Raw genomic sequence first — 70,414 nt, 5'->3', positions numbered from 1 at the left:
ATTCTGAACAAGCTGCAGAAACCTGCTTGCAGCTCAGGAGAGAAGAAGAAGGCAATAACTGTGACCCGCGGGTCAGGATTTTTTCAAAAAAATGAAAAGTATCCAAAGCGTCTCAAACTCGCGTCAGATGATGCCCGAGATCCGAAAGGGCACAAAAAGTTTACGGGACCTGTTTCCCTGCTCTAGATTCTGAACAAGCTGCAGAAACCTGAGTGCAGCTCAGGAGAAATAAAGAAGACAAAAACTGTGACCCGCGGGTCAGGATTTTTTCAAAAAAATGAAAAGTATCCAAAGCATCTGAAACTGCCGTCATATGGTGCCCGAGATCCGAAAGGGCAGAAAAAGTTTGGGGAACCTGTTTCCCTGCTCTAGATTCTGAACAAGCTGCAGAAACCTGAGTGCAGCTCAGGAGAGAAAAAGAAGGCAGAAACTGTGACCCGCGGGTCAGGATTTTTTCAAAAAAATGAAAAGTATCCAAAGCGTCTCAAACTCGCGTCATATGATGCCCGAGATCCGAAAGGGCAGAAAAAGTTTACGGGACCTGTTTCCCTGCTCTAGATTCTGAACAAGCTGCAGAAACCTGAGTGCAGCTCAGGAGAGAAAAAGAAGACAAAAAGTGTGACCCGCGGGTCAGGATTTTTTCAAAAAAATAAAAAGTATCCACAGCATCTCAAACTCGCGTCATGTGATGACCGGGATCTGAAAGGGCAGAAAAAATTTGCGGAATCTGTTTCCCTGCTCTAGATTCTGAACTAGCTGCAGAAACTTGAGTGCAGCTCAGGAGAGAAAAAGAAGGAAAAATTCTGACCCGCGGGTCAGGATTTTTTTCAAAAAAATGAAAAGTATCCAAAGCTTCTCAAACTCGCGTCAGATGATGCCCGAGATCCGAAAGGGCAGAAAAAGTTTGCAGAACCTGTTTCCCTGCTCTAGATTCTGAACAAGCTGCAGAAACCTGAGTGCAGCTCAGGAGAAATATAGAAGACAAAAACTGTGACCCGCGGGTCAGGATTTTTTCAAAAAAATGAAAAGGATCCAAAGCATCTGAAACTGCCGTCATATGGTGCCCGAGATCCGAAAGGGCAGAAAACGTTTGGGGAACCTGTTTCCCTGCTCTAGATTCTGAACAAGCTGCAGAAACCTGAGTGCAGCTCAGGAGAGAAAAAGAAGGCAAAAACTGTGACCCGCGGGTCAGGATTTTTTCAAAAAAATGAAAAGTATCCAAAGCGTCTCAAACTCGCGTCATATGATGCCCGAGATCCGAAAGGGCAGAAAAAGTTTACGGAACCTGTTTCCCTGCTCTAGATTCTGAACAAGCTGCAGAAACCTGAGTGCAGCTCAGGAGAGAAAAAAAAGACAAAAATTGTGACCCGTGGGTCAGGATTTTTTCAAAAAAATGAAAAGTATCCAAAGCGTCTCAAACTCGCGTCATATGATGCCCGAGATCCGAAAGGGCAGAAAAAGTTTGCGGAACCTGTTTCCCTGCTCTAGATTCTGAACAAGCTGCAGAAACCTGAGTGCAGCTCAGGAGAGAAAAAGAAGGCAAAAACTGTGACCCGCGGGTCAGGATTTTTTCAAAAAAATGAAAAGTATCCAAAGCATCTGAAACTGGCGTCATATGATGCCCGAGATCCGAAAGGGCAGGAAAAGTTTGCGAAACCTGTTTCCCTGCTCTAGATTCTGAACAAGCTGCAGAAACCTGCTTGCAGCTCAGGAGAGAAGAAGAAGGCAATAACTGTGACCCGCGGGTCAGGATTTTTTCAAAAAAATGAAAAGTATCCAAAGCGTCTCAAAATCGCGTCAGATGATGCCCGAGATCCGAAAGGGCAGAAAAAGTTTGCAGAACCTGTTTCCCTGCTCTAGATTCTGAACAAGCTGCAGAAACCTGAGTGCAGCTCAGGAGAAATAAAGAAGACAAAAACTGTGACCCGCGGGTCGGGATTTTTTCAAAAAAATGAAAAGTATCCAAAGCATCTGAAACTGCCGTCATATGGTGCCCGAGATCCGAAAGGGCAGAAAAAGTTTGGGGAACCTGTTTCCCTGCTCTAGATTCTGAACAAGCTGCAGAAACCTGAGTGCAGCTCAGGAGAGAAAAAGAAGGCAGAAACTGTGACCCGCGGGTCAGGATTTTTTCAAAAAAATGAAAAGTATCCAAAGCGTCTCAAACTCGCATCATATGATGCCCGAGATCCGAAAGGGCAGAAAAAGTTTATGGGACCTGTTTCCCTGCTCTAGATTCTGAACAAGCTGCAGAAACCTGAGTGCAGCTCAGGAGAGAAAAAGAAGACAAAAAGTGTGACCCGCGGGTCAGGATTTTTTCAAAAAAATAAAAAGTATCCACAGCGTCTCAAACTCGCGTCATGTGATGCCCGGGATCCGAAAGGGCAGAAAAAATTTGCGGAATCTGTTTCCCTGCTCTAGATTCTGAACTAGCTGCAGAAACTTGAGTGCAGCTCAGGAGAGAAAAAGAAGGCAAAAATTCTGACCCGCGGGGTCAGGATTTTTTCAAAAAAATAAAAAGTATCCAAAGCATCTCAAACTCGCGTCATATGATGCCCGAGATCCGAAAGGGAAGAAAAAGTTTACGCAACCTTTTTCCCTGCTCTAGATTCTGAACAAGCTGCAGAAACCTGAGTGCAGCTCAGGAGAGAAAAAGAAGACAAAAAGTGTGACTCGCGGGTCAGGATTGTTTCAAAAAAATGAAAAGTATCCAAAGCATCTCAACCTCGCGTCATATGATGCCCGAGATCCGAAAGGGCAGAAAAAGTTTACGGAACCTGTTTCCGTGCTCTAGATTCTGAACAAGCTGCAGAAACCTGAGTGCAGCTCAGGAGAGAAAAAGAAGACAAAAACTGTGACCCGCGGGTCAGGATTGTTTCAAAAAAATGAAAAGTATCCAAAGCTTCTCAAACTCGCGTCAGATGATGCCCGAGATCCGAAAGGGCAGAAAAAGTTTGCAGAACCTGTTTCCCTGCTCTAGGTTCTGAACAAGCTGCAGAAACCTGAGTGCAGCTCAGGAGAAATAAAGAAGACAAAAACTGTGACCCGCGGGTCAGGATTTTTTCAAAAAAATGAAAAGGATCCAAAGCATCTGAAACTGCCGTCATATGGTGCCCGAGATCCGAAAGGGCAGAAAACGTTTGGGGAACCTGTTTCCCTGCTCTAGATTCTGAACAAGCTGCAGAAACCTGAGTGCAGCTCAGGAGAAATAAAGAAGACAAAAACTGTGACCCGCGGGTCAGGATTTTTTCAAAAAAATGAAAAGTATCCAAAGCGTCTCAAACTCGCATCATATGATGCATGAGATCCGAAAGGGCAGGAAAAGTTTGCGAAACCTGTTTCCCTGCTCTAGATTCTGAACAAGCTGCAGAAACCTGAGTGCAGCTCAGGAGAGAAAAAGAAGGCAAAAACTGTGACCCGCGGGTCAGGATTTTTTCAAAAAAGTGAAAAGTATCCAAAGCGTCTCAAACTCGCGGCATATGATGCCCGAGATCCGAAAGGGCAGAAAAAGTTTGCGGAACCTGTTTCCCTGCTCTAGATTCTGAACAAGCTGCAGAAACCTGAGTGCAGCTCAGGAGAGAAAAACAATGCGAAAACTCTGACCCGAAAAACTCTGGTCAGGGTTTTTTCAAAAAAATGAAAAGTATCCAAAGCGTCTCAAACTCGCGTCATATGATGCCCGAGATCAGAGAGGGCAGAAAGAATTTGCGGAACCTGTTTCCCTGCTCTAGATTCTGAACAAGCTGCAGAAACCTGAGTGCAGCTCAGGAGAGAAAAAGAAGGCAAAAACTGTCTGAAGAAGCTGCAGAAATCTGAGTGCAGCTCAGGAGAGAAAAGGAAGGCAAAAACTGTGACCCGCGGGTCAGGATTTTTTCAGAAAATTGAAAAGTATCCAAAGCATCTCAAACTCGCGTCATATGCTGCCCGAGATCCGAAAAGGCAGAAAGAATTTGCGGAACCTGTTTCCCTGCTCTAGATTCTGAATAAGCTGCAGAAACATGAGTGCAGCTCAGGAGAGAAAAAGAAGGCAAAAACTGTGACCCGCGGGTCAGGATTTTTTCAAAAAAATGAAAAGTATCCAAAGCGTCTCAAACTCGCGTCATATGATGCCCGAGATCCGAAAGGGCAGAAAAAGTTTGCGGAACCTGTTTCCCTGCTCTAGATTCTGAACAAGCTGCAGAAACCTGAGTGCAGCTCAGGAGAGAAAAAGAAGGCAAAAACTCTGACCCGAAAAACTCTGGTCAGGATTTTTTCAAAAAAATGAAAAGTATCCAAAGCGTCTCAAACTCGCGTCATATGATGCCCGAGATCCGAAAGGGCAGGAAAAGTTTGCGGAACCTGTTTCCCTGCTCCAGATTCTGAACAAGCTGCAGAAACCTGAGTGCAGCTCAGGAGAGAAAAAGAAGGCAAAAACTGTGACCCGCGGGTCAGGATTTTTTCAAAAAAATGAAAAGTATCCAAAGCATCTGAAACTGGCGTCATATGATGCCCGAGATCCGAAACGGCAGAAAAAGTTTACGGAACCTGCTTCCCTGCTCTAGATTCTGAACAAGCTGCAGAAACCAGAGTGCAGCTCAGGAGAGAAAAAGGAAACAAAAACTGTGACCCGCGGTTCAGGATTTTTTCAAAAAAATGAAAAGTATCCAAAGCGTCTCAAACTCGCATCATATGATGCATGAGATCCGAAAGGGCAGGAAAAGTTTGCGAAACCTGTTTCCCTGCTCTAGATTCTGAACAAGCTGCAGAAACCTGCTTGCAGCTCAGGAGAGAAAAAGAAGGCAAAAACTGTGACCCGCGGGTCAGGATTTTTTCAAAAAAATGAAAAGTATCCAAAGCGTCTCAAACTCGCATCATATGATGCATGAGATCCGAAAGGGCAGGAAAAGTTTGCGAAACCTGTTTCCCTGCTCTAGATTCTGAACAAGCTGCAGAAACCTGAGTGCAGCTCAGGAGAGAAAAAGAAGGCAAAAAGTGTGACCCCCGGGTCAGGATTTTTTCAAAAAAATGAAAAGTATCCAAAGCGTCTCAAACTCGCGTCATATGATGCCCGAGATCCAAAACGGCAGAAAAAGTTTGCGGAACCTGTTTCCCTGCTCTAGATTCTGAACAAGCTGCAGAAACCTGAGTGCAGCTCAGGAGAGAAAAACAATGCAAAAACTCTGACCCGAAAAACTCTGGTCAGGATTTTTTCAAAAAAATGAAAAGTATCCAAAGCGTCTCAAACTCGCGTCATATGATGCCCGAGATCAGAGAGGGCAGAAAGAATTTGCGGAACCTGTTTCCCTGCTCTACATTCTGAACAAGCTGCAGAAACCTGAGTGCAGCTCAGGAGAGAAAAAGAAGGCAAAAACTGTGACCCGCGGGTCAGGATTTTTTCAAAAAAATGAAAACCATCCAAAGCATCTGAAACTGGCGTCATATGATGCCCGAGATCCGAAAGGGCAGGAAAAGTTTGCGGAACCTGTTTCCCTGCTCTAGATTCTGAACAAGCTGCAGAAACCTGCGTGCAGCTCAGGAGAGAAAAAGAAGGCAAAAACTGTGAACCGCGGGTCAGGATTTTTTCAAAAAAATGAAAAGTATCCAAAGCGTCTCAAACTCGCATCATATGATGCATTAGATCCTAAAGGGCAGAAAAAGTTTGCGGAACCTGTTTCCCTGCTCTAGATTCTGAACAAGCTGCAGAAACCTGAGTGCAGCTCAGGAGAGAAAAAGAAGGCAAAAACTGTGACCCGCGGGTCAGGATTTTTTCAAAAAAATGAAAAGTATCCAAAGCGTCTCAAACTCGCATCATATGATGCATGAGATCCGAAAGGGCAGAAAAAGTTTGCGGAACCTGTTTCCCTGCTCTAGATTCTGAACAAGCTGCAGAAACCTGAGTGCAGCTCAGGAGAGAAAAAGAAGGCAAAAACTGTGACCCGCGGGTCAGGATTTTTTCAAAAAAATGAAAAGTATCCAAAGCATCTGAAACTGGCGTCATATGATGCCCGAGATCCGAAACGGCAGAAAAAGTTTACGGAACCTGTTTCCCTGCTCTACATTCTGAACAAGCTGCAGAAACCTGAGTGCAGCTCAGGAGAGAAAAAGGAAACAAAAACTGTGACCCGCGGGTCAGGATTTTTTCAAAAAAATGAAAAGTATCCAAAGCGTCTCAAACTCGCGTCGTATGATGCCCGAGATCCGAAAGGGTAGGAAAAGTTTGCGGAACCTGTTTCCCTGCTCTAGATTCTGAACAAGCTGCAGTAACCTGCGTGCAGCTCAGGAGAGAAAAAGAATGCAAAAACTGTGACCCGCGGGTCAGGATTTTTTCAAAAAAATGAAAAGTACCCAAAGGGTCTCAAACTCGCATCATATGATGCATGAGTTCCGAAAGGGCAGAAAAAGTTTGCGCAACCTGTTTCCCTGCTCTAGATTCTGAACAAGCTGCAGAAACCTGAGTGCAGCTCAGGAGAGAAAAAGAAGGCAAAAACTCTAACCCGAAAAACTCTGGTCAGGATTTTTTCAAAAAAATGAAAAGTATCCAAAGCGTCTCAAACTCTCGTCATATGATGCCCGAGATCAGAAAGGGCAGAAAGAATTTGCGGAACCTGTTTCCCTGCTCTAGATTCTGAACAAGCTGCAGAAACCTGAGTGCAGCTCAGGAGAGAAAGAGAAGGCAAAAACTGTGACCCGCGGGTCAGGATTTTTTCAAAAAAATGAAAAGTATCCAAAGCGTCTCAAACTCGCATCATATGATGCATGAGATCCGAAAGGGCAGAAAAAGTTTGCGGAACCTGTTTCCCTGCTCTAGATTCTGAACAAGCTGCAGAAACCTGAGTGCAGCTCAGGAGAGAAAAAGAAGGCAAAAACTGTGACCCGCGGGTCAGGATTTTTTCAAAAAAATGAAAAGTATCCAAAGCATCTCAAACTCGCGTCATATGATGCCCGAGATCCGAAAGGGCAGAAAAAGTTTGTGAAACCTGATTCCCTGCTCTAGATTCTGAACAAGCTGCAGAAACCTGAGTGCAGCTCAGGAGAGAAAAAGAAGGCAAAAACTGTGACCCGCGGGTCAGGATTTTTTCAAAAAAATGAAAAGTATCCAAAGCGTCACAAACTCGCGTCATATGATGCCCGAGATCCGAAAGGGCAGAAAAAGTTTGCGGAACCTGTTTCCCTGCTCTAGATTCTGAACAAGCTGCAGAAACCTGCGTGCAGCTCAGGAGAGAAAAAGAATGCAAAAACTGTGACCCGCGGGTCAGGATTTTTTCAAAAAAATGAAAAGTACCCAAAGGGTCTCAAACTCGCATCATATGATGCATGAGTTCCGAAAGGGCAGAAAAAGTTTGCGCAACCTGTTTCCCTGGTCTAGATTCTGAACAAGCTGCAGAAACCTGAGTGCAGCTCAGGAGAGAAAAAGAAGGCAAAAACTCTAACCCGAAAAACTCTGGTCAGGATTTTTTCAAAAAAATGAAAAGTATCCAAAGCGTCTCAAACTCGCATCATATGATGCATGAGATCCGAAAGGGCCGAAAAAGTTTGCGGAACTTGTTTCCCTGCTCTAGATTCTGAACAAGCTGCAGAAACCTGAGTGCAGCTCAGGAGAGAAAAAGAAGGCAAAAACTGTGACCCGCGGGTCAGGATTTTTTCAAAAAAATGAAAACTATCCAAAGCATCTGAAACTGGCGTCATATGATGCCCGAGATCCGAAACGGCAGAAAAAGTTTACGGAACCTGTTTCCCTGCTCTAGATTCTGAACAAGCTGCAGAAACCTGCGTGCAGCTCAGGAGAGAAAAAGAAGGCAAAAACTGTGAACCGCGGGTCAGGATTTTTTCAAAAAAATGAAAAGTATCCAAAGCGTCTCAAACTCGCATCGTATGATGCATTAGATCCTAAAGGGCAGAAAAAGTTTGCCGAACCTGTTTCACTGCTCTAGATTCTGAACAAGCTGCAGAAACCTGAGTGCAGCTCAGGAGAGAAAAAGAAGGCAAAAACTGTGACCCGCGGGTCAGGATTTTTTCAAAAAAATGAAAAGTATCCAAAGCGTCTCAAACTCGCGTCATATGATGCCCGAGATCCGAAAGGGCAGAAAAAGTTTGCGGAACCTGTTTCCCTTCTCTAGATTCTGAACAAGCTGCAGAAACCTGAGTGCAGCTCAGGAGAGAAAAAGAAGGCAAAAACTGTCTGAAGAAGCTGCAGAAATCTGAGTGCAGCTCAGGAGAGAAAAGAAAGGCAAAAACTGTGACCCGCGGGTCAGGATTTTTTCAAAATAATGAAAGGTATCCAAAGCATCTGAAACTGGTGTCATATGATGCCCGAGATCCGAAACGGCAGAAAAAGTTTATGGAACCTGTTTCCCTGCTCTAGATTCTGAACAAGCTGCAGAAACCTGAGTGCAGCTCAGGAGAGAAAAAGAAGACAAAAACTGTGACCCGCGGGTCAGGATATTTTCAAAAAAATGAAAAGTATCCAAAGCGTCTCAAACTCACGTCATATGATGCCCGAGATCCGAAAGGGCAGGAAAAGTTTGCGGAACCTGTTTCCCTGCTCTAGATTCTGAACAAGCTGCAGAAACCTGAGTGCAGCTCAGGAGAGAAAAAGAAGGCAAAAACTGTGACCCAAGGGTCAGGATTTTTTCAAAAAAATGAAAAGTATACAAAGCGTCTCAAACTCGCGTCATATGATGCCCGAGATCCGAAAGGGCAGGAAAAGTTTGCGGAACCTGTTTCCCTGCTCTAGATTCTGAATAAGCTGCAGAAACATGAGTGCAGCTCAGGAGAGAAAAAGCAGGCAAAAACTGTGACCCGCGGGTCAGGATTTTTTCAAAAAAATGGGAAGCATCCAAAGCGTTTCAAATTCGCGTCATATGATGCCCGAGATCCGAAAGGGCAGAAAAAAATTGCGGAATCTGTTTCCCTGCTCTAGATTCTGAACAAGCTGCAGAAACCTGAGTGCAGCTCAGGAGAGAAAAAGAAGGCAAAAACTGTCTGAAGAAGCTGCAGAAATATGAGTGCAGCTCAGGAGAGAAAAGGAAGGCAAAAACTGTGACCCGCGGGTCAGGATTTTTTCAAAAAAATGAAAAGTATCCAAAGCATGTCAAACTCACGTCATATGATGCCCGAGATCCGAAAGGGCAGAAAAAGTTTGTGAAACCTGATTCCCTGCTCTAGATTCTGAACAAGCTGCAGAAACCTGAGTGCAGCTCAGGAGAGAAAAAGAAGGCAAAAACTCTGACCCGCGGATCAGGATTTTTTTTAAAAAATGAAGAGTATCCAAAGCATCTGAAACTGGCGTCATATGATGCCCGAGATCCGAAACGGCAGAAAAAGTTTACGGAACCTGTTTCCCTGCTCTAGATTCTGAACGAGCTGCAGAAACCTGAGTGCAGCTCAGGAGAGAAAAAGAAGACAAAAACTGTGACCCAAGGGTCAGGATTTTTTCAAAAAAATGAAAACTATCCAAAGCGTCTCAAACTCGCGTCATATGATGCCCGAGATCCGAAAGGGCAGGAAAAGTTTGCGGAACCTGTTTCCCTGCTCTAGATTTTGAACAAGCTGCAGAAACCTGAGTGCAGCTCAGGAGAGAAAAAGAAGGCAAAAACTGTGAGCCGCGGGTCAGGATTTTTTCAAAAAAATGAAAAGTATCCAAAGCGTCACAAACTCGCGTCATATGATGCCCGAGATCCGAAAGGGCAGAAAAAGTTTACGGAACCTGTTTCCCTGCTCTAGATTCTGAACAAGCTGCAGAAACCTGAGTGCAGCTCAGGAGAGAAAAAGAAGGCAAAAACTGTGACCCGCGGGTCAGGATTTTTTCAAAAAAATGAAAAGTATCCAAAGCATCTGAAACTGGCGTCATATGATGCCCGAGATCCAAAACGGCAGAAAAAGTTTACGGAACCTGTTTCCCTGCTCTACATTCTGAACAAGCTGCAGAAACCTGAGTGCAGCTCAGGAGAAAAAAAGGAAACAAAAACTGTGACCCGCGGGTCAGGATTTTTTCAAAAAAATGAAAAGTATCCAAAGCGTCTCAATCTCGCGTCATATGATGCCCGAGATCCGAAAGGGTAGGAAAAGTTTGCGGAACCTGTTTCCCTGCTCTAGATTCTGAACAAGCTGCAGAAACATGCGTGCAGCTCAGGAGAGAAAAAGAATGCAAAAACTGTGACCCGCGGGTCAGGATTTTTTCAAAAAAATGAAAAGTACCCAAAGGGTCTCAAACTCGCATCATATGATGCATGAGTTCCGAAAGGGCAGAAAAAGTTTGCGGAACCTGTTTCCCTGCTCTAGATTCTGAACAAGCTGCAGAAACCTGAGTGCAGCTCAGGAGAGAAAAAGAAGGCAAAAACTGTGACCCGCGGGTCAGGATTTTTTCAAAAAAATGAAAACCATCCAAAGCATCTGAAACTGGCGTCATATGATGCCCGAGATCCGAAACGGCAGAAAAAGTTTACGGAACCTGTTTTCCTGCTCTAGATTCTGAACAAGCTGCAGAAACCTGCGTGCAGCTCAGGAGAGAAAAAGAAGACAAAAACTGTGACCCGCGGGTCAGGATTTTTTCAAAAAAATGAAAAGTATCCAAAGCGTCTCAAACTCGCGTCATATGATGCCCGAGATCCGAAAGGGCAGGAAAAGTTTGCGGAACCTGTTTCCCTGCTCTAGATTCTGAACAAGCTGCAGAAACCTGCGTGCAGCTCAGGAGAGAAAAAGAAGGCAAAAACTGTGAACCGCGGGTCAGGATTTTTTCAAAAAAATGAAAAGTATCCAAAGCGTCTCAAACTCGCATCATATGATGCATTAGATCCTAAAGGGCAGAAAAAGTTTGCGGAACCTGTTTCCCTGCTCTAGATTCTGAACAAGCTGCAGAAACCTGAGTGCAGCTCAGGAGAGAAAAAGAAGGCAAAAACTGTGACCCGCGTGTCAGGATTTTTTCAAAAAAATGAAAAGTATCCAAAGTGTCTCAAACTCGCGTCATATGATGCCCGAGATCCGAAAGGGCAGAAAAAGTTTGCGGAACCTGTTTCCCTTCTCTAGATTCTGAACAAGCTGCAGAAACCTGAGTGCAGCTCAGGAGAGAAAAAGAAGGCAAAAACAGTCTGAAGAAGCTGCAGAAATCTGAGTGCAGCTCAGGAGAGAAAAGAAAGGCAAAAACTGTGACCCGTGGTTCAGGATTTTTTCAAAATAATGAAAAGTATCCAAAGCATCTGAAACTGGTGTCATATGATGCCCGAGATCCGAAACGGCAGAAAAAGTTTATGGAACCTGTTTCCCTGCTCTAGATTCTGAACAAGCTGCAGAAACCTGAGTGCAGCTCAGGAGAGAAAAAGAAGGCAAAAACTGTGACCCGCGGGTCAGGATTTTTTCAAAAAAATGAAAAGTATCCAAAGCATCTGAAACTGGCGTCATATGATGCCCGAGATCCGAAACGGCAGAAAAAGTTTACGGAACCTGTTTCCCTGCTCTAGATTCTGAACAAGCTGCAGAAACCTGAGTGCAGCTCAGGAGAGAAAAAGGAAACAAAAACTGTGACCCGCGGGTCAGGATTTTTTCAAAAAAATGAAAAGTACCCAAAGGGTCTCAGACTCGCATCATATGATGCATGAGTTCCGAAAGGGCAGAAAAAGTTTGCGCAACCTGTTTCCCTGCTCTAGATTCTGAACAAGCTGCAGAAACCTGAGTGCAGCTCAGGAGAGAAAAAGAAGGCAAAAACTCTAACCCGAAAAACTCTGGTCAGGATTTTTTCAAAAAAATGAAAAGTATCCAAAGCGTCTCAAACTCTCGTCATATGATGCCTGAGATCCGAAAGGGCAGAAAGAATTTGCGGAACCTGTTTCCCTGCTCTAGATTCTGAACAAGCTGCAGAAACCTGAGTGCAGCTCAGGAGAGAAAAAGAAGGCAAAAACTGTGACCCGCGGGTCAGGATTTTTTCAAAAAAATGAAAAGTATCCAAAGCGTCTCAAACTCGCATCATGTGATGCATGAGATCCGAAAGGGCAGAAAAAGTTTGCGGAACCTGTTTCCCTGCTCTAGATTCTGAACAAGCTGCAGAAACCTGAGTGCAGCTCAGGAGAGAAAAAGAAGGCAAAAACTGTGACCCGCGGGTCAGGATTTTTTCAAAAAAATGAAAAGTATCCAAAGCATCTCAAACTCGCATCATATGATGCATGAGATCCGAAAGGGCAGAAAAAGTTTGCGGAACCTGTTTCCCTGCTCTAGATTCTGAACAAGCTGCAGAAACCTGAGTGCAGCTCAGGAGAGAAAAAGAAGGCAAAAACTGTGACCCGCGGGTCAGGATTTTTTCAAAAAAATGAAAAGTATCCAAAGCATCTGAAACTGGCGTCATATGATGCCCGAGATCCGAAACGGCAGAAAAAGTTTACGGAACCTGTTTCCCTGCTCTACATTCTGAACAAGCTGCAGAAACCTGAGTGCAGCTCAGGAGAGAAAAAGGAAACAAAAACTGTGACCCGCGGGTCAGGATTTTTTCAAAAAAATGAAAAGTATGCAAAGGGTCTCAAACTCGCATCATATGATGCATGAGTTCCGAAAGGGCAGAAAAAGTTTGCGCAACCTGTTTCCCTGCTCTAGATTCTGAACAAGCTGCAGAAACCTGAGTGCAGCTCAGGAGAGAAAAAGAAGGCAAAAACTCTAACCCGAAAAACTCTGGTCAGGATTTTTTCAAAAAAATGAAAAGTATCCAAAGCGTCTCAAACTCTCGTCATATGATGCCCGAGATCAGAAAGGGCAGAAAGAATTTGCGGAACCTGTTTCCCTGCTCTAGATTCTGAACAAGCTGCAGAAACCTGAGTGCAGCTCAGGAGAGAAAGAGAAGGCAAAAACTGTGACCCGCGGGTCAGGATTTTTTCAAAAAAATGAAAAGTATCCAAAGCGTCTCAAACTCGCATCATATGATGCATGAGATCCGAAAGGGCAGAAAAAGTTTGCGGAACCTGTTTCCCTGCTCTAGATTCTGAACAAGCTGCAGAAACCTGAGTGCAGCTCAGGAGAGAAAAAGAAGGCAAAAACTGTGACCCGCGGGTCAGGATTTTTTCAAAAAAATGAAAAGTATCCAAAGCATCTCAAACTCGCGTCATATGATGCCCGAGATCCGAAAGGGCAGAAAAAGTTTGTGAAACCTGATTCCCTGCTCTAGATTCTGAACAAGCTGCAGAAACCTGAGTGCAGCTCAGGAGAGAAAAAGAAGGCAAAAACTCTGACCCGCGGGTCAGGATTTTTTTAAAAAAATGAAGAGTATCCAAAGCGTCTCAAACTGGCGTCATATGATGCCCGAGATCCGAAACGGCAGAAAAAGTTTACGGAACCTGTTTCCCTGCTCTAGATTCTGAACAAGCTGCAGAAACCTGAGTGCAGCTCAGGAGAGAAAAAGAAGACAAAAACTGTGACCCAAGGGTCAGGATTTTTTCAAAAAAATGAAAACTATCCAAAGCGTCTCAAACTCGCGTCATATGATGCCCGAGATCCAAAAGGGCAGGAAAAGTTTGCGGAACCTGTTTCCCTGCTCTAGATTTTGAACAAGCTGCAGAAACCTGAGTGCAGCTAAGGAGAGAAAAAGAAGGCAAAAACTGTGACCCGCGGGTCAGGATTTTTTCAAAAAAATGAAAAGTATCCAAAGCGTCACAAACTCGCGTCATATGATGCCCGAGATCCGAAAGGGCAGAAAAAGTTTGCGGAACCTGTTTCCCTGCTCTAGATTCTGAACAAGCTGCAGAAACCTGCGTGCAGCTCAGGAGAGAAAAAGAATGCAAAAACTGTGACCCGCGGGTCAGGATTTTTTCAAAAAAATGAAAAGTACCCAAAGGGTCTCAAACTCGCATCATATGATGCATGAGTTCCGAAAGGGCAGAAAAAGTTTGCGCAACCTGTTTCCCTGGTCTAGATTCTGAACAAGCTGCAGAAACCTGAGTGCAGCTCAGGAGAGAAAAAGAAGGCAAAAACTCTAACCCGAAAAACTCTGGTCAGGATTTTTTCAAAAAAATGAAAAGTATCCAAAGCGTCTCAAACTCTCGTCATATGATGCCCGAGATCAGAAAGGGCAGAAAGAATTTGCGGAACCTGTTTCCCTGCTCTAGATTGTGAACAAGCTGCAGAAACCTGAGTGCAGCTCAGGAGAGAAAAAGAAGGCAAAAACTGTGACCCGCGGGTCAGGATTTTTTCAAAAAAATGAAAAGTATACAAAGCATCTCAAACTCGCGTCATATGATGCCCGAGATCCGAAAGGGCAGAAAAAGTTTGCGGAACCTGTTTCCCTGCTCTGGATTCTGAACAAGCTGCAGAAACCTGAGTGCAGCTCAGGAGAGAAAAAGAAGGCAAAAACTGTGACCCGCGGGTCAGGATTTTTTCAAAAAAATGAAAAGTATACAAAGCATCTGAAACTGGCGTCATATGATGCCCGAGATCCGAAACGGCAGAAAAAGTTTGCGGAACCTGTTTCCCTGCTCTAGATTCTGAACAAGCTGCAGAAACCTGAGTGCAGCTCAGGAGAGAAAAAGAAGGCAAAAACTGTGACCCGCGGGTCAGGATTTTTTCAAAAAAATGAAAAGTATCCAAAGCATCTGAAACTGGCGTCATATGATGCCCGAGATCTGAAACGGCAGAAAAAGTTTACGGAACCTGTTTCCCTGCTCTACATTCTGAACAAGCTGCAGAAACCTGAGTGCAGCTCAGGAGAGAAAAAGGAAACAAAAACTGTGACCCGCGGGTCAGGATTTTTTCAAAAAAATGAAAAGTATCCAAAGCGTCTCAAACTCGCGTCATATGATGCCCGAGATCCGAAAGGGTAGGAAAAGTTTGCGGAACCTGTTTCCCTGCTCTAGATTCTGAACAAGCTGCAGTAACCTGCGTGCAGCTCAGGAGAGAAAAAGAATGCAAAAACTGTGACCCGCGGGTCAGGATTTTTTCAAAAAAATGAAAAGTACCCAAAGGGTCTCAAACTCGCATCATATGATGCATGAGTTCCGAAAGGGCAGAAAAAGTTTGCGCAACCTGTTTCCCTGCTCTAGATTCTGAACAAGCTGCAGAAACCTGAGTGCAGCTCAGGAGAGAAAAAGAAGGCAAAAACTCTAACCGGAAAAACTCTGGTCAGGATTTTTTCAAAAAAATGAAAAGTATCCAAAGCGTCTCAAACTCTCGTCATATGATGCCCAAGATCAGAAAGGGCAGAAAGAATTTGCGGAACCTGTTTCCCTGCTCTAGATTCTGAACAAGCTGCAGAAACCTGAGTGCAGCTCAGGAGAGAAAGAGAAGGCAAAAACTGTGACCCGCGGGTCAGGATTTTTTCAAAAAAATGAAAAGTATCCAAAGCGTCTCAAACTCGCATCATATGATGCATGAGATCCGAAAGGGCAGAAAAAGTTTGCGGAACCTGTTTCCCTGCTCTAGATTCTGAACAAGCTGCAGAAACCTGAGTGCAGCTCAGGAGAGAAAAAGAAGGCAAAAACTGTGACCCGCGGGTCAGGATTTTTTCAAAAAAATGAAAAGTATACAAAGCGTCTCAAACTCGCATCATATGATGCCCGAGATCCGAAAGGGCAGGAAAAGTTTGCGGAACCTGTTTCCCTGCTCTACATTCTGAACAAGCTGCAGAAACCTGAGTGCAGCTCAGGAGAAAAAAAGGAAACAAAAACTGTGACCCGCGGGTCAGGATTTTTTCAAAAAAATGAAAAGTATCCAAAGCGTCTCAATCTCGCGTCATATGATGCCCGAGATCCGAAAGGGTAGGAAAAGTTTGCGGAACCTGTTTCCCTGCTCTAGATTCTGAACAAGCTGCAGAAACCTGCGTGCAGCTCAGGAGAGAAAAAGAATGCAAAAACTGTGACCCGCGGGTCAGGATTTTTTCAAAAAAATGAAAAGTACCCAAAGGGTCTCAAACTCGCATCATATGATGCATGAGTTCCGAAAGGGCAGAAAAAGTTTGCGGAACCTGTTTCCCTGCTCTAGATTCTGAACAAGCTGCAGAAACCTGAGTGCAGCTCAGGAGAGAAAAAGAAGGCAAAAACCGTGACCCGCGGGTCAGGATTTTTTCAAAAAAATGAAAACCATCCAAAGCATCTGAAACTGGCGTCATATGATGCCCGAGATCCGAAACGGCAGAAAAAGTTTACGGAACCTGTTTTCCTGCTCTAGATTCTGAACAAGCTGCAGAAACCTGCGTGCAGCTCAGGAGAGAAAAAGAAGACAAAAACTGTGACCCGCGGGTCAGGATTTTTTCAAAAAAATGAAAAGTATCCAAAGCGTCTCAAACTCGCGTCATATGATGCCCGAGATCCGAAAGGGCAGGAAAAGTTTGCGGAACCTGTTTCCCTGCTCTAGATTCTGAACAAGCTGCAGAAACCTGCGTGCAGCTCAGGAGAGAAAAAGAAGGCAAAAACTGTGAACCGCGGGTCAGGATTTTTTCAAAAAAATGAAAAGTATCCAAAGCGTCTCAAACTCGCATCATATGATGCATTAGATCCTAAAGGGCAGAAAAAGTTTGCGGAACCTGTTTCCCTGCTCTAGATTCTGAACAAGCTGCAGAAACCTGAGTGCAGCTCAGGAGAGAAAAAGAAGGCAAAAACTGTGACCCGCGGGTCAGGATTTTTTCAAAAAAATGAAAAGTATCCAATGTGTCTCAAACTCGCGTCATATGATGCATTAGATCCTAAAGGGCAGAAAAAGTTTGCGGAACCTGTTTCCCTGCTCTAGATTCTGAACAAGCTGCAGAAACCTGCGTGCAGCTCAGGAGAGAAAAAGAAGGCAAAAACTGTGAACCGCGGGTCAGGATTTTTTCAAAAAAATGAAAAGTATCCAAAGCGTCTCAAACTCGCATCATATGATGCATTAGATCCTAAAGGGCAGAAAAAGTTTGCGGAACCTGTTTCCCTGCTCTAGATTCTGAACAAGCTGCAGAAACCTGAGTGCAGCTCAGGAGAGAAAAAGAAGGCAAAAACTGTGACCCGCGGGTCAGGATTTTTTCAAAAAAATGAAAAGTATCCAAAGTGTCTCAAACTCGCGTCATATGATGCCCGAGATCCGAAAGGGCAGAAAAAGTTTGCGGAACCTGTTTCCCTTCTCTAGATTCTGAACAAGCTGCAGAAACCTGAGTGCAGCTCAGGAGAGAAAAAGAAGGCAAAAACAGTCTGAAGAAGCTGCAGAAATCTGAGTGCAGCTCAGGAGAGAAAAGAAAGGCAAAAACTGTGACCCGCGGGTCAGGATTTTTTCAAAAAAATGAAAAGTATCCAAAGCATCTGAAACTGGCGTCATATGATGCCCGAGATCCGAAACGGCAGAAAAAGTTTACGGAACCTGTTTCCCTGCTCTAGATTCTGAACAAGCTGCAGAAACCTGAGTGCAGCTCAGGAGAGAAAAAGGAAACAAAAACTGTGACCCGCGGGTCAGGATTTTTTCAAAAAAATGAAAAGTATCCAAAGCGTCTCAAACTCGCGTCATATGATGCCCGAGATCCGAAAGGGCAGAAAAAGTTTGCGGAACCTGTTTCCCTGCTCTAGATTCTGAACAAGCTGCAGAAACCTGCGTGCAGCTCAGGAGAGAAAAAGAATGCAAAAACTGTGACCCGCGGGTCAGGATTTTTTCAAAAAAATGAAAAGTACCCAAAGGGTCTCAAACTCGCATCATATGATGCATGAGTTCCGAAAGGGCAGAAAAAGTTTGCGCAACCTGTTTCCCTGCTCTAGATTCTGAACAAGCTGCAGAAACCTGAGTGCAGCTCAGGAGAGAAAAAGAAGGCAAAAACTCTAACCCGAAAAACTCTGGTCAGGATTTTTTCAAAAAAATGAAAAGTATCCAAAGCGTCTCAAACTCTCGTCATATGATGCCCGAGATCAGAAAGGGCAGAAAGAATTTGCGGAACCTGTTTCCCTGCTCTAGATTCTGAACAAGCTGCAGAAACCTGAGTGCAGCTCAGGAGAGAAAAAGAAGGCAAAAACTGTGACCCGCGGGTCAGGATTTTTTCAAAAAAATGAAAAGTATCCAAAGCGTCTCAAACTCGCATCATATGATGCATGAGATCCGAAAGGGCAGAAAAAGTTTGCGGAACCTGTTTCCCTGCTCTAGATTCTGAACAAGCTGCAGAAACCTGAGTGCAGCTCAGGAGAGAAAAAGAAGGCAAAAACTGTGACCCGCGGGTCAGGATTTTTTCAAAAAAATGAAAAGTATACAAAGCATCTCAAACTCGCGTCATATGATGCCCGAGATCCGAAAGGGCAGAAAAAGTTTGCGGAACCTGTTTCCCTGCTCTAGATTCTGAACAAGCTGCAGAAACCTGAGTGCAGCTCAGGAGAGAAAAAGAAGGCAAAAACTGTGACCCGCGGGTCAGGATTTTTTCAAAAAAATGAAAAGTATCCAAAGTATCTGAAACTGGCGTCATATGATGCCCGAGATGCGAAACGGCAGAAAAAGTTTACGGAACCTGTTTCCCTGCTCTACATTCTGAACAAGCTGCAGAAACCTGAGTGCAGCTCAGGAGAGAAAAAGGAAACAAAAACTGTGACCCGCGGGTCAGGATTTTTTCAAAAAAATGAAAAGTATCCAAAGCGTCTCAAACTCGCGTCATATGATGCCCGAGATCCGAAAGGGTAGGAAAAGTTTGCGGAACCTGTTTCCCTGCTCTAGATTCTGAACAAGCTGCAGTAACCTGCGTGCAGCTCAGGAGAGAAAAAGAATGCAAAAACTGTGACCCGCGGGTCAGGATTTTTTCAAAAAAATGAAAAGTACCCAAAGGGTCTCAAACTCGCATCATATGATGCATGAGTTCCGAAAGGGCAGAAAAAGTTTGCGCAACCTGTTTCCCTGCTCTAGATTCTGAACAAGCTGCAGAAACCTGAGTGCAGCTCAGGAGAGAAAAAGAAGGCAAAAACTCTAACCGGAAAAACTCTGGTCAGGATTTTTTCAAAAAAATGAAAAGTATCCAAAGCGTCTCAAACTCTCGTCATATGATGCCCGAGATCAGAAAGGGCAGAAAGAATTTGCGGAACCTGTTTCCCTGCTCTAGATTCTGAACAAGCTGCAGAAACCTGAGTGCAGCTCAGGAGAGAAAGAGAAGGCAAAAACTGTGACCCGCGGGTCAGGATTTTTTCAAAAAAATGAAAAGTATCCAAAGCGTCTCAAACTCGCATCATATGATGCATGAGATCCGAAAGGGCAGAAAAAGTTTGCGGAACCTGTTTCCCTGCTCTAGATTCTGAACAAGCTGCAGAAACCTGAGTGCAGCTCAGGAGAGAAAAAGAAGGCAAAAACTGTGACCCGCGGGTCAGGATTTTTTCAAAAAAATGAAAAGTATACAAAGCGTCTCAAACTCGCATCATATGATGCCCGAGATCCGAAAGGGCAGGAAAAGTTTGCGGAACCTGTTTCCCTGCTCTAGATTCTGAATAAGCTGCAGAAACATGAGTGCAGCTCAGGAGAGAAGAAGAAGGCAAAAACTGTGACCCGCGGGTCAGGATTTTTTCAAAAAAATGAAAAGTATCCAAAGCGCCTCAAACTCGCGTCATATGATGCCCGAGATCCGAAAGGGCAGAAAAAGTTTGCGGAACCTGTTTCCCTGCTCTAGATTCTGAACAAGCTGCAGAAACCTGAGTGCAGTTCAGGAGAGAAAAAGGAGGCAAAAACTGTGACCCGCGGGTCAGGATTTTTTCAAAAAAATGGGAAGTATCCAAAGCGTTTCAAACTCGCGTCATATGATTCCCGAGATCCGAAAGGGCAGAAAAAAATTGCGGAACCTGTTTCCCTGCTCTAGATTCTGAACAAGCTGCAGAAACCTGAGTTCAGCTCAGGAGAGAAAAAGAAGGCAAAAACTGTCTGAAGAAGCTGCAGAAATATGAGTGCAGCTCAGGAGAGAAAAGGAAGGCAAAAACTGTGACCCGCGGGTCAGGATTTTTTCAAAAAAATGAAGAGTATCCAAAGCATCTCAAACTCGCGTCATATGATGCCCGAGATCCGAAAGGGCAGAAAAAGTTTGTGAAACCTGATTCCCTGCTCTAGATTCTGAACAAGCTGCAGAAACCTGAGTGCAGCTCAGGAGAGAAAAAGAAGGCAAAAACTCTGACCCGCGGGTCAGGATTTTTTTTAAAAAATGAAGAGTATCCAAAGCGTCTCAAACTGGCGTCATATGATGCCCGAGATCCGAAACGGCAGAAAAAGTTTACGGAACCTGTTTCCCTGCTCTAGATTCTGAACAAGCTGCAGAAACCTGAGTGCAGCTCAGGAGAGAAAAAGAAGACAAAAACTGTGACCCAAGGGTCAGGATTTTTTCAAAAAAATGAAAACTATCCAAAGCGTCTCAAACTCGCGTCATATGATGCCCGAGATCCAAAAGGGCAGGAAAAGTTTGCGGAACCTGTTTCCCTGCTCTAGATTTTGAACAAGCTGCAGAAACCTGAGTGCAGCTCAGGAGAGAAAAAGAAGGCAAAAACTGTGACCCGCGGGTCAGGATTTTTTCAAAAAAATGAAAAGTATCCAAAGCGTCACAAACTCGCGTCATATGATGCCCGAGATCCGAAAGGGCAGAAAAAGTTTGCGGAACCTGTTTCCCTGCTCTAGATTCTGAACAAGCTGCAGAAACCTGCGTGCAGCTCGGGAGAGAAAAAGAATGCAAAAACTGTGACCCGCGGGTCAGGATTTTTTCAAAAAAATGAAAAGTACCCAAAGGGTCTCAAACTCGCATCATATGATGCATGAGTTCCGAAAGGGCAGAAAAAGTTTGCGCAACCTGTTTCCCTGCTCTAGATTCTGAACAAGCTGCAGAAACCTGAGTGCAGCTCAGGAGAGAAAAAGAAGGCAAAAACTCTAACCCGAAAAACTCTGGTCAGGATTTTTTCAAAAAAATGAAAAGTATCCAAAGCGTCTCAAATTCTCGTCATATGATGCCCGAGATCAGAAAGGGCAGAAAGAATTTGCGGAACCTGTTTCCCTGCTCTAGATTCTGAACAAGCTGCAGAAACCTGAGTGCAGCTCAGGAGAGAAAAAGAAGGCAAAAACTGTGACCCGCGGGTCAGGATTTTTTCAAAAAAATGAAAAGTATCCAAAGCGTCTCAAACTCGCATCATATGATGCATGAGATCCGAAAGGGCCGAAAAAGTTTGCGGAACTTGTTTCCCTGCTCTAGATTCTGAACAAGCTGCAGAAACCTGAGTGCAGCTCAGGAGAGAAAAAGAAGGCAAAAACTGTGACCCGCGGGTCAGGATTTTTTCAAAAAAATGAAAACTATCCAAAGCATCTGAAACTGGCGTCATATGATGCCCGAGATCCGAAACGGCAGAAAAAGTTTACGGAACCTGTTTCCCTGCTCTAGATTCTGAACAAGCTGCAGAAACCTGCGTGCAGCTCAGGAGAGAAAAAGAAGACAAAAACTGTGACCCGCGGGTCAGGATTTTTTCAAAAAAATGAAAAGTATCCAAAGCGTCTCAAACTCGCGTCATATGATGCCCGAGATCCGAAAGGGCAGGAAAAGTTTGCGGAACCTGTTTCCCTGCTCTAGATTCTGAACAAGCTGCAGAAACCTGCGTGCAGCTCAGGAGAGAAAAAGAAGGCAAAAACTGTGAACCGCGGGTCAGGATTTTTTCAAAAAAATGAAAAGTATCCAAAGCGTCTCAAACTCGCGTCATATGATTCCCGAGATCCGAAAGGGCAGAAAAAAATTGCGGAACCTGTTTCCCTGCTCTAGATTCTGAACAAGCTGCAGAAACCTGAGTGCAGCTCAGGAGAGAAAAAGAAGGCAAAAACTGTCTGAAGAAGCTGCAGAAATCTGAGTGCAGCTCAGGAGAGAAAAGAAAGGCAAAAACTGTGACCCGCGGGTCAGGATTTTTTCAAAATAATGAAAAGTATCCAAAGCATCTGAAACTGGTGTCATATGATGCCCGAGATCCGAAACGGCAGAAAAAGTTTATGGAACCTGTTTCCCTGCTCTAGATTCTGAACAAGCTGCAGAAACCTGAGTGCAGCTCAGGAGAGAAAAAGAAGACAAAAACTGTGACCCGCGGGTCAGGATATTTTCAAAAAAATGAAAAGTATCCAAAGCGTCTCAAACTCACGTCATATGATGCCCGAGATCCGAAAGGGCAGGAAAAGTTTGCGGAACCTGTTTCCCTGCTCTAGATTCTGAACAAGCTGCAGAAACCTGAGTTCAGCTCAGGAGAGAAAAAGAAGGCAAAAACTGTCTGAAGAAGCTGCAGAAATATGAGTGCAGCTCAGGAGAGAAAAGGAAGGCAAAAACTGTGACCCGCGGGTCAGGATTTTTTCAAAAAAATGAAAAGTATCCAAAGCATCTCAAACTCGCGTCATATGATGCCCGAGATCCGAAAGGGCAGAAAAAGTTTGTGAAACCTGATTCCCTGCTCTAGATTCTGAACAAGCTGCAGAAACCTGAGTGCAGCTCAGGAGAGAAAAAGAAGGCAAAAACTCTGACCCGCGGGTCAGGATTTTTTTTAAAAAATGAAGAGTATCCAAAGTGTCTCAAACTGGCGTCATATGATGCCCGAGATCCGAAACGGCAGAAAAAGTTTACGGAACCTGTTTCCCTGCTCTAGATTCTGAACAAGCTGCAGAAACCTGAGTGCAGCTCAGGAGAGAAAAAGAAGACAAAAACTGTGACCCAAGGGTCAGGATTTTTTCAAAAAAATGAAAACTATCCAAAGCGTCTCAAACTCGCGTCATATGATGCCCGAGATCCAAAAGGGCAGGAAAAGTTTGCGGAACCTGTTTCCCTGCTCTAGATTTTGAACAAGCTGCAGAAACCTGAGTGCAGCTCAGGAGAGAAAAAGAAGGCAAAAACTGTGACCCGCGGGTCAGGATTTTTTCAAAAAAATGAAAAGTACCCAAAGGGTCTCAAACTCGCATCATATGATGCATGAGTTCCGAAAGGGCAGAAAAAGTTTGCGCAACCTGTTTCCCTGCTCTAGATTCTGAACAAGCTGCAGAAACCTGAGTGCAGCTCAGGAGAGAAAAAGAAGGCAAAAACTCTAACCCGAAAAACTCTGGTCAGGATTTTTTCAAAAAAATGAAAAGTATCCAAAGCGTCTCAAACTCTCGTCATATGATGCCCGAGATCAGAAAGGGCAGAAAGAATTTGCGGAACCTGTTTCCCTGCTCTAGATTCTGAACAAGCTGCAGAAACCTGAGTGCAGCTCAGGAGAGAAAAAGAAGGCAAAAACTGTGACCCGCGGGTCAGGATTTTTTCAAAAAAATGAAAAGTATCCAAAGCGTCTCAAACTCGCGTCATATGATGCATGAGATCCGAAAGGGCCGAAAAAGTTTGCGGAACTTGTTTCCCTGCTCTAGATTCTGAACAAGCTGCAGAAACCTGAGTGCAGCTCAGGAGAGAAAAAGAAGGCAAAAACTGTGACCCGCGGGTCAGGATTTTTTCAAAAAAATGAAAACTATCCAAAGCATCTGAAACTGGCGTCATATGATGCCCGAGATCCGAAAGGGCAGAAAAAGTTTGCGGAACCTGTTTCCCTTCTCTAGATTCTGAACAAGCTGCAGAAACCTGAGTGCAGCTCAGGAGAGAAAAAGAAGGCAAAAACTGTCTGAAGAAGCTGCAGAAATCTGAGTGCAGCTCAGGAGAGAAAAGAAAGGCAAAAACTGTGACCCGCGGGTCAGGATTTTTTCAAAATAATGAAAAGTATCCAAAGCATCTGAAACTGGTGTCATATGATGCCCGAGATCCGAAACGGCAGAAAAAGTTTATGGAACCTGTTTCCCTGCTCTAGATTCTGAACAAGCTGCAGAAACCTGAGTGCAGCTCAGGAGAGAAAAAGAAGACAAAAACTGTGACCCGCGGGTCAGGATATTTTCAAAAAAATGAAAAGTATCCAAAGCGTCTCAAACTCACGTCATATGATGCCCGAGATCCGAAAGGGCAGGAAAAGTTTGCGGAACCTGTTTCCCTGCTCTAGATTCTGAACAAGCTGCAGAAACCTGAGTGCAGCTCAGGAGAGAAAAAGAAGGCAAAAACTGTGACCCGCGGGTCAGGATTTTTTCAAAAAAATGAAAAGTATCCAAAGCGTCTCAAACTCGCATCATATGATGCATGAGATCCGAAAGGGCAGAAAAAGTTTGCGGAACCTGTTTCCCTGCTCTAGATTCTGAACAAGCTGCAGAAACCTGAGTGCAGCTCAGGAGAGAAAAAGAAGACAAAAACTGTGACCCGCGGGTCAGGATTTTTTCAAAAAAATGAAAAGTATCCAAAGCGTCTCAAACTCACGTCATATGATGCCCGAGATCCGAAAGGGCAGGAAAAGTTTGCGGAACCTGTTTCCCTGCTCTAGATTCTGAACAAGCTGCAGAAACCTGAGTGCAGCTCAGGAGAGAAAAAGAAGGCAAAAACTGTCTGAAGAAGCTGCAGAAATCTGAGTGCAGCTCAGGAGAGAATAGGAAGGCAAAAACTGTGACCCGCGGGTCAGTAATTTTTCAAAATAATGAAAAGTATCCAAAGCATCTGAAACTGGTGTCATATGATGCCCGAGATCCGAAACGGCAGAAAAAGTTTGTGGAACCTGTTTCCCTGCTCTAGATTCTGAACGAGCTGCAGAAACCTGAGTGCAGCTCAGGAGAGAAAAAGAAGACAAAAACTGTGACCCAAGGGTCAGGATTTTTTCAAAAAAATGAAAACTATCCAAAGCGTCTCAAACTCACGTCATATGATGCCCGAGATCCGAAAGGGCAGGAAAAGTTTGCGGAACCTGTTTCCCTGCTCTAGATTCTGAACAAGCTGCAGAAACCTGAGTGCAGCTCAGGAGAGAAAAAGAAGGCAAAAACTGTGACCCGCGGGTCAGGATTTTTTCAAAAAAATGAAAAGTATACAAAGCATCTGAAACTGGCGTCATATGATGCCCGAGATCCGAAACGGCAGAAAAAGTTTGCGGAACCTGTTTCCCTGCTCTAGATTCTGAACAAGCTGCAGAAACCTGAGTGCAGCTCAGGAGAGAAAAAGAAGGCAAAAACTGTGACCCGCGGGTCAGGATTTTTTCAAAAAAATGAAAAGTATCCAAAGCATCTGAAACTGGCGTCATATGATGCCCGAGATCTGAAACGGCAGAAAAAGTTTACGGAACCTGTTTCCCTGCTCTACATTCTGAACAAGCTGCAGAAACCTGAGTGCAGCTCAGGAGAGAAAAAGGAAACAAAAACTGTGACCCGCGGGTCAGGATTTTTTCAAAAAAATGAAAAGTATCCAAAGCGTCTCAAACTCGCGTCATATGATGCCCGAGATCCGAAAGGGTAGGAAAAGTTTGCGGAACCTGTTTCCCTGCTCTAGATTCTGAACAAGCTGCAGTAACCTGCGTGCAGCTCAGGAGAGAAAAAGAATGCAAAAACTGTGACCCGCGGGTCAGGATTTTTTCAAAAAAATGAAAAGTACCCAAAGGGTCTCAAACTCGCATCATATGATGCATGAGTTCCGAAAGGGCAGAAAAAGTTTGCGGAACCTGTTTCCCTGCTCTAGATTCTGAACAAGCTGCAGAAACCTGAGTGCAGCTCAGGAGAGAAAAAGAAGGCAAAAACTGTGACCCGCGGGTCAGGATTTTTTCAAAAAAATGAAAACCATCCAAAGCATCTGAAACTGGCGTCATATGATGCCCGAGATCCGAAACGGCAGAAAAAGTTTACGGAACCTGTTTTCCTGCTCTAGATTCTGAACAAGCTGCAGAAACCTGCGTGCAGCTCAGGAGAGAAAAAGAAGACAAAAACTGTGACCCGCGGGTCAGGATTTTTTCAAAAAAATGAAAAGTATCCAAAGCGTCTCAAACTCTCGTCATATGATGCCTGAGATCAGAAAGGGCAGAAAGAATTTGCGGAACCTGTTTCCCTGCTCTAGATTCTGAACAAGCTGCAGAAACCTGAGTGCAGCTCAGGAGAGAAAAAGAAGGCAAAAACTGTGACCCGCGGGTCAGGATTTTTTCAAAAAAATGAAAAGTATCCAAAGCGTCTCAAACTCGCATCATATGATGCATGAGATCCGAAAGGGCAGAAAAAGTTTGCGGAACCTGTTTCCCTGCTCTAGATTCTGAACAAGCTGCAGAAACCTGAGTGCAGCTCAGGAGAGAAAAAGAAGGCAAAAACTGTGACCCGCGGGTCAGGATTTTTTCAAAAAAATGAAAAGTATCCAAAGCATCTCAAACTCGCATCATATGATGCATGAGATCCGAAAGGGCAGAAAAAGTTTGCGGAACCTGTTTCCCTGCTCTAGATTCTGAACAAGCTGCAGAAACCTGAGTGCAGCTCAGGAGAGAAAAAGAAGGCAAAAACTGTGACCCGCGGGTCAGGATTTTTTCAAAAAAATGAAAAGTATCCAAAGCATCTGAAACTGGCGTCATATGATGCCCGAGATCCGAAACGGCAGAAAAAGTTTACGGAACCTGTTTCCCTGCTCTACATTCTGAACAAGCTGCAGAAACCTGAGTGCAGCTCAGGAGAGAAAAAGGAAACAAAAACTGTGACCCGCGGGTCAGGATTTTTTCAAAAAAATGAAAAGTATCCAAAGCGTCTCAAACTCGCGTCATATGATGCCCGAGATCCGAAAGGGTAGGAAAAGTTTGCGGAACCTGTTTCCCTGCTCTAGATTCTGAACAAGCTGCAGTAACCTGCGTGCAGCTCAGGAGAGAAAAAGAATGCAAAAACTGTGACCCGCGGGTCAGGATTTTTTCAAAAAAATGAAAAGTACCCAAAGGGTCTCAAACTCGCATCATATGATGCATGAGTTCCGAAAGGGCAGAAAAAGTTTGCGCAACCTGTTTCCCTGCTCTAGATTCTGAACAAGCTGCAGAAACCTGAGTGCAGCTCAGGAGAGAAAAAGAAGGCAAAAACTCTAACCCGAAAAACTCTGGTCAGGATTTTTTCAAAAAAATGAAAAGTATCCAAAGCGTCTCAAACTCTCGTCATATGATGCCCGAGATCAGAAAGGGCAGAAAGAATTTGCGGAACCTGTTTCCCTGCTCTAGATTCTGAACAAGCTGCAGAAACCTGAGTGCAGCTCAGGAGAGAAAGAGAAGGCAAAAACTGTGACCCGCGGGTCAGGATTTTTTCAAAAAAATGAAAAGTATCCAAAGCGTCTCAAACTCGCATCATATGATGCATGAGATCCGAAAGGGCAGAAAAAGTTTGCGGAACCTGTTTCCCTGCTCTAGATTCTGAACAAGCTGCAGAAACCTGAGTGCAGCTCAGGAGAGAAAAAGAAGGCAAAAACTGTGACCCGCGGGTCAGGATTTTTTCAAAAAAATGAAAAGTATCCAAAGCATCTCAAACTCGCGTCATATGATGCCCAAGATCCGAAAGGGCAGAAAAAGTTTGTGAAACCTGATTCCCTGCTCTAGATTCTGAACAAGCTGCAGAAACCTGAGTGCAGCTCAGGAGAGAAAAAGAAGGCAAAAACTCTGACCCGCGGGTCAGGATTTTTTTAAAAAAATGAAGAGTATCCAAAGCGTCTCAAACTGGCGTCATATGATGCCCGAGATCCGAAACGGCAGAAAAAGTTTACGGAACCTGTTTCCCTGCTCTAGATTCTGAACAAGCTGCAGAAACCTGAGTGCAGCTCAGGAGAGAAAAAGAAGACAAAAACTGTGACCCAAGGGTCAGGATTTTTTCAAAAAAATGAAAACTATCCAAAGCGTCTCAAACTCACGTCATATGATGCCCGAGATCCAAAAGGGCAGGAAAAGTTTGCGGAACCTGTTTCCCTGCTCTAGATTTTGAACAAGCTGCAGAAACCTGAGTGCAGCTAAGGAGAGAAAAAGAAGGCAAAAACTGTGACCCGCGGGTCAGGATTTTTTCAAAAAAATGAAAAGTATCCAAAGCGTCACAAACTCGCGTCATATGATGCCCGAGATCCGAAAGGGCAGAAAAAGTTTGCGGAACCTGTTTCCCTGCTCTAGATTCTGAACAAGCTGCAGAAACCTGCGTGCAGCTCAGGAGAGAAAAAGAATGCAAAAACTGTGACCCGCGGGTCAGGATTTTTTCAAAAAAATGAAAAGTACCCAAAGGGTCTCAAACTCGCATCATATGATGCATGAGTTCCGAAAGGGCAGAAAAAGTTTGCGCAACCTGTTTCCCTGGTCTAGATTCTGAACAAGCTGCAGAAACCTGAGTGCAGCTCAGGAGAGAAAAAGAAGGCAAAAACTCTAACCCGAAAAACTCTGGTCAGGATTTTTTCAAAAAAATGAAAAGTATCCAAAGCGTCTCAAACTCTCGTCATATGATGCCCGAGATCAGAAAGGGCAGAAAGAATTTGCGGAACCTGTTTCCCTGCTCTAGATTGTGAACAAGCTGCAGAAACCTGAGTGCAGCTCAGGAGAGAAAAAGAAGGCAAAAACTGTGACCCGCGGGTCAGGATTTTTTCAAAAAAATGAAAAGTATCCAAAGCGTCTCAAACTCGCATCATATGATGCATGAGATCCGAAAGGGCCGAAAAAGTTTGCGGAACTTGTTTCCCTGCTCTAGATTCTGAACAAGCTGCAGAAACCTGAGTGCAGCTCAGGAGAGAAAAAGAAGGCAAAAACTGTGACCCGCGGGTCAGGATTTTTTCAAAAAAATGAAAACTATCCAAAGCATCTGAAACTGGCGTCATATGATGCCCGAGATCCGAAACGGCAGAAAAAGTTTACGGAACCTGTTTCCCTGCTCTAGATTCTGAACAAGCTGCAGAAACCTGCGTGCAGCTCAGGAGAGAAAAAGAAGGCAAAAACTGTGAACCGCGGGTCAGGATTTTTTCAAAAAAATGAAAAGTATCCAAAGCGTCTCAAACTCGCATCGTATGATGCATTAGATCCTAAAGGGCAGAAAAAGTTTGCCGAACCTGTTTCACTGCTCTAGATTCTGAACAAGCTGCAGAAACCTGAGTGCAGCTCAGGAGAGAAAAAGAAGGCAAAAACTGTGACCCGCGGGTCAGGATTTTTTCAAAAAAATGAAAAGTATCCAAAGCGTCTCAAACTCGCGTCATATGATGCCCGAGATCCGAAAGGGCAGAAAAAGTTTGCGGAACCTGTTTCCCTTCTCTAGATTCTGAACAAGCTGCAGAAACCTGAGTGCAGCTCAGGAGAGAAAAAGAAGGCAAAAACTGTCTGAAGAAGCTGCAGAAATCTGAGTGCAGCTCAGGAGAGAAAAGAAAGGCAAAAACTGTGACCCGCGGGTCAGGATTTTTTCAAAATAATGAAAGGTATCCAAAGCATCTGAAACTGGTGTCATATGATGCCCGAGATCCGAAACGGCAGAAAAAGTTTATGGAACCTGTTTCCCTGCTCTAGATTCTGAACAAGCTGCAGAAACCTGAGTGCAGCTCAGGAGAGAAAAAGAAGACAAAAACTGTGACCCGCGGGTCAGGATATTTTCAAAAAAATGAAAAGTATCCAAAGCGTCTCAAACTCACGTCATATGATGCCCGAGATCCGAAAGGGCAGGAAAAGTTTGCGGAACCTGTTTCCCTGCTCTAGATTCTGAACAAGCTGCAGAAACCTGAGTGCAGCTCAGGAGAGAAAAAGAAGGCAAAAACTGTGACCCAAGGGTCAGGATTTTTTCAAAAAAATGAAAAGTATACAAAGCGTCTCAAACTCGCGTCATATGATGCCCGAGATCCGAAAGGGCAGGAAAAGTTTGCGGAACCTGTTTCCCTGCTCTAGATTCTGAATAAGCTGCAGAAACATGAGTGCAGCTCAGGAGAGAAAAAGCAGGCAAAAACTGTGACCCGCGGGTCAGGATTTTTTCAAAAAAATGGGAAGTATCCAAAGCGTTTCAAATTCGCGTCATATGATGCCCGAGATCCGAAAGGGCAGAAAAAAATTGCGGAATCTGTTTCCCTGCTCTAGATTCTGAACAAGCTGCAGAAACCTGAGTGCAGCTCAGGAGAGAAAAAGAAGGCAAAAACTGTCTGAAGAAGCTGCAGAAATATGAGTGCAGCTCAGGAGAGAAAAGGAAGGCAAAAACTGTGACCCGCGGGTCAGGATTTTTTCAAAAAAATGAAAAGTATCCAAAGCATGTCAAACTCACGTCATATGATGCCCGAGATCCGAAAGGGCAGAAAAAGTTTGTGAAACCTGATTCCCTGCTCTAGATTCTGAACAAGCTGCAGAAACCTGAGTGCAGCTCAGGAGAGAAAAAGAAGGCAAAAACTCTGACCCGCGGATCAGGATTTTTTTTAAAAAATGAAGAGTATCCAAAGCATCTGAAACTGGCGTCATATGATGCCCGAGATCCGAAACGGCAGAAAAAGTTTACGGAACCTGTTTCCCTGCTCTAGATTCTGAACGAGCTGCAGAAACCTGAGTGCAGCTCAGGAGAGAAAAAGAAGACAAAAACTGTGACCCAAGGGTCAGGATTTTTTCAAAAAAATGAAAACTATCCAAAGCGTCTCAAACTCGCGTCATATGATGCCCGAGATCCGAAAGGGCAGGAAAAGTTTGCGGAACCTGTTTCCCTGCTCTAGATTTTGAACAAGCTGCAGAAACCTGAGTGCAGCTCAGGAGAGAAAAAGAAGGCAAAAACTGTGAGCCGCGGGTCAGGATTTTTTCAAAAAAATGAAAAGTATCCAAAGCGTCTCAAACTCGCATCATATGATGCATGAGTTCCGAAAGGGCAGAAAAAGTTTGCGGAACCTGTTTCCCTGCTCTAGATTCTGAACAAGCTGCAGAAACCTGAGTGCAGCTCAGGAGAGAAAAAGAAGGCAAAAACTGTGACCCGCGGGTCAGGATTTTTTCAAAAAAATGAAAACCATCCAAAGCATCTGAAACTGGCGTCATATGATGCCCGAGATCCGAAACGGCAGAAAAAGTTTACGGAACCTGTTTTCCTGCTCTAGATTCTGAACAAGCTGCAGAAACCTGCGTGCAGCTCAGGAGAGAAAAAGAAGACAAAAACTGTGACCCGCGGGTCAGGATTTTTTCAAAAAAATGAAAAGTATCCAAAGCGTCTCAAACTCGCGTCATATGATGCCCGAGATCCGAAAGGGCAGGAAAAGTTTGCGGAACCTGTTTCCCTGCTCTAGATTCTGAACAAGCTGCAGAAACCTGCGTGCAGCTCAGGAGAGAAAAAGAAGGCAAAAACTGTGAACCGCGGGTCAGGATTTTTTCAAAAAAATGAAAAGTATCCAAAGCGTCTCAAACTCGCATCATATGATGCATTAGATCCTAAAGGGCAGAAAAAGTTTGCGGAACCTGTTTCCCTGCTCTAGATTCTGAACAAGCTGCAGAAACCTGAGTGCAGCTCAGGAGAGAAAAAGAAGGCAAAAACTGTGACCCGCGTGTCAGGATTTTTTCAAAAAAATGAAAAGTATCCAAAGTGTCTCAAACTCGCGACATATGATGCCCGAGATCCGAAAGGGCAGAAAAAGTTTGCGGAACCTGTTTCCCTTCTCTAGATTCTGAACAAGCTGCAGAAACCTGAGTGCAGCTCAGGAGAGAAAAAGAAGGCAAAAACAGTCTGAAGAAGCTGCAGAAATCTGAGTGCAGCTCAGGAGAGAAAAGAAAGGCAAAAACTGTGACCCGTGGTTCAGGATTTTTTCAAAATAATGAAAAGTATCCAAAGCATCTGAAACTGGTGTCATATGATGCCCGAGATCCGAAACGGCAGAAAAAGTTTATGGAACCTGTTTCCCTGCTCTAGATTCTGAACAAGCTGCAGAAACCTGAGTGCAGCTCAGGAGAGAAAAAGAAGGCAAAAACTGTGACCCGCGGGTCAGGATTTTTTCAAAAAAATGAAAAGTATCCAAAGCATCTGAAACTGGCGTCATATGATGCCCGAGATCCGAAACGGCAGAAAATGTTTACGGAACCTGTTTCCCTGCTCTAGATTCTGAACAAGCTGCAGAAACCTGAGTGCAGCTCAGGAGAGAAAAAGGAAACAAAAACTGTGACCCGCGGGTCAGGATTTTTTCAAAAAAATGAAAAGTACCCAAAGGGTCTCAGACTCGCATCATATGATGCATGAGTTCCGAAAGGGCAGAAAAAGTTTGCGCAACCTGTTTCCCTGCTCTAGATTCTGAACAAGCTGCAGAAACCTGAGTGCAGCTCAGGAGAGAAAAAGAAGGCAAAAACTCTAACCCGAAAAACTCTGGTCAGGATTTTTTCAAAAAAATGAAAAGTATCCAAAGCGTCTCAAACTCTCGTCATATGATGCCCGAGATCAGAAAGGGCAGAAAGAATTTGCGGAACCTGTTTCCCTGCTCTAGATTCTGAACAAGCTGCAGAAACCTGAGTGCAGCTCAGGAGAGAAAAAGAAGGCAAAAACTGTGACCCGCGGGTCAGGATTTTTTCAAAAAAATGAAAAGTATCCAAAGCGTCTCAAACTCGCATCATATGATGCATGAGATCCGAAAGGGCAGAAAAAGTTTGCGGAACCTGTTTCCCTGCTCTAGATTCTGAACAAGCTGCAAAAACCTGAGTGCAGCTCAGGAGAGAAAAAGAAGGCAAAAACTGTGACCCGCGGGTCAGGATTTTTTCAAAAAAATGAAAAGTATACAAAGCATCTCAAACTCGCGTCATATGATGCCCGAGATCCGAAAGGGCAGAAAAAGTTTGCGGAACCTGTTTCCCTGCTCTAGATTCTGAACAAGCTGCAGAAACCTGAGTGCAGCTCAGGAGAGAAAAAGAAGGCAAAAACTGTGACCCGCGGGTCAGGATTTTTTCAAAAAAATGAAAAGTATACAAAGCATCTGAAACTGGCGTCATATGATGCCCGAGATCCGAAACGGCAGAAAAAGTTTGCGGAACCTGTTTCCCTGCTCTAGATTCTGAACAAGCTGCAGAAACCTGAGTGCAGCTCAGGAGAGAAAAAGAAGGCAAAAACTGTGACCCGCGGGTCAGGATTTTTTCAAAAAAATGAAAAGTATCCAAAGCATCTGAAACTGGCGTCATATGATGCCCGAGATCTGAAACGGCAGAAAAAGTTTACGGAACCTGTTTCCCTGCTCTACATTCTGAACAAGCTGCAGAAACCTGAGTGCAGCTCAGGAGAGAAAAAGGAAACAAAAACTGTGACCCGCGGGTCAGGATTTTTTCAAAAAAATGAAAAGTATCCAAAGCGTCTCAAACTCGCGTCATATGATGCCCGAGATCCGAAAGGGTAGGAAAAGTTTGCGGAACCTGTTTCCCTGCTCTAGATTCTGAACAAGCTGCAGTAACCTGCGTGCAGCTCAGGAGAGAAAAAGAATGCAAAAACTGTGACCCGCGGGTCAGGATTTTTTCAAAAAAATGAAAAGTACCCAAAGGGTCTCAAACTCGCATCATATGATGCATGAGTTCCGAAAGGGCAGAAAAAGTTTGCGGAACCTGTTTCCCTGCTCTAGATTCTGAACAAGCTGCAGAAACCTGAGTGCAGCTCAGGAGAGAAAAAGAAGGCAAAAACTGTGACCCGCGGGTCAGGATTTTTTCAAAAAAATGAAAAGTATCCAAAGCGTCTCAAACTCGCATCATATGATGCATGAGATCCGAAAGGGCCGAAAAAGTTTGCGGAACTTGTTTCCCTGCTCTAGATTCTGAACAAGCTGCAGAAACCTGAGTGCAGCTCAGGAGAGAAAAAGAAGGCAAAAACTGTGACCCGCGGGTCAGGATTTTTTCAAAAAAATGAAAACTATCCAAAGCATCTGAAACTGGCGTCATATGATGCCCGAGATCCGAAACGGCAGAAAAAGTTTACGGAACCTGTTTCCCTGCTCTAGATTCTGAACAAGCTGCAGAAACCTGCGTGCAGCTCAGGAGAGAAAAAGAAGGCAAAAACTGTGAACCGCGGGTCAGGATTTTTTCAAAAAAATGAAAAGTATCCAAAGCGTCTCAAACTCGCATCGTATGATGCATTAGATCCTAAAGGGCAGAAAAAGTTTGCCGAACCTGTTTCACTGCTCTAGATTCTGAACAAGCTGCAGAAACCTGAGTGCAGCTCAGGAGAGAAAAAGAAGGCAAAAACTGTGACCCGCGGGTCAGGATTTTTTCAAAAAAATGAAAAGTATCCAAAGCGTCTCAAACTCGCGTCATATGATGCCCGAGATCCGAAAGGGCAGAAAAAGTTTGCGGAACCTGTTTCCCTTCTCTAGATTCTGAACAAGCTGCAGAAACCTGAGTGCAGCTCAGGAGAGAAAAAGAAGGCAAAAACTGTCTGAAGAAGCTGCAGAAATCTGAGTGCAGCTCAGGAGAGAAAAGAAAGGCAAAAACTGTGACCCGCGGGTCAGGATTTTTTCAAAATAATGAAAGGTATCCAAAGCATCTGAAACTGGTGTCATATGATGCCCGAGATCCGAAACGGCAGAAAAAGTTTATGGAACCTGTTTCCCTGCTCTAGATTCTGAACAAGCTGCAGAAACCTGAGTGCAGCTCAGGAGAGAAAAAGAAGACAAAAACTGTGACCCGCGGGTCAGGATATTTTCAAAAAAATGAAAAGTATCCAAAGCGTCTCAAACTCACGTCATATGATGCCCGAGATCCGAAAGGGCAGGAAAAGTTTGCGGAACCTGTTTCCCTGCTCTAGATTCTGAACAAGCTGCAGAAACCTGAGTGCAGCTCAGGAGAGAAAAAGAAGGCAAAAACTGTGACCCAAGGGTCAGGATTTTTTCAAAAAAATGAAAAGTATACAAAGCGTCTCAAACTCGCGTCATATGATGCCCGAGATCCGAAAGGGCAGGAAAAGTTTGCGGAACCTGTTTCCCTGCTCTAGATTCTGAATAAGCTGCAGAAACATGAGTGCAGCTCAGGAGAGAAAAAGCAGGCAAAAACTGTGACCCGCGGGTCAGGATTTTTTCAAAAAAATGGGAAGTATCCAAAGCGTTTCAAATTCGCGTCATATGATGCCCGAGATCCGAAAGGGCAGAAAAAAATTGCGGAATCTGTTTCCCTGCTCTAGATTCTGAACAAGCTGCAGAAACCTGAGTGCAGCTCAGGAGAGAAAAAGAAGGCAAAAACTGTCTGAAGAAGCTGCAGAAATATGAGTGCAGCTCAGGAGAGAAAAGGAAGGCAAAAACTGTGACCCGCGGGTCAGGATTTTTTCAAAAAAATGAAAAGTATCCAAAGCATGTCAAACTCACGTCATATGATGCCCGAGATCCGAAAGGGCAGAAAAAGTTTGTGAAACCTGATTCCCTGCTCTAGATTCTGAACAAGCTGCAGAAACCTGAGTGCAGCTCAGGAGAGAAAAAGAAGGCAAAAACTCTGACCCGCGGATCAGGATTTTTTTTAAAAAATGAAGAGTATCCAAAGCATCTGAAACTGGCGTCATATGATGCCCGAGATCCGAAACGGCAGAAAAAGTTTACGGAACCTGTTTCCCTGCTCTAGATTCTGAACGAGCTGCAGAAACCTGAGTGCAGCTCAGGAGAGAAAAAGAAGACAAAAACTGTGACCCAAGGGTCAGGATTTTTTCAAAAAAATGAAAACTATCCAAAGCGTCTCAAACTCGCGTCATATGATGCCCGAGATCCGAAAGGGCAGGAAAAGTTTGCGGAACCTGTTTCCCTGCTCTAGATTTTGAACAAGCTGCAGAAACCTGAGTGCAGCTCAGGAGAGAAAAAGAAGGCAAAAACTGTGAGCCGCGGGTCAGGATTTTTTCAAAAAAATGAAAAGTATCCAAAGCGTCTCAAACTCGCATCATATGATGCATGAGTTCCGAAAGGGCAGAAAAAGTTTGCGGAACCTGTTTCCCTGCTCTAGATTCTGAACAAGCTGCAGAAACCTGAGTGCAGCTCAGGAGAGAAAAAGAAGGCAAAAACTGTGACCCGCGGGTCAGGATTTTTTCAAAAAAATGAAAACCATCCAAAGCATCTGAAACTGGCGTCATATGATGCCCGAGATCCGAAACGGCAGAAAAAGTTTACGGAACCTGTTTTCCTGCTCTAGATTCTGAACAAGCTGCAGAAACCTGCGTGCAGCTCAGGAGAGAAAAAGAAGACAAAAACTGTGACCCGCGGGTCAGGATTTTTTCAAAAAAATGAAAAGTATCCAAAGCGTCTCAAACTCGCGTCATATGATGCCCGAGATCCGAAAGGGCAGGAAAAGTTTGCGGAACCTGTTTCCCTGCTCTAGATTCTGAACAAGCTGCAGAAACCTGCGTGCAGCTCAGGAGAGAAAAAGAAGGCAAAAACTGTGAACCGCGGGTCAGGATTTTTTCAAAAAAATGAAAAGTATCCAAAGCGTCTCAAACTCGCATCATATGATGCATTAGATCCTAAAGGGCAGAAAAAGTTTGCGGAACCTGTTTCCCTGCTCTAGATTCTGAACAAGCTGCAGAAACCTGAGTGCAGCTCAGGAGAGAAAAAGAAGGCAAAAACTGTGACCCGCGTGTCAGGATTTTTTCAAAAAAATGAAAAGTATCCAAAGTGTCTCAAACTCGCGACATATGATGCCCGAGATCCGAAAGGGCAGAAAAAGTTTGCGGAACCTGTTTCCCTTCTCTAGATTCTGAACAAGCTGCAGAAACCTGAGTGCAGCTCAGGAGAGAAAAAGAAGGCAAAAACAGTCTGAAGAAGCTGCAGAAATCTGAGTGCAGCTCAGGAGAGAAAAGAAAGGCAAAAACTGTGACCCGTGGTTCAGGATTTTTTCAAAATAATGAAAAGTATCCAAAGCATCTGAAACTGGTGTCATATGATGCCCGAGATCCGAAACGGCAGAAAAAGTTTATGGAACCTGTTTCCCTGCTCTAGATTCTGAACAAGCTGCAGAAACCTGAGTGCAGCTCAGGAGAGAAAAAGAAGGCAAAAACTGTGACCCGCGGGTCAGGATTTTTTCAAAAAAATGAAAAGTATCCAAAGCATCTGAAACTGGCGTCATATGATGCCCGAGATCCGAAACGGCAGAAAATGTTTACGGAACCTGTTTCCCTGCTCTAGATTCTGAACAAGCTGCAGAAACCTGAGTGCAGCTCAGGAGAGAAAAAGGAAACAAAAACTGTGACCCGCGGGTCAGGATTTTTTCAAAAAAATGAAAAGTACCCAAAGGGTCTCAGACTCGCATCATATGATGCATGAGTTCCGAAAGGGCAGAAAAAGTTTGCGCAACCTGTTTCCCTGCTCTAGATTCTGAACAAGCTGCAGAAACCTGAGTGCAGCTCAGGAGAGAAAAAGAAGGCAAAAACTCTAACCCGAAAAACTCTGGTCAGGATTTTTTCAAAAAAATGAAAAGTATCCAAAGCGTCTCAAACTCTCGTCATATGATGCCCGAGATCAGAAAGGGCAGAAAGAATTTGCGGAACCTGTTTCCCTGCTCTAGATTCTGAACAAGCTGCAGAAACCTGAGTGCAGCTCAGGAGAGAAAAAGAAGGCAAAAACTGTGACCCGCGGGTCAGGATTTTTTCAAAAAAATGAAAAGTATCCAAAGCGTCTCAAACTCGCATCATATGATGCATGAGATCCGAAAGGGCAGAAAAAGTTTGCGGAACCTGTTTCCCTGCTCTAGATTCTGAACAAGCTGCAAAAACCTGAGTGCAGCTCAGGAGAGAAAAAGAAGGCAAAAACTGTGACCCGCGGGTCAGGATTTTTTCAAAAAAATGAAAAGTATACAAAGCATCTCAAACTCGCGTCATATGATGCCCGAGATCCGAAAGGGCAGAAAAAGTTTGCGGAACCTGTTTCCCTGCTCTAGATTCTGAACAAGCTGCAGAAACCTGAGTGCAGCTCAGGAGAGAAAAAGAAGGCAAAAACTGTGACCCGCGGGTCAGGATTTTTTCAAAAAAATGAAAAGTATACAAAGCATCTGAAACTGGCGTCATATGATGCCCGAGATCCGAAACGGCAGAAAAAGTTTGCGGAACCTGTTTCCCTGCTCTAGATTCTGAACAAGCTGCAGAAACCTGAGTGCAGCTCAGGAGAGAAAAAGAAGGCAAAAACTGTGACCCGCGGGTCAGGATTTTTTCAAAAAAATGAAAAGTATCCAAAGCATCTGAAACTGGCGTCATATGATGCCCGAGATCTGAAACGGCAGAAAAAGTTTACGGAACCTGTTTCCCTGCTCTACATTCTGAACAAGCTGCAGAAACCTGAGTGCAGCTCAGGAGAGAAAAAGGAAACAAAAACTGTGACCCGCGGGTCAGGATTTTTTCAAAAAAATGAAAAGTATCCAAAGCGTCTCAAACTCGCGTCATATGATGCCCGAGATCCGAAAGGGTAGGAAAAGTTTGCGGAACCTGTTTCCCTGCTCTAGATTCTGAACAAGCTGCAGTAACCTGCGTGCAGCTCAGGAGAGAAAAAGAATGCAAAAACTGTGACCCGCGGGTCAGGATTTTTTCAAAAAAATGAAAAGTACCCAAAGGGTCTCAAACTCGCATCATATGATGCATGAGTTCCGAAAGGGCAGAAAAAGTTTGCGGAACCTGTTTCCCTGCTCTAGATTCTGAACAAGCTGCAGAAACCTGAGTGCAGCTCAGGAGAGAAAAAGAAGGCAAAAACTGTGACCCGCGGGTCAGGATTTTTTCAAAAAAATGAAAACCATCCAAAGCATCTGAAACTGGCGTCATATGATGCCCGAGATCCGAAACGGCAGAAAAAGTTTACGGAACCTCTTTTCCTGCTCTAGATTCTGAACAAGCTGCAGAAACCTGCGTGCAGCTCAGGAGAGAAAAAGAAGACAAAAACTGTGACCCGCGGGTCAGGATTTTTTCAAAAAAATGAAAAGTATCCAAAGCGTCTCAAACTCGCGTCATATGATGCCCGAGATCCGAAAGGGCAGGAAAAGTTTGCGGAACCTGTTTCCCTGCTCTAGATTCTGAACAAGCTGCAGAAACCTGCGTGCAGCTCAGGAGAGAAAAAGAAGGCAAAAACTGTGAACCGCGGGTCAGGATTTTTTCAAAAAAATGAAAAGTATCCAAAGCGTCTCAAACTCGCATCATATGATGCATTAGATCCTAAAGGGCAGAAAAAGTTTGCGGAACCTGTTTCCCTGCTCTAGATTCTGAACAAGCTGCAGAAACCTGAGTGCAGCTCAGGAGAGAAAAAGAAGGCAAAAACTGTGACCCGCGGGTCAGGATTTTTTCAAAAAAATGAAAAGTATCCAAAGTGTCTCAAACTCGCGTCATATGATGCCCGAGATCCGAAAGGGCAGAAAAAGTTTGCGGAACCTGTTTCCCTTCTCTAGATTCTGAACAAGCTGCAGAAACCTGAGTGCAGCTCAGGAGAGAAAAAGAAGGCAAAAACAGTCTGAAGAAGCTGCAGAAATCTGAGTGCAGCTCAGGAGAGAAAAGAAAGGCAAAAACTGTGACCCGCGGGTCAGGATTTTTTCAAAATAATGAAAAGTATCCAAAGCATCTGAAACTGGTGTCATATGATGCCTGAGATCCGAAACGGCAGAAAAAGTTTATGGAACCTGTTTCCCTGCTCTAGATTCTGAACAAGCTGCAGAAACCTGAGTGCAGCTCAGGAGAGAAAAAGAAGGCAAAAACTCTAACCCGAAAAACTCTGGTCAGGATTTTTTCAAAAAAATGAAAAGTATCCAAAGCGTCTCAAACTCTCGTCATATGATGCATGAGATCCGAAAGGGCAGAAAAAGTTTGCGGAACCTGTTTCCCTGCTCTAGATTCTGAACAAGCTGCAGAAACCTGAGTGCAGCTCAGGAGAGAAAAAGAAGGCAAAAACTGTGACCCGCGGGTCAGGATTTTTTCAAAAAAATGAAAAGTATACAAAGCATCTCAAACTCGCGTCATATGATGCCCGAGATCCGAAAGGGCAGAAAAAGTTTGCGGAACCTGTTTCCCTGCTCTAGATTCTGAACAAGCTGCAGAAACCTGAGTGCAGCTCAGGAGAGAAAAAGGAAACAAAAACTGTGACCCGCGGGTCAGGATTTTTTCAAAAAAATGAAAAGTATCCAAAGCGTCTCAAACTCGCGTCATATGATGCCCGAGATCCGAAAGGGTAGGAAAAGTTTGCGGAACCTGTTTCCCTGCTCTAGATTCTGAACAAGCTGCAGTAACCTGCGTGCAGCTCAGGAGAGAAAAAGAGTGCAAAAACTGTGACCCGCGGGTCAGGATTTTTTCAAAAAAATGAAAAGTACCCAAAGGGTCTCAAACTCGCATCATATGATGCATGAGTTCCGAAAGGGCAGAAAAAGTTTGCGCAACCTGTTTCCCTGCTCTAGATTCTGAACAAGCTGCAGAAACCTGAGTGCAGCTCAGGAGAGAAAAAGAAGGCAAAAACTCTAACCGGAAAAACTCTGGTCAGGATTTTTTCAAAAAAATGAAAAGTATCCAAAGCGTCTCAAACTCTCGTCATATGATGCCCGAGATCAGAAAGGGCAGAAAGAATTTGCGGAACCTGTTTCCCTGCTCTAGATTCTGAACAAGCTGCAGAAACCTGAGTGCAGCTCAGGAGAGAAAGAGAAGGCAAAAACTGTGACCCGCGGGTCAGGATTTTTTCAAAAAAATGAAAAGTATCCAAAGCGTCTCAAACTCGCATCATATGATGCATGAGATCCGAAAGGGCAGAAAAAGTTTGCGGAACCTGTTTCCCTGCTCTAGATTCTGAACAAGCTGCAGAAACCTGAGTGCAGCTCAGGAGAGAAAAAGAAGGCAAAAACTGTGACCCGCGGGTCAGGATTTTTTCAAAAAAATGAAAAGTATACAAAGCGTCTCAAACTCGCATCATATGATGCCCGAGATCCGAAAGGTCAGGAAAAGTTTGCGGAACCTGTTTCCCTGCTCTAGATTCTGAATAAGCTGCAGAAACATGAGTGCAGCTCAGGAGAGAAAAAGAAGGCAAAAACTGTGACCCGCGGGTCAGGATTTTTTCAAAAAAATGAAAAGTATCCAAAGCGTCTCAAACTCGCGTCATATGATGCCCGAGATCCGAAAGGGCAGAAAAAGTTTGCGGAACCTGTTTCCCTGCTCTAGATTCTGAACAAGCTGCAGAAACCTGAGTGCAGTTCAGGAGAGAAAAAGGAGGCAAAAACTGTGACCCGCGGGTCAGGATTTTTTCAAAAAAATGGGAAGTATCCAAAGCGTTTCAAACTCGCGTCATATGATTCCCGAGATCCGAAAGGGCAGAAAAAAATTGCGGAACCTGTTTCCCTGCTCTAGATTCTGAACAAGCTGCAGAAACCTGAGTTCAGCTCAGGAGAGAAAAAGAAGGCAAAAACTGTCTGAAGAAGCTGCAGAAATATGAGTGCAGCTCAGGAGAGAAAAGGAAGGCAAAAACTGTGACCCGCGGGTCAGGATTTTTTCAAAAAAATGAAAAGTATCCAAAGCATCTCAAACTCGCGTCATATGATGCCCGAGATCCGAAAGGGCAGAAAAAGTTTGTGAAACCTGATTCCCTGCTCTAGATTCTGAACAAGCTGCAGAAACCTGAGTGCAGCTCAGGAGAGAAAAAGAAGGCAAAAACTCTGACCCGCGGGTCAGGATTTTTTTAAAAAAATGAAGAGTATCCAAAGCGTCTCAAACTGGCGTCATATGATGCCCGAGATCCGAAACGGCAGAAAAAGTTTACGGAACCTGTTTCCCTGCTCTAGATTCTGAACAAGCTGCAGAAACCTGAGTGCAGCTCAGGAGAGAAAAAGAAGACAAAAACTGTGACCCAAGGGTCAGGATTTTTTCAAAAAAATGAAAACTATCCAAAGCATCTCAAACTCGCGTCATATGATGCCCGAGATCCAAAAGGGCAGGAAAAGTTTGCGGAACCTGTTTCCCTGCTCTAGATTTTGAACAAGCTGCAGAAACCTGAGTGCAGCTCAGGAGAGAAAAAGAAGGCAAAAACTGTGACCCGCGGGTCAGGATTTTTTCAAAAAAATGAAAAGTACCCAAAGGGTCTCAAACTCGCATCATATGATGCATGAGTTCCGAAAGGGCAGAAAAAGTTTGCGCAACCTGTTTCCCTGCTCTAGATTCTGAACAAGCTGCAGAAACCTGAGTGCAGCTCAGGAGAGAAAAAGAAGGCAAAAACTCTAACCCGAAAAACTCTGGTCAGGATTTTTTCAAAAAAATGAAAAGTATCCAAAGCGTCTCAAACTCTCGTCATATGATGCCCGAGATCAGAAAGGGCAGAAAGAATTTGCGGAACCTGTTTCCCTGCTCTAGATTCTGAACAAGCTGCAGAAACCTGAGTGCAGCTCAGGAGAGAAAAAGAAGGCAAAAACTGTGACCCGCGGGTCAGGATTTTTTCAAAAAAATGAAAAGTATCCAAAGCGTCTCAAACTCGCATCATATGATGCATGAGATCCGAAAGGGCCGAAAAAGTTTGCGGAACTTGTTTCCCTGCTCTAGATTCTGAACAAGCTGCAGAAACCTGAGTGCAGCTCAGGAGAGAAAAAGAAGGCAAAAACTGTGACCCGCGGGTCAGGATTTTTTCAAAAAAATGAAAACTATCCAAAGCATCTGAAACTGGCGTCATATGATGCATGAGATCCGAAAGGGCAGAAAAAGTTTGCGGAACCTGTTTCCCTGCTCTAGATTCTGAACAAGCTGCAGAAACCTGAGTGCAGCTCAGGAGAGAAAAAGAAGGCAAAAACTGTGACCCGCGGGTCAGGATTTTTTCAAAAAAATGAAAAGTATACAAAGCGTCTCAAACTCGCATCATATGATGCCCGAGATCCGAAAGGTCAGGAAAAGTTTGCGGAACCTGTTTCCCTGCTCTAGATTCTGAACAAGCTGCAGAAACCTGAGTGCAGCTCAGGAGAGAAAAAGAAGACAAAAACTGTGACCCAAGGGTCAGGATTTTTTCAAAAAAATGAAAACTATCCAAAGCGTCTCAAACTCGCGTCATATGATGCCCGAGATCCAAAAGGGCAGGAAAAGTTTGCGGAACCTGTTTCCCTGCTCTAGATTTTGAACAAGCTGCAGAAACCTGAGTGCAGCTCAGGAGAGAAAAAGAAGGCAAAAACTGTGACCCGCGGGTCAGGATTTTTTCAAAAAAATGAAAAGTACCCAAAGGGTCTCAAACTCGCATCATATGATGCATGAGTTCCGAAAGGGCAGAAAAAGTTTGCGCAACCTGTTTCCCTGCTCTAGATTCTGAACAAGCTGCAGAAACCTGAGTGCAGCTCAGGAGAGAAAAAGAAGGCAAAAACTCTAACCCGAAAAACTCTGGTCAGGATTTTTTCAAAAAAATGAAAAGTATCCAAAGCGTCTCAAACTCTCGTCATATGATGCCCGAGATCAGAAAGGGCAGAAAGAATTTGCGGAACCTGTTTCCCTGCTCTAGATTCTGAACAAGCTGCAGAAACCTGAGTGCAGCTCAGGAGAGAAAAAGAAGGCAAAAACTGTGACCCGCGGGTCAGGATTTTTTCAAAAAAATGAAAAGTATCCAAAGCGTCTCAAACTCGCATCATATGATGCATGAGATCCGAAAGGGCCGAAAAAGTTTGCGGAACTTGTTTCCCTGCTCTAGATTCTGAACAAGCTGCAGAAACCTGAGTGCAGCTCAGGAGAGAAAAAGAAGGCAAAAACTGTGACCCGCGGGTCAGGATTTTTTCAAAAAAATGAAAACTATCCAAAGCATCTGAAACTGGCGTCATATGATGCATGAGATCCGAAAGGGCAGAAAAAGTTTGCGGAACCTGTTTCCCTGCTCTAGATTCTGAACAAGCTGCAGAAACCTGAGTTCAGCTCAGGAGAGAAAAAGAAGGCAAAAACTGTCTGAAGAAGCTGCAGAAATATGAGTGCAGCTCAGGAGAGAAAAGGAAGGCAAAAACTGTGACCCGCGGGTCAGGATTTTTTCAAAAAAATGAAAAGTATCCAAAGCATCTCAAACTCGCGTCATATGATGCCCGAGATCCGAAAGGGCAGAAAAAGTTTGTGAAACCTGATTCCCTGCTCTAGATTCTGAACAAGCTGCAGAAACCTGAGTGCAGCTCAGGAGAGAAAAAGAAGGCAAAAACTCTGACCCGCGGGTCAGGATTTTTTTAAAAAAATGAAGAGTATCCAAAGCGTCTCAAACTGGCGTCATATGATGCCCGAGATCCGAAACGGCAGAAAAAGTTTACGGAACCTGTTTCCCTGCTCTAGATTCTGAACAAGCTGCAGAAACCTGAGTGCAGCTCAGGAGAGAAAAAGAAGACAAAAACTGTGACCCAAGGGTCAGGATTTTTTCAAAAAAATGAAAACTATCCAAAGCGTCTCAAACTCGCGTCATATGATGCCCGAGATCCAAAAGGGCAGGAAAAGTTTGCGGAACCTGTTTCCCTGCTCTAGATTTTGAACAAGCTGCAGAAACCTGAGTGCAGCTAAGGAGAGAAAAAGAAGGCAAAAACTGTGACCCGCGGGTCAGGATTTTTTCAAAAAAATGAAAAGTATCCAAAGCGTCACAAACTCGCGTCATATGATGCCCGAGATCCGAAAGGGCAGAAAAAGTTTGCGGAACCTGTTTCCCTGCTCTAGATTCTGAACAAGCTGCAGAAACCTGCGTGCAGCTCAGGAGAGAAAAAGAATGCAAAAACTGTGACCCGCGGGTCAGGATTTTTTCAAAAAAATGAAAAGTACCCAAAGGGTCTCAAACTCGCATCATATGATGCATGAGTTCCGAAAGGGCAGAAAAAGTTTGCGCAACCTGTTTCCCTGGTCTAGATTCTGAACAAGCTGCAGAAACCTGAGTGCAGCTCAGGAGAGAAAAAGAAGGCAAAAACTCTAACCCGAAAAACTCTGGTCAGGATTTTTTCAAAAAAATGAAAAGTATCCAAAGCGTCTCAAACTCGCATCATATGATGCATGAGATCCGAAAGGGCCGAAAAAGTTTGCGGAACTTGTTTCCCTGCTCTAGATTCTGAACAAGCTGCAGAAACCTGAGTGCAGCTCAGGAGAGAAAAAGAAGGCAAAAACTGTGACCCGCGGGTCAGGATTTTTTCAAAAAAATGAAAACTATCCAAAGCATCTGAAACTGGCGTCATATGATGCCCGAGATCCGAAACGGCAGAAAAAGTTTACGGAACCTGTTTCCCTGCTCTAGATTCTGAACAAGCTGCAGAAACCTGCGTGCAGCTCAGGAGAGAAAAAGAAGGCAAAAACTGTGAACCGCGGGTCAGGATTTTTTCAAAAAAATGAAAAGTATCCAAAGCGTCTCAAACTCGCATCGTATGATGCATTAGATCCTAAAGGGCAGAAAAAGTTTGCCGAACCTGTTTCACTGCTCTAGATTCTGAACAAGCTGCAGAAACCTGAGTGCAGCTCAGGAGAGAAAAAGAAGGCAAAAACTGTGACCCGCGGGTCAGGATTTTTTCAAAAAAATGAAAAGTATCCAAAGCGTCTCAAACTCGCGTCATATGATGCCCGAGATCCGAAAGGGCAGAAAAAGTTTGCGGAACCTGTTTCCCTTCTCTAGATTCTGAACAAGCTGCAGAAACCTGAGTGCAGCTCAGGAGAGAAAAAGAAGGCAAAAACTGTCTGAAGAAGCTGCAGAAATCTGAGTGCAGCTCAGGAGAGAAAAAGAAGACAAAAACTGTGACCCGCGGGTCAGGATATTTTCAAAAAAATGAAAAGTATCCAAAGCGTCTCAAACTCACGTCATATGATGCCCGAGATCCGAAAGGGCAGGAAAAGTTTGCGGAACCTGTTTCCCTGCTCTAGATTCTGAACAAGCTGCAGAAACCTGAGTGCAGCTCAGGAGAGAAAAAGAAGGCAAAAACTGTGACCCGCGGATCAGGATTTTTTTTTAAAAATGAAGAGTATCCAAAGCATCTGAAACTGGCGTCATATGATGCCCGAGATCCGAAACGGCAGAAAAAGTTTACGGAACCTGTTTCCCTGCTCTAGATTCTGAACGAGCTGCAGAAACCTGAGTGCAGCTCAGGAGAGAAAAAGAAGACAAAAACTGTGACCCAAGGGTCAGGATTTTTTCAAAAAAATGAAAACTATCCAAAGCGTCTCAAACTCGCGTCATATGATGCCCGAGATCCGAAAGGGCAGGAAAAGTTTGCGGAACCTGTTTCCCTGCTCTAGATTTTGAACAAGCTGCAGAAACCTGAGTGCAGCTCAGGAGAGAAAAAGAAGGCAAAAACTGTGAGCCGCGGGTCAGGATTTTTTCAAAAAAATGAAAAGTATCCAAAGCGTCACAAACTCGCGTCATATGATGCCCGAGATCCGAAAGGGCAGAAAAAGTTTACGGAACCTGTTTCCCTGCTCTAGATTCTGAACAAGCTGCAGAAACCTGAGTGCAGCTCAGGAGAGAAAAAGAAGGCAAAAACTGTGACCCGCGGGTCAGGATTTTTTCAAAAAAATGAAAAGTATCCAAAGCATCTGAAACTGGCGTCATATGATGCCCGAGATCCAAAACGGCAGAAAAAGTTTACGGAACCTGTTTCCCTGCTCTACATTCTGAACAAGCTGCAGAAACCTGAGTGCAGCTCAGGAGAAAAAAAGGAAACAAAAACTGTGACCCGCGGGTCAGGATTTTTTCAAAAAAATGAAAAGTATCCAAAGCGTCTCAATCTCGCGTCATATGATGCCCGAGATCCGAAAGGGTAGGAAAAGTTTGCGGAACCTGTTTCCCTGCTCTAGATTCTGAACAAGCTGCACAAACCTGCGTGCAGCTCAGGAGAGAAAAAGAATGCAAAAACTGTGACCCGCGGGTCAGGATTTTTTCAAAAAAATGAAAAGTACCCAAAGGGTCTCAAACTCGCATCATATGATGCATGAGTTCCGAAAGGGCAGAAAAAGTTTGCGGAACCTGTTTCCCTGCTCTAGATTCTGAACAAGCTGCAGAAACCTGAGTGCAGCTCAGGAGAGAAAAAGAAGGCAAAAACTGTGACCCGCGGGTCAGGATTTTTTCAAAAAAATGAAAACCATCCAAAGCATCTGAAACTGGCGTCATATGATGCCCGAGATCCGAAACGGCAGAAAAAGTTTACGGAACCTGTTTTCCTGCTCTAGATTCTGAACAAGCTGCAGAAACCTGCGTGCAGCTCAGGAGAGAAAAAGAAGACAAAAACTGTGACCCGCGGGTCAGGATTTTTTCAAAAAAATGAAAAGTATCCAAAGCGTCTCAAACTCGCGTCATATGATGCCCGAGATCCGAAAGGGCAGGAAAAGTTTGCGGAACCTGTTTCCCTGCTCTAGATTCTGAACAAGCTGCAGAAACCTGCGTGCAGCTCAGGAGAGAAAAAGAAGGCAAAAACTGTGAACCGCGGGTCAGGATTTTTTCAAAAAAATGAAAAGTATCCAAAGCGTCTCAAACTCGCATCATATGATGCATTAGATCCTAAAGGGCAGAAAAAGTTTGCGGAACCTGTTTCCCTGCTCTAGATTCTGAACAAGCTGCAGAAACCTGAGTGCAGCTCAGGAGAGAAAAAGAAGGCAAAAACTGTGACCCGCGTGTCAGGATTTTTTCAAAAAAATGAAAAGTATCCAAAGTGTCTCAAACTCGCGACATATGATGCCCGAGATCCGAAAGGGCAGAAAAAGTTTGCGGAACCTGTTTCCCTTCTCTAGATTCTGAACAAGCTGCAGAAACCTGAGTGCAGCTCAGGAGAGAAAAAGAAGGCAAAAACAGTCTGAAGAAGCTGCAGAAATCTGAGTGCAGCTCAGGAGAGAAAAGAAAGGCAAAAACTGTGACCCGTGGTTCAGGATTTTTTCAAAATAATGAAAAGTATCCAAAGTGTCTCAAACTCGCGTCATATGATGCCCGAGATCCGAAAGGGCAGAAAAAGTTTGCGGAACCTGTTTCCCTGCTCTAGATTCTGAACAAGCTGCAGAAACCTGAGTGCAGCTCAGGAGAGAAAAAGGAAACAAAAACTGTGACCCGCGGGTCAGGATTTTTTCAAAAAAATGAAAAGTATCCAAAGCGTCTCAAACTCGCGTCATATGATGCCCGAGATCCGAAAGGGTAGGAAAAGTTTGCGGAACCTGTTTCCCTGCTCTAGATTCTGAACAAGCTGCAGTAACCTGCGTGCAGCTCAGGAGAGAAAAAGAGTGCAAAAACTGTGACCCGCGGGTCAGGATTTTTTCAAAAAAATGAAAAGTACCCAAAGGGTCTCAAACTCGCATCATATGATGCATGAGTTCCGAAAGGGCAGAAAAAGTTTGCGCAACCTGTTTCCCTGCTCTAGATTCTGAACAAGCTGCAGAAACCTGAGTGCAGCTCAGGAGAGAAAAAGAAGGCAAAAACTCTAACCGGAAAAACTCTGGTCAGGATTTTTTCAAAAAAATGAAAAGTATCCAAAGCGTCTCAAACTCTCGTCATATGATGCCCGAGATCAGAAAGGGCAGAAAGAATTTGCGGAACCTGTTTCCCTGCTCTAGATTCTGAACAAGCTGCAGAAACCTGAGTGCAGCTCAGGAGAGAAAGAGAAGGCAAAAACTGTGACCCGCGGGTCAGGATTTTTTCAAAAAAATGAAAAGTATCCAAAGCGTCTCAAACTCGCATCATACGATGCATGAGATCCGAAAGGGCAGAAAAAGTTTGCGGAACCTGTTTCCCTGCTCTAGATTCTGAACAAGCTGCAGAAACCTGAGTGCAGCTCAGGAGAGAAAAAGAAGGCAAAAACTGTGACCCGCGGGTCAGGATTTTTTCAAAAAAATGAAAAGTATACAAAGCGTCTCAAACTCGCATCATATGATGCCCGAGATCCGAAAGGTCAGGAAAAGTTTGCGGAACCTGTTTCCCTGCTCTAGATTCTGAATAAGCTGCAGAAACATGAGTGCAGCTCAGGAGAGAAAAAGAAGGCAAAAACTGTGACCCGCGGGTCAGGATTTTTTCAAAAAAATGAAAAGTATCCAAAGCGTCTCAAACTCGCGTCATATGATGCCCGAGATCCGAAAGGGCAGAAAAAGTTTGCGGAACCTGTTTCCCTGCTCTAGATTCTGAACAAGCTGCAGAAACCTGAGTGCAGTTCAGGAGAGAAAAAGGAGGCAAAAACTGTGACCCGCGGGTCAGGATTTTTTCAAAAAAATGGGAAGTATCCAAAGCGTTTCAAACTCGCGTCATATGATTCCCGAGATCCGAAAGGGCAGAAAAAAATTGCGGAACCTGTTTCCCTGCTCTAGATTCTGAACAAGCTGCAGAAACGGGAGTTCAGCTCAGGAGAGAAAAAGAAGGCAAAAACTGTCTGAAGAAGCTGCAGAAATATGAGTGCAGCTCAGGAGAGAAAAGGAAGGCAAAAACTGTGACCCGCGGGTCAGGATTTTTTCAAAAAAATGAAAAGTATCCAAAGCATCTCAAACTCGCGTCATATGATGCCCGAGATCCGAAAGGGCAGAAAAAGTTTGTGAAACCTGATTCCCTGCTCTAGATTCTGAACAAGCTGCAGAAACCTGAGTGCAGCTCAGGAGAGAAAAAGAAGGCAAAAACTCTGACCCGCGGGTCAGGATTTTTTTAAAAAAATGAAGAGTATCCAAAGCGTCTCAAACTGGCGTCATATGATGCCCGAGATCCGAAACGGCAGAAAAAGTTTACGGAACCTGTTTCCCTGCTCTAGATTCTGAACAAGCTGCAGAAACCTGAGTGCAGCTCAGGAGAGAAAAAGAAGACAAAAACTGTGACCCAAGGGTCAGGATTTTTTCAAAAAAATGAAAACTATCCAAAGCATCTCAAACTCGCGTCATATGATGCCCGAGATCCAAAAGGGCAGGAAAAGTTTGCGGAACCTGTTTCCCTGCTCTAGATTTTGAACAAGCTGCAGAAACCTGAGTGCAGCTCAGGAGAGAAAAAGAAGGCAAAAACTGTGACCCGCGGGTCAGGATTTTTTCAAAAAAATGAAAAGTACCCAAAGGGTCTCAAACTCGCATCATATGATGCATGAGTTCCGAAAGGGCAGAAAAAGTTTGCGCAACCTGTTTCCCTGCTCTAGATTCTGAACAAGCTGCAGAAACCTGAGTGCAGCTCAGGAGAGAAAAAGAAGGCAAAAACTCTAACCCGAAAAACTCTGGTCAGGATTTTTTCAAAAAAATGAAAAGTATCCAAAGCGTCTCAAACTCTCGTCATATGATGCCCGAGATCAGAAAGGGCAGAAAGAATTTGCGGAACCTGTTTCCCTGCTCTAGATTCTGAACAAGCTGCAGAAACCTGAGTGCAGCTCAGGAGAGAAAAAGAAGGCAAAAACTGTGACCCGCGGGTCAGGATTTTTTCAAAAAAATGAAAAGTATCCAAAGCGTCTCAAACTCGCATCATATGATGCATGAGATCCGAAAGGGCCGAAAAAGTTTGCGGAACTTGTTTCCCTGCTCTAGATTCTGAACAAGCTGCAGAAACCTGAGTGCAGCTCAGGAGAGAAAAAGAAGGCAAAAACTGTGACCCGCGGGTCAGGATTTTTTCAAAAAAATGAAAACTATCCAAAGCATCTGAAACTGGCGTCATATGATGCATGAGATCCGAAAGGGCAGAAAAAGTTTGCGGAACCTGTTTCCCTGCTCTAGATTCTGAACAAGCTGCAGAAACCTGAGTGCAGCTCAGGAGAGAAAAAGAAGGCAAAAACTGTGACCCGCGGGTCAGGATTTTTTCAAAAAAATGAAAAGTATACAAAGCGTCTCAAACTCGCATCATATGATGCCCGAGATCCGAAAGGTCAGGAAAAGTTTGCGGAACCTGTTTCCCTGCTCTAGATTCTGAACAAGCTGCAGAAACCTGAGTGCAGCTCAGGAGAGAAAAAGAAGACAAAAACTGTGACCCAAGGGTCAGGATTTTTTCAAAAAAATGAAAACTATCCAAAGCGTCTCAAACTCGCGTCATATGATGCCCGAGATCCAAAAGGGCAGGAAAAGTTTGCGGAACCTGTTTCCCTGCTCTAGATTTTGAACAAGCTGCAGAAACCTGAGTGCAGCTCAGGAGAGAAAAAGAAGGCAAAAACTGTGACCCGCGGGTCAGGATTTTTTCAAAAAAATGAAAAGTACCCAAAGGGTCTCAAACTCGCATCATATGATGCATGAGTTCCGAAAGGGCAGAAAAAGTTTGCGCAACCTGTTTCCCTGCTCTAGATTCTGAACAAGCTGCAGAAACCTGAGTGCAGCTCAGGAGAGAAAAAGAAGGCAAAAACTCTAACCCGAAAAACTCTGGTCAGGATTTTTTCAAAAAAATGAAAAGTATCCAAAGCGTCTCAAACTCTCGTCATATGATGCCCGAGATCAGAAAGGGCAGAAAGAATTTGCGGAACCTGTTTCCCTGCTCTAGATTCTGAACAAGCTGCAGAAACCTGAGTGCAGCTCAGGAGAGAAAAAGAAGGCAAAAACTGTGACCCGCGGGTCAGGATTTTTTCAAAAAAATGAAAAGTATCCAAAGCGTCTCAAACTCGCATCATATGATGCATGAGATCCGAAAGGGCCGAAAAAGTTTGCGGAACTTGTTTCCCTGCTCTAGATTCTGAACAAGCTGCAGAAACCTGAGTGCAGCTCAGGAGAGAAAAAGAAGGCAAAAACTGTGACCCGCGGGTCAGGATTTTTTCAAAAAAATGAAAAGTATCCAAAGCATCTCAAACTGGCGTCATATGATGCATGAGATCCGAAAGGGCAGAAAAAGTTTGCGGAACCTGTTTCCCTGCTCTAGATTCTGAACAAGCTGCAGAAACCTGAGTGCAGCTCAGGAGAGAAAAAGAAGGCAAAAACTGTGACCCGCGGGTCAGGATTTTTTCAAAAAAATGAAAAGTATACAAAGCGTCTCAAACTCGCATCATATGATGCCCGAGATCCGAAAGGTCAGGAAAAGTTTGCGGAACCTGTTTCCCTGCTCTAGATTCTGAATAAGCTGCAGAAACATGAGTGCAGCTCAGGAGAGAAAAAGAAGGCAAAAACTGTGACCCGCGGGTCAGGATTTTTTCAAAAAAATGAAAAGTATCCAAAGCGTCTCAAACTCGCGTCATATGATGCCCGAGATCCGAAAGGGCAGAAAAAGTTTGCGGAACCTGTTTCCCTGCTCTAGATTCTGAACAAGCTGCAGAAACCTGAGTGCAGTTCAGGAGAGAAAAAGGAGGCAAAAACTGTGACCCGCGGGTCAGGATTTTTTCAAAAAAATGGGAAGTATCCAAAGCGTTTCAAACTCGCGTCATATGATTCCCGAGATCCGAAAGGGCAGAAAAAAATTGCGGAACCTGTTTCCCTGCTCTAGATTCTGAACAAGCTGCAGAAACCTGAGTTCAGCTCAGGAGAGAAAAAGAAGGCAAAAACTGTCTGAAGAAGCTGCAGAAATATGAGTGCAGCTCAGGAGAGAAAAGGAAGGCAAAAACTGTGACCCGCGGGTCAGGATTTTTTCAAAAAAATGAAAAGTATCCAAAGCATCTCAAACTCGCGTCATATGATGCCCGAGATCCGAAAGGGCAGAAAAAGTTTGTGAAACCTGATTCCCTGCTCTAGATTCTGAACAAGCTGCAGAAACCTGAGTGCAGCTCAGGAGAGAAAAAGAAGGCAAAAACTCTGACCCGCGGGTCAGGATTTTTTTAAAAAAATGAAGAGTATCCAAAGCGTCTCAAACTGGCGTCATATGATGCCCGAGATCCGAAACGGCAGAAAAAGTTTACGGAACCTGTTTCCCTGCTCTAGATTCTGAACAAGCTGCAGAAACCTGAGTGCAGCTCAGGAGAGAAAAAGAAGACAAAAACTGTGACCCAAGGGTCAGGATTTTTTCAAAAAAATGAAAACTATCCAAAGCGTCTCAAACTCGCGTCATATGATGCCCGAGATCCAAAAGGGCAGGAAAAGTTTGCGGAACCTGTTTCCCTGCTCTAGATTTTGAACAAGCTGCAGAAACCTGAGTGCAGCTCAGGAGAGAAAAAGAAGGCAAAAACTGTGACCCGCGGGTCAGGATTTTTTCAAAAAAATGAAAAGTATCCAAAGCGTCACAAACTCGCGTCATATGATGCCCGAGATCCGAAAGGGCAGAAAAAGTTTGCGGAACCTGTTTCCCTGCTCTAGATTCTGAACAAGCTGCAGAAACCTGCGTGCAGCTCAGGAGAGAAAAAGAATGCAAAAACTGTGACCCGCGGGTCAGGATTTTTTCAAAAAAATGAAAAGTACCCAAAGGGTCTCAAACTCGCATCATATGATGCATGAGTTCCGAAAGGGCAGAAAAAGTTTGCGCAACCTGTTTCCCTGCTCTAGATTCTGAACAAGCTGCAGAAACCTGAGTGCAGCTCAGGAGAGAAAAAGAAGGCAAAAACTCTAACCCGAAAAACTCTGGTCAGGATTTTTTCAAAAAAATGAAAAGTATCCAAAGCGTCTCAAACTCTCGTCATATGATGCCCGAGATCAGAAAGGGCAGAAAGAATTTGCGGAACCTGTTTCCCTGCTCTAGATTCTGAACAAGCTGCAGAAACCTGAGTGCAGCTCAGGAGAGAAAAAGAAGGCAAAAACTGTGACCCGCGGGTCAGGATTTTTTCAAAAAAATGAAAAGTATCCAAAGCGTCTCAAACTCGCATCATATGATGCATGAGATCCGAAAGGGCCGAAAAAGTTTGCGGAACTTGTTTCCCTGCTCTAGATTCTGAACAAGCTGCAGAAACCTGAGTGCAGCTCAGGAGAGAAAAAGAAGGCAAAAACTGTGACCCGCGGGTCAGGATTTTTTCAAAAAAATGAAAACTATCCAAAGCATCTGAAACTGGCGTCATATGATGCCCGAGATCCGAAACGGCAGAAAAAGTTTACGGAACCTGTTTCCCTGCTCTAGATTCTGAACAAGCTGCAGAAACCTGCGTGCAGCTCAGGAGAGAAAAAGAAGACAAAAACTGTGACCCGCGGGTCAGGATTTTTTCAAAAAAATGAAAAGTATCCAAAGCGTCTCAAACTCGCGTCATATGATGCCCGAGATCCGAAAGGGCAGGAAAAGTTTGCGGAACCTGTTTCCCTGCTCTAGATTCTGAACAAGCTGCAGAAACCTGCGTGCAGCTCAGGAGAGAAAAAGAAGGCAAAAACTGTGAACCGCGGGTCAGGATTTTTTCAAAAAAATGAAAAGTATCCAAAGCGTCTCAAACTCGCGTCATATGATTCCCGAGATCCGAAAGGGCAGAAAAAAATTGCGGAACCTGTTTCCCTGCTCTAGATTCTGAACAAGCTGCAGAAACCTGAGTTCAGCTCAGGAGAGAAAAAGAAGGCAAAAACTGTCTGAAGAAGCTGCAGAAATATGAGTGCAGCTCAGGAGAGAAAAGGAAGGCAAAAACTGTGACCCGCGGGTCAGGATTTTTTCAAAAAAATGAAAAGTATCCAAAGCATCTCAAACTCGCGTCATATGATGCCCGAGATCCGAAAGGGCAGAAAAAGTTTGTGAAACCTGATTCCCTGCTCTAGATTCTGAACAAGCTGCAGAAACCTGAGTGCAGCTCAGGAGAGAAAAAGAAGGCAAAAACTCTGACCCGCGGGTCAGGATTTTTTTTAAAAAATGAAGAGTATCCAAAGCGTCTCAAACTGGCGTCATATGATGCCCGAGATCCGAAACGGCAGAAAAAGTTTACGGAACCTGTTTCCCTGCTCTAGATTCTGAACAAGCTGCAGAAACCTGAGTGCAGCTCAGGAGAGAAAAAGAAGACAAAAACTGTGACCCAAGGGTCAGGATTTTTTCAAAAAAATGAAAACTATCCAAAGCGTCTCAAACTCGCGTCATATGATGCCCGAGATCCAAAAGGGCAGGAAAAGTTTGCGGAACCTGTTTCCCTGCTCTAGATTTTGAACAAGCTGCAGAAACCTGAGTGCAGCTCAGGAGAGAAAAAGAAGGCAAAAACTGTGACCCGCGGGTCAGGATTTTTTCAAAAAAATGAAAAGTATCCAAAGCGTCACAAACTCGCGTCATATGATGCCCGAGATCCGAAAGGGCAGAAAAAGTTTGCGGAACCTGTTTCCCTGCTCTAGATTCTGAACAAGCTGCAGAAACCTGCGTGCAGCTCAGGAGAGAAAAAGAATGCAAAAACTGTGACCCGCGGGTCAGGATTTTTTCAAAAAAATGAAAAGTACCCAAAGGGTCTCAAACTCGCATCATATGATGCATGAGTTCCGAAAGGGCAGAAAAAGTTTGCGCAACATGTTTCCCTGCTCTAGATTCTGAACAAGCTGCAGAAACCTGAGTGCAGCTCAGGAGAGAAAAAGAAGGCAAAAACTCTAACCCGAAAAACTCTGGTCAGGATTTTTTCAAAAAAATGAAAAGTATCCAAAGCGTCTCAAACTCACGTCATATGATGCATGAGATCCGAAAGGGCCGAAAAAGTTTGCGGAACTTGTTTCCCTGCTCTAGATTCTGAACAAGCTGCAGAAACCTGAGTGCAGCTCAGGAGAGAAAAAGAAGGCAAAAACTGTGACCCGCGGGTCAGGATTTTTTCAAAAAAATGAAAACTATCCAAAGCATCTGAAACTGGCGTCATATGATGCCCGAGATCCGAAACGGCAGAAAAAGTTTACGGAACCTGTTTCCCTGCTCTAGATTCTGAACAAGCTGCAGAAACCTGCGTGCAGCTCAGGAGAGAAAAAGAAGACAAAAACTGTGACCCGCGGGTCAGGATTTTTTCAAAAAAATGAAAAGTATCCAAAGCGTCTCAAACTCGCGTCATATGATGCCCGAGATCCGAAAGGGCAGGAAAAGTTTGCGGAACCTGTTTCCCTGCTCTAGATTCTGAACAAGCTGCAGAAACCTGCGTGCAGCTCAGGAGAGAAAAAGAAGGCAAAAACTGTGAACCGCGGGTCAGGATTTTTTCAAAAAAATGAAAAGTATCCAAAGCGTCTCAAACTCGCATCATATGATGCATTAGATCCTAAAGGGCAGAAAAAGTTTGCGGAACCTGTTTCCCTTCTCTAGATTCTGAACAAGCTGCAGAAACCTGAGTGCAGCTCAGGAGAGAAAAAGAAGGCAAAAACTGTCTGAAGAAGCTGCAGAAATCTGAGTGCAGCTCAGGAGAGAAAAGAAAGGCAAAAACTGTGACCCGCGGGTCAGGATTTTTTCAAAATAATGAAAAGTATCCAAAGCATCTGAAACTGGTGTCATATGATGCCCGAGATCCGAAACGGCAGAAAAAGTTTATGGAACCTGTTTCCCTGCTCTAGATTCTGAACAAGCTGCAGAAACCTGCGTGCAGCTCAGGAGAGAAAAAGAAGACAAAAACTGTGACCCGCGGGTCAGGATTTTTTCAAAAAAATGAAAAGTATCCAAAGCGTCTCAAACTCGCGTCATATGATGCCCGAGATCCGAAAGGGCAGGAAAAGTTTGCGGAACCTGTTTCCCTGCTCTAGATTCTGAACAAGCTGCAGAAACCTGCGTGCAGCTCAGGAGAGAAAAAGAAGGCAAAAACTGTGAACCGCGGGTCAGGATTTTTTCAAAAAAATGAAAAGTATCCAAAGCGTCTCAAACTCGCGTCATATGATTCCCGAGATCCGAAAGGGCAGAAAAAAATTGCGGAACCTGTTTCCCTGCTCTAGATTCTGAACAAGCTGCAGAAACCTGAGTTCAGCTCAGGAGAGAAAAAGAAGGCAAAAACTGTCTGAAGAAGCTGCAGAAATATGAGTGCAGCTCAGGAGAGAAAAGGAAGGCAAAAACTGTGACCCGCGGGTCAGGATTTTTTCAAAAAAATGAAAAGTATCCAAAGCATCTCAAACTCGCGTCATATGATGCCCGAGATCCGAAAGGGCAGAAAAAGTTTGTGAAACCTGATTCCCTGCTCTAGATTCTGAACAAGCTGCAGAAACCTGAGTGCAGCTCAGGAGAGAAAAAGAAGGCAAAAACTCTGACCCGCGGGTCAGGATTTTTTTAAAAAAATGAAGAGTATCCAAAGCGTCTCAAACTGGCGTCATATGATGCCCGAGATCCGAAACGGCAGAAAAAGTTTACGGAACCTGTTTCCCTGCTCTAGATTCTGAACAAGCTGCAGAAACCTGAGTGCAGCTCAGGAGAGAAAAAGAAGACAAAAACTGTGACCCAAGGGTCAGGATTTTTTCAAAAAAATGAAAACTATCCAAAGCGTCTCAAACTCGCGTCATATGATGCCCGAGATCCAAAAGGGCAGGAAAAGTTTGCGGAACCTGTTTCCCTGCTCTAGATTTTGAACAAGCTGCAGAAACCTGAGTGCAGCTCAGGAGAGAAAAAGAAGGCAAAAACTGTGACCCGCGGGTCAGGATTTTTTCAAAAAAATGAAAAGTATCCAAAGCGTCACAAACTCGCGTCATATGATGCCCGAGATCCGAAAGGGCAGAAAAAGTTTGCGGAACCTGTTTCCCTGCTCTAGATTCTGAACAAGCTGCAGAAACCTGCGTGCAGCTCAGGAGAGAAAAAGAATGCAAAAACTGTGACCCGCGGGTCAGGATTTTTTCAAAAAAATGAAAAGTACCCAAAGGGTCTCAAACTCGCATCATATGATGCATGAGTTCCGAAAGGGCAGAAAAAGTTTGCGCAACCTGTTTCCCTGCTCTAGATTCTGAACAAGCTGCAGAAACCTGAGTGCAGCTCAGGAGAGAAAAAGAAGGCAAAAACTGTGACCCGCGGGTCAGGATTTTTTCAAAAAAATGAAAAGTATCCAAAGCGTCACAAACTCGCGTCATATGATGCCCGAGATCCGAAAGGGCAGAAAAAGTTTGCGGAACCTGTTTCCCTGCTCTAGATTCTGAACAAGCTGCAGAAACCTGCGTGCAGCTCAGGAGAGAAAAAGAATGCAAAAACTGTGACCCGCGGGTCAGGATTTTTTCAAAAAAATGAAAAGTACCCAAAGGGTCTCAAACTCGCATCATATGATGCATGAGTTCCGAAAGGGCAGAAAAAGTTTGCGCAACCTGTTTCCCTGCTCTAGATTCTGAACAAGCTGCAGAAACCTGAGTGCAGCTCAGGAGAGAAAAAGAAGGCAAAAACTCTAACCCGAAAAACTCTGGTCAGGATTTTTTCAAAAAAATGAAAAGTATCCAAAGCGTCTCAAACTCGCGTCATATGATGCATGAGATCCGAAAGGGCCGAAAAAGTTTGCGGAACTTGTTTCCCTGCTCTAGATTCTGAACAAGCTGCAGAAACCTGAGTGCAGCTCAGGAGAGAAAAAGAAGGCAAAAAGTGTGACCCGCGGGTCAGGATTTTTTCAAAAAAATGAAAACTATCCAAAGCATCTGAAACTGGCGTCATATGATGCCCGAGATCCGAAACGGCAGAAAAAGTTTACGGAACCTGTTTCCCTGCTCTAGATTCTGAACAAGCTGCAGAAACCTGCGTGCAGCTCAGGAGAGAAAAAGAAGACAAAAACTGTGACCCGCGGGTCAGGATTTTTTCAAAAAAATGAAAAGTATCCAAAGCGTCTCAAACTCGCGTCATATGATGCCCGAGATCCGAAAGGGCAGGAAAAGTTTGCGGAACCTGTTTCCCTGCTCTAGATTCTGAACAAGCTGCAGAAACCTGCGTGCAGCTCAGGAGAGAAAAAGAAGGCAAAAACTGTGAACCGCGGGTCAGGATTTTTTCAAAAAAATGAAAAGTATCCAAAGCGTCTCAAACTCGCATCATATGATGCATTAGATCCTAAAGGGCAGAAAAAGTTTGCGGAACCTGTTTCACTGCTCTAGATTCTGAACAAGCTGCAGAAACCTGAGTGCAGCTCAGGAGAGAAAAAGAAGGCAAAAACTGTGACCCGCGGGTCAGGATTTTTTCAAAAAAATGAAAAGTATCCAAAGCGTCTCAAACTCGCGTCATATGATGCCCGAGATCCGAAAGGGCAGAAAAAGTTTGCGGAACCTGTTTCCCTTCTCTAGATTCTGAACAAGCTGCAGAAACCTGAGTGCAGCTCAGGAGAGAAAAAGAAGGCAAAAACTGTCTGAAGAAGCTGCAGAAATCTGAGTGCAGCTCAGGAGAGAAAAGAAAGGCAAAAACTGTGACCCGCGGGTCAGGATTTTTTCAAAATAATGAAAAGTATCCAAAGCATCTGAAACTGGTGTCATATGATGCCCGAGATCCGAAACGGCAGAAAAAGTTTATGGAACCTGTTTCCCTGCTCTAGATTCTGAACAAGCTGCAGAAACCTGCGTGCAGCTCAGGAGAGAAAAAGAAGACAAAAACTGTGACCCGTGGGTCAGGATTTTTTCAAAAAAATGAAAAGTATCCAAAGTGTCTCAAACTCGCGTCATATGATGCCCGAGATACGAAAGGGCAGGAAAAGTTTGCGGAACCTGTTTCCCTGCTCTAGATTCTGAACAAGCTGCAGAAACCTGCGTGCAGCTCAGGAGAGAAAAAGAAGGCAAAAACTGTGAACCGCGGGTCAGGATTTTTTCAAAAAAATGAAAAGTATCCAAAGCGTCTCAAACTCGCGTCATATGATTCCCGAGATCCGAAAGGGCAGAAAAAAATTGCGGAACCTGTTTCCCTGCTCTAGATTCTGAACAAGCTGCAGAAACCTGAGTTCAGCTCAGGAGAGAAAAAGAAGGCAAAAACTGTCTGAAGAAGCTGCAGAAATATGAGTGCAGCTCAGGAGAGAAAAAGAAGGCAAAAACTCTAACCCGAAAAACTCTGGTCACGATTTTTTCAAAAAAATGAAAAGTATCCAAAGCGTCTCAAACTCTCGTCATATGATGCCCGAGATCCGAAACGGCAGAAAAAGTTTACGGAACCTGTTTCCCTGCTCTAGATTCTGAACAAGCTGCAGAAACCTGCGTGCAGCTCAGGAGAGAAAAAGAAGACAAAAACTGTGACCCGCGGGTCAGGATTTTTTCAAAAAAATGAAAAGTATCCAAAGCGTCTCAAACTCGCGTCATATGATGCCCGAGATCCGAAAGGGCAGGAAAAGTTTGCGGAACCTGTTTCCCTGCTCTAGATTCTGAACAAGCTGCAGAAACCTGCGTGCAGCTCAGGAGAGAAAAAGAAGGCAAAAACTGTGAACCGCGGGTCAGGATTTTTTCAAAAAAATGAAAAGTATCCAAAGCGTCTCAAACTCGCATCATACGATGCATTAGATCCTAAAGGGCAGAAAAAGTTTGCGGAACCTGTTTCACTGCTCTAGATTCTGAACAAGCTGCAGAAACCTGAGTGCAGCTCAGGAGAGAAAAAGAAGGCAAAAACTGTGACCCGCGGGTCAGGATTTTTTCAAAAAAATGAAAAGTATCCAAAGCGTCTCAAACTCGCGTCATATGATGCCCGAGATCCGAAAGGGCAGAAAAAGTTTGCGGAACCTGTTTCCCTTCTCTAGATTCTGAACAAGCTGCAGAGACCTGAGTGCAGCTCAGGAGAGAAAAAGAAGGCAAAAACTGTCTGAAGAAGCTGCAGAAATCTGAGTGCAGCTCAGGAGAGAAAAGAAAGGCAAAAACTGTGACCCGCGGGTCAGGATTTTTTCAAAATAATGAAAAGTATCCAAAGCATCTGAAACTGGTGTCATATGATGCCCGAGATCCGAAACGGCAGAAAAAGTTTATGGAACCTGTTTCCCTGCTCTAGATTCTGAACAAGCTGCAGAAACCTGAGTGCAGCTCAGGAGAGAAAAAGAAGACAAAAACTGTGACCCGCGGGTCAGGATATTTTCAAAAAAATGAAAAGTATCCAAAGCGTCTCAAACTCACGTCATATGATGCCCGAGATCCGAAAGGGCAGGAAAAGTTTGCGGAACCTGTTTCCCTGCTCTAGATTCTGAACAAGCTGCAGAAACCTGAGTGCAGCTCAGGAGAGAAAAAGAAGGCAAAAACTGTGACCCGCGGGTCAGGATTTTTTCAAAAAAATGAAAAGTATCCAAAGCGTCTCAAACTCGCATCATATGATGCATGAGATCCGAAAGGGCAGAAAAAGTTTGCGGAACCTGTTTCCCTGCTCTAGATTCTGAACAAGCTGCAGAAACCTGAGTGCAGCTCAGGAGAGAAAAAGAAGACAAAAACTGTGACCCGTGGGTCAGGATTTTTTCAAAAAAATGAAAAGTATCCAAAGCGTCTCAAACTCGCATCATATGATGCCCGAGATCCGAAAGGGCAGAAAAAGTTTGCGGAACCTGTTTCCCTGCTCTAGATTCTGAACAAGCTGCAGAAACCTGAGTGCAGCTCAGGAGAGAAAAAGAAGGCAAAAACTGTCTGAAGAAGCTGCAGAAATCTGAGTGCAGCTCAGGAGAGAATAGGAAGGCAAAAACTGTGACCCGCGGGTCAGCAATTTTTCAAAATAATGAAAAGTATCCAAAGCATCTGAAACTGGTGTCATATGATGCCCGAGATCCGAAACGGCAGAAAAAGTTTGTGGAACCTGTTTCCCTGCTCTAGATTCTGAACGAGCTGCAGAAACCTGAGTGCAGCTCAGGAGAGAAAAAGAAGACAAAAACTGTGACCCAAGGGTCAGGATTTTTTCAAAAAAATGAAAACTATCCAAAGCGTCTCAAACTCGCGTCATATGATGCCCGAGATCCGAAAGGGCAGGAAAAGTTTGCGGAACCTGTTTCCCTGCTCTAGATTTTGAACAAGCTGCAGAAACCTGAGTGCAGCTCAGGAGAGAAAAAGAAGGCAAAAACTGTGAGCCGCGGGTCAGGATTTTTTCAAAAAAATGAAAAGTATCCAAAGCGTCACAAACTCGCGTCATATGATGCCCGAGATCCGAAAGGGCAGAAAAAGTTTGCGGAACCTGTTTCCCTGCTCTAGATTCTGAACAAGCTGCAGAAACCTGAGTGCAGCTCAGGAGAGAAAAAGAAGGCAAAAACTGTGACCCGCGGGTCAGGATTTTTTCAAAAAAATGAAAAGTATCCAAAGCATCTGAAACTGGCGTCATATGATGCCCGAGATCCAAAACGGCAGAAAAAGTTTACGGAACCTGTTTCCCTGCTCTACATTCTGAACAAGCTGCAGAAACCTGAGTGCAGCTCAGGAGAAAAAAAGGAAACAAAAACTGTGACCCGCGGGTCAGGATTTTTTCAAAAAAATGAAAAGTATCCAAAGCGTCTCAATCTCGCGTCATATGATGCCCGAGATCCGAAAGGGTAGGAAAAGTTTGCGGAACCTGTTTCCCTGCTCTAGATTCTGAACAAGCTGCAGAAACCTGCGTGCAGCTCAGGAGAGAAAAAGAATGCAAAAACTGTGACCCGCGGGTCAGGATTTTTTCAAAAAAATGAAAAGTACCCAAAGGGTCTCAAACTCGCATCATATGATGCATGAGTTCCGAAAGGGCAGAAAAAGTTTGCGCAACCTGTTTCCCTGCTCTAGATTCTGAACAAGCTGCAGAAACCTGAGTGCAGCTCAGGAGAGAAAAAGAAGGCAAAAACTCTAACCCGAAAAACTCTGGTCAGGATTTTTTCAAAAAAATGAAAAGTATCCAAAGCGTCTCAAACTCTCGTCATATGATGCCCGAGATCAGAAAGGGCAGAAAGAATTTGCGGAACCTGTTTCCCTGCTCTAGATTCTGAACAAGCTGCAGAAACCTGAGTGCAGCTCAGGAGAGAAAAAGAAGGCAAAAACTGTGACCCGCGGGTCAGGATTTTTTCAAAAAAATGAAAAGTATCCAAAGCGTCTCAAACTCGCATCATATGATGCATGAGATCCGAAAGGGCAGAAAAAGTTTGCGGAACCTGTTTCCCTGCTCTAGATTCTGAACAAGCTGCAGAAACCTGAGTGCAGCTCAGGAGAGAAAAAGAAGGCAAAAACTGTGACCCGCGGGTCAGGATTTTTTCAAAAAAATGAAAAGTATACAAAGCATCTCAAACTCGCGTCATATGATGCCCGAGATCCGAAAGGGCAGAAAAAGTTTGCGGAACCTGTTTCCCTGCTCTAGATTCTGAACAAGCTGCAGAAACCTGAGTGCAGCTCAGGAGAGAAAAAGAAGGCAAAAACTGTGACCCGCGGGTCAGGATTTTTTCAAAAAAATGAAAACTATCCAAATCATCTGAATCTGGCGTCATATGATGCCCGAGATCCGAAAGGGCAGAAAAAGTTTACGGAACCTGTTTCCCTGCTCTAAATTCTGAACAAGCTGCAGAAACCTGCGTGCAGCTCAGGAGAGAAAAAGAAGACAAAAACTGTGACACGCGGGTCAGGATTTTTTCAAAAAAATGAAAAGGATCCAAAGCGTCTCAAACTCGCGTCATATGATGCCCGAGATCCGAAAGGGCAGGAAAAGTTTGCGGAACCTGTTTCCCTGCTCTAGATTCTGAACAAGCTGCAGAAACCTGCGTGCAGCTCAGGAGAGAAAAAGAAGGCAAAAACTGTGACCCGTGGGTCAGGATTTTTTCAAAAAAATGAAAAGTATCCAAAGCGTCTCAAACTCGCATCATATGATGCATTAGATCCTAAAGGGCAGAAAAAGTTTGAGGAACCTGTTTCCCTGCTCTAGATTCTGAACAAGCTGCAGAAACCTGAGTGCAGCTCAGGAGAGAAAAAGAAGGCAAAAACTGTGACCCGCGGGTCAGGATTTTTTCAAAAAAATGAAAAGTATCCCAAGCGTCTCAAACTCGCGTCATATGATGCCCGAGATCCGAAAGGGAGAAAAAGTTTGCGGAACCTGTTTCCCTTCTCTAGATTCTGAACAAGCTGCAGAAACCTGAGTGCAGCTCAGGAGAGAAAAAGAAGGCAAAAACTGTCTGAAGAAGCTGCAGAAATCTGAGTGCAGCTCAGGAGAGAAAAGAAAGGCAAAAACTGTGACCCGCGGGTCAGGATTTTTTCAAAATAATGAAAAGTATCCAAAGCATCTGAAACTGGTGTCATATGATGCCCGAGATCCGAAACGGCAGAAAAAGTTTATGGAACCTGTTTCCCTGCTCTAGATTCCGAACAAGCTGCAGAAACCTGAGTGCAGCTCAGGAGAGAAAAAGAAGACAAAAACTGTGACCCGCGGGTCAGGATTTTTTCAAAAAAATGAAAAGTATCCAAAGCGTCTCAAACTCACGTCATATGATGCCCGAGATCCGAAAGGGCAGGAAAAGTTTGCGGAACCTGTTTCCCTGCTCTAGATTCTGAACAAGCTGCAGAAACCTGAGTGCAGCTCAGGAGAGAAAAAGAAGGCAAAAACTGTCTGAAGAAGCTGCAGAAATCTGAGTGCAGCTCAGGAGAGAATAGGAAGGCAAAAACTGTGACCCGCGGGTCAGTAATTTTTCAAAATAATGAAAAGTATCCAAAGCATCTGAAACTGGTGTCATATGATGCCCGAGATCCGAAACGGCAGAAAAAGTTTGTGGAACCTGTTTCCCTGCTCTAGATTCTGAACAAGCTGCAGAAACCTGAGTGCAGCTCAGGAGAGAAAAAGAAGGCAAAAACTGTGACCCGCGGGTCAGGATTTTTTCAAAAAAATGAAAAGTATCCAAAGCATCTGAAACTGGCGTCATATGATGCCCGAGATCCGAAACGGCAGAAAAAGTTTGCGGAACCTGTTTCCCTACTCTAGATTCTGAACAAGCTGCAGAAACCTGAGTGCAGCTCAGGAGAGAAAAAGAATGCTAAAACTCTGACCCGAAAAAATCTGGTCAGGATTTTTTCAAAAAAATGAAAAGTATCCAAAGCATCTCAAACTCGCGTCATATGATGCCCGAGATCAGAAAGGGCAGAAAGAATTTGTGGAACCTGTTTCCCTGCTCTAGATTCTGAACAAGCTGCAGAAACCTGAGTGCAGCTCAGGAGAGAAAAAGAAGGCAAAAACTGTGACCCGCGGGTCAGGATTTTTTCAAAAAAATGGGAAGTATCCAAAGCATCTCAAACTCGCGTCATATGATGCCTGAGATCCGAAAGGGCAGAAAAAAATTGCCGAACCTGTTTCCCTGCTCTAGATTCTGAACAAGCTGCAGAAACCTGAGTGCAGCTCAGGAGAGAAAAAGAAGGCAAAAACTGTCTGAAGAAGCTGCAGAAATCTGAGTGCAGCTCAGGAGAGAAAAGGAAGGCAAAAACTGTGACCCGCGGGTCAGGATTTTTTCAAAAAAAAGAAAAGTATCCAAAGCATCACAAACTCGCGTCATATGATGCCCGAGATCCGAAAGGGCAGAAAAAGTTTGCGGAACCTGTTTCCCTGCTCTAGATTCTGAACAAGCTGCAGAAACCTGAGTGCAGCTCAGGAGAGAAAAAGAAGGCAAAAACTGTGACCCGCGGGTCAGGATTTTTTCAAAAAAATGAAAAGTATCCAAAGCATCTGAAACTGGCGTCATATGATGCCCGAGATCCGAAACGGCAGAAAAAGTTTACGGAACCTGTTTCCCTGCTCTAGATTCTGAACAAGCTGCAGAAACCTGCGTGCAGCTCGGGAGAGAAAAAGAATGCAAAAACTGTGACCCGCGGGTCAGGATTTTTTCAAAAAAATGAAAGGTATCCAAAGCGTCTCAAAGTCGCGTCATATGATGCCCATGATCCGAAAGGGCAGAAAAAGTTTGCGGAACCTGTTTCCCTACTCTAGATTCTGAACAAGCTGCAGAAACCTGAGTGCAGCTCAGGAGAGAAAAAGAATGCAAAAACTCTGACCCGAAAAACTCTGGTCAGGATTTATTCAAAAAAAGGAAAAGTATCCAAAGCGTCTCAAACTCACGTCATATGATGCCCGAGATCCGAAAGGGTAGAAAAATTTGGCGGAACCTGTTTCCCTGCTCTAGATTCTGAACAAGCTGCAGAAACCTGAGTGCAGCTCAGGAGAGAAAAAGAAGGCAAAAACTGTGACCCGCGGGTCAGGATTTTTTCAAAAAAATGAAAAGTATCCAAAGCATCTGAAACTGGCGTCATATGATGCCCGAGATCCAAAACGGCAGAAAAAGTTTACGGAACCTGTTTCCCTGCTCTACATTCTGAACAAGCTGCAGAAACCTGAGTGCAGCTCAGGAGAAAAAAAGGAAACAAAAACTGTGACCCGCGGGTCAGGATTTTTTCAAAAAAATGAAAAGTATCCAAAGCGTCTCAATCTCGCGTCATATGATGCCCGAGATCCGAAAGGGTAGGAAAAGTTTGCGGAACCTGTTTCCCTGCTCTAGATTCTGAACAAGCTGCAGAAACCTGCGTGCAGCTCAGGAGAGAAAAAGAATGCAAAAACTGTGACCCGCGGGTCAGGATTTTTTCAAAAAAATGAAAAGTACCCAAAGGGTCTCAAACTCGCATCATATGATGCATGAGTTCCGAAAGGGCAGAAAAAGTTTGCGGAACCTGTTTCCCTGCTCTAGATTCTGAACAAGCTGCAGAAACCTGAGTGCAGCTCAGGAGAGAAAAAGAAGGCAAAAACTGTGACCCGCGGGTCAGGATTTTTTCAAAAAAATGAAAAGTATCCAAAGCATCTGAAACTGGCGTCATATGATGCCCGAGATCCGAAACGGCAGAAAAAGTTTACGGAACCTGTTTTCCTGCTCTAGATTCTGAACAAGCTGCAGAAACCTGCGTGCAGCTCAGGAGAGAAAAAGAAGACAAAAACTGTGACCCGCGGGTCAGGATTTTTTCAAAAAAATGAAAAGTATCCAAAGCGTCTCAAACTCGCGTCATATGATGCCCGAGATCCGAAAGGGCAGGAAAAGTTTGCGGAACCTGTTTCCCTGCTCTAGATTCTGAACAAGCTGCAGAAACCTGCGTGCAGCTCAGGAGAGAAAAAGAAGGCAAAAACTGTGAACCGCGGGTCAGGATTTTTTCAAAAAAATGAAAAGTATCCAAAGCGTCTCAAACTCGCATCATATGATGCATTAGATCCTAAAGGGCAGAAAAAGTTTGCGGAACCTGTTTCCCTGCTCTAGATTCTGAACAAGCTGCAGAAACCTGAGTGCAGCTCAGGAGAGAAAAAGAAGGCAAAAACTGTGACCCGCGTGTCAGGATTTTTTCAAAAAAATGAAAAGTATCCAAAGTGTCTAAAACTCGCGTCATATGATGCCCGAGATCCGAAAGGGCAGAAAAAGTTTGCGGAACCTGTTTCCCTTCTCTAGATTCTGAACAAGCTCCAGAAACCTGAGTGCAGCTCAGGAGAGAAAAAGAAGGCAAAAACAGTCTGAAGAAGCTGCAGAAATCTGAGTGCAGCTCAGGAGAGAAAAGAAAGGCAAAAACTGTGACCCGTGGGTCAGGATTTTTTCAAAATAATGAAAAGTATCCAAAGCATCTGAAACTGGTGTCATATGATGCCCGAGATCCGAAACGGCAGAAAAAGTTTATGGAACCTGTTTCCCTGCTCTAGATTCTGAACAAGCTGCAGAAACCTGAGTGCAGCTCAGGAGAGAAAAAGAAGGCAAAAACTGTGACCCGCGGGTCAGGATTTTTTCAAAAAAATGAAAAGTATCCAAAGCATCTGAAACTGGCGTCATATGATGCCCGAGATCCGAAACGGCAGAAAAAGTTTACAGAACCTGTTTCCCTGCTCTAGATTCTGAACAAGCTGCAGAAACCTGAGTGCAGCTCAGGAGAGAAAAAGGAAACAAAAACTGTGACCCGTGGGTCAGGATTTTTTCAAAAAAATGAAAAGTATCCAAAGCGTCTCAAACTCGCGTCATATGATGCCCGAGATCCGAAAGGGCAGAAAAAGTTTGCGGAACCTGTTTCCCTGCTCTAGATTCTGAACAAGCTGCAGAAACCTGCGTGCAGCTCAGGAGAGAAAAAGAATGCAAAAACTGTGACCCGCGGGTCAGGATTTTTTCAAAAAAATGAAAAGTACCCAAAGGGTCTCAGACTCGCATCATATGATGCATGAGTTCCGAAAGGGCAGAAAAAGTTTGCGCAACCTGTTTCCCTGCTCTAGATTCTGAACAAGCTGCAGAAACCTGAGTGCAGCTCAGGAGAGAAAAAGAAGGCAAAAACTCTAACCCGAAAAACTCTGGTCAGGATTTTTTCAAAAAAATGAAAAGTATCCAAAGCGTCTCAAACTCTCGTCATATGATGCCCGAGATCAGAAAGGGCAGAAAGAATTTGCGGAACCTGTTTCCCTGCTCTAGATTCTGAACAAGCTGCAGAAACCTGCGTGCAGCTCAGGAGAGAAAAAGAAGGCAAAAACTGTGAACCGCGGGTCAGGATTTTTTCAAAAAAATGAAAAGTATCCAAAGCGTCTCAAACTCGCATCATATGATGCATTAGATCCTAAAGGGCAGAAAAAGTTTGCGGAACCTGTTTCCCTGCTCTAGATTCTGAACAAGCTGCAGAAACCTGAGTGCAGCTCAGGAGAGAAAAAGAAGGCAAAAACTGTGACCCGCGTGTCAGGATTTTTTCAAAAAAATGAAAAGTATCCAAAGTGTCTCAAACTCGCGTCACATGATGCCCGAGATCCGAAAGGGCAGAAAAAGTTTGCGGAACCTGTTTCCCTTCTCTAGATTCTGAACAAGCTCCAGAAACCTGAGTGCAGCTCAGGAGAGAAAAAGAAGGCAAAAACAGTCTGAAGAAGCTGCAGAAATCTGAGTGCAGCTCAGGAGAGAAAAGAAAGGCAAAAACTGTGACCCGTGGGTCAGGATTTTTTCAAAATAATGAAAAGTATCCAAAGCATCTGAAACTGGTGTCATATGATGCCCGAGATCCGAAACGGCAGAAAAAGTTTATGGAACCTGTTTCCCTGCTCTAGATTGTGAACAAGCTGCAGAAACCTGAGTGCAGCTCAGGAGAGAAAAAGAAGGCAAAAACTGTGACCCGCGGGTCAGGATTTTTTCAAAAAAATGAAAAGTATCCAAAGCATCTGAAACTGGCGTCATATGATGCCCGAGATCCGAAACGGCAGAAAAAGTTTACGGAACCTGTTTCCCTGCTCTAGATTCTGAACAAGCTGCAGAAACCTGAGTGCAGCTCAGGAGAGAAAAAGGAAACAAAAACTGTGACCCGCGGGTCAGGATTTTTTCAAAAAAATGAAAAGTATCCAAAGCGTCTCAAACTCGCGTCATATGATGCCCGAGATCCGAAAGGGCAGAAAAAGTTTGCGGAACCTGTTTCCCTGCTCTAGATTCTGAACAAGCTGCAGAAACCTGCGTGCAGCTCAGGAGAGAAAAAGAATGCAAAAACTGTGACCCGCGGGTCAGGATTTTTTCAAAAAAATGAAAAGTACCCAAAGGGTCTCAGACTCGCATCATATGATGCATGAGTTCCGAAAGGGCAGAAAAAGTTTGCGCAACCTGTTTCCCTGCTCTAGATTCTGAACAAGCTGCAGAAACCTGAGTGCAGCTCAGGAGAGAAAAAGAAGGCAAAAACTCTAACCCGAAAAACTCTGGTCAGGATTTTTTCAAAAAAATGAAAAGTATCCAAAGCGTCTCAAACTCTCGTCATATGATGCCCGAGATCAGAAAGGGCAGAAAGAATTTGCGGAACCTGTTTCCCTGCTCTAGATTCTGAACAAGCTGCAGAAACCTGAGTGCAGCTCAGGAGAGAAAAAGAAGGCAAAAACTGTGACCCGCGGGTCAGGATTTTTTCAAAAAAATGAAAAGTATCCAAAGCGTCTCAAACTCGCATCATATGATGCATGAGATCCGAAAGGGCAGAAAAAGTTTGCGGAACCTGTTTCCCTGCTCTAGATTCTGAACAAGCTGCAGAAACCTGAGTGCAGCTCAGGAGAGAAAAAGAAGGCAAAAACTGTGACCCGCGGGTCAGGATTTTTTCAAAAAAATGAAAAGTATACAAAGCATCTCAAACTCGCGTCATATGATGCCCGAGATCCGAAAGGGCAGAAAAAGTTTGCGGAACCTGTTTCCCTGCTCTGGATTCTGAACAAGCTGCAGAAACCTGAGTGCAGCTCAGGAGAGAAAAAGAAGGCAAAAACTGTGACCCGCGGGTCAGGATTTTTTCAAAAAAATGAAAAGTATACAAAGCATCTGAAACTGGCGTCATATGATGCCCGAGATCCGAAACGGCAGAAAAAGTTTGCGGAACCTGTTTCCCTGCTCTAGATTCTGAACAAGCTGCAGAAACCTGAGTGCAGCTCAGGAGAGAAAAAGAAGGCAAAAACTGTGACCCGCGGGTCAGGATTTTTTCAAAAAAATGAAAAGTATCCAAAGCATCTGAAACTGGCGTCATATGATGCCCGAGATCTGAAACGGCAGAAAAAGTTTACGGAACCTGTTTCCCTGCTCTACATTCTGAACAAGCTGCAGAAACCTGAGTGCAGCTCAGGAGAGAAAAAGAAAACAAAAACTGTGACCCGCGGGTCAGGATTTTTTCAAAAAAATGAAAAGTATCCAAAGCGTCTCAAACTCGCGTCATATGATGCCCGAGATCCGAAAGGGTAGGAAAAGTTTGCGGAACCTGTTTCCCTGCTCTAGATTCTGAACAAGCTGCAGTAACCTGCGTGCAGCTCAGGAGAGAAAAAGAATGCAAAAACTGTGACCCGCGGGTCAGGATTTTTTCAAAAAAATGAAAAGTACCCAAAGGGTCTCAAACTCGCATCATATGATGCATGAGTTCCGAAAGGGCAGAAAAAGTTTGCGCAACCTGTTTCCCTGCTCTAGATTCTGAACAAGCTGCAGAAACCTGAGTGCAGCTCAGGAGAGAAAAAGAAGGCAAAAACTCTAACCGGAAAAACTCTGGTCAGGATTTTTTCAAAAAAATGAAAAGTATCCAAAGCGTCTCAAACTCTCGTCATATGATGCCCGAGATCAGAAAGGGCAGAAAGAATTTGCGGAACCTGTTTCCCTGCTCTAGATTCTGAACAAGCTGCAGAAACCTGAGTGCAGCTCAGGAGAGAAAGAGAAGGCAAAAACTGTGACCCGCGGGTCAGGATTTTTTCAAAAAAATGAAAAGTATCCAAAGCGTCTCAAACTCGCATCATATGATGCATGAGATCCGAAAGGGCAGAAAAAGTTTGCGGAACCTGTTTCCCTGCTCTAGATTCTGAACAAGCTGCAGAAACCTGAGT

This window comes from Rhineura floridana, chromosome 9 (genome assembly GCF_030035675.1).
Source record: "Rhineura floridana isolate rRhiFlo1 chromosome 9, rRhiFlo1.hap2, whole genome shotgun sequence".
Taxonomy (NCBI): Eukaryota; Metazoa; Chordata; class Lepidosauria; order Squamata; family Rhineuridae; genus Rhineura; species Rhineura floridana.
This window is presented reverse-complemented; position numbering follows the sequence as displayed.